The following is a 72,089-nucleotide window of genomic DNA, read 5'->3' as shown; positions in this document are numbered from 1 at the left end:
CTTAACCAAGTTTCATGAATCAGTTCCCTTTCTACTCGCTTGAAATTCTGGATGTTGCCACACAATTTCACCATATTTTAGGGTGGAAAGAATCTTATGTAAAATGCCTCGACAAGGTCTTCGCATGACGAAAAGGAGTCCCTCAGTAGACCTGCTAACCACTTGGTTGCTTCCCCCATCAAAGAAAAAGGGAACAATCAGAGTCGAACTGATTCTTGTGAAATATTCTTGAGTGAGAACGAACTACATATATCCACAAAGTTCTGAATATGTTCATGGGGATTCTCATGGACCAGCCCCCCAAATACACCTTTAGCTTGTAAGAGTTGCAACATTGTGTTTGTCACATGGAACACAGGATGACCCACAACTGGAGGTAGGCAAATAACACCTACTCTCCCCAATTGAGCTTCATTAGCATGAAAAAAATCACTACAATCATCTTGGTGACCAAGTTGGTTCACAATACTTCCATTTGCACTCATCTTGTCACCTGATCACAAACAACTCACAACACAAGGTAAGGTGATTCAACTACAACACAAAAAGTTCACAATTCAAACTTCAATAAGAGAATTCTAAACACCACTCCCCAGCAGTGGTGCCATTTTGATAACACTCAACTGATTAACTTTTCAAGGATACTTTATCCAATTCTAAGTGTCAATGATCGCTAGTCAGTATATAACCCAACAAAATGAGTTGGGTCGAATCCCACAGGGAGTGGTACGTGTTTACGATTCAATAGGAATGTACGAATATGATCAAGTTAGTCATAAGAATAGACATTTACGAATAAAAAATTAACTCAAATCAGGGGGTGAGACGAATGTCAAATATGGGGGTTTTGGTTTCAATTATCAACTACAACAACAACAAATAATATGGAATAACAATAATGAGACGGGTTCTTGGGATGTGATTCGAGGCTAATGTAGACAAATGGGTGAAAGTGTAAGTTATATTGAATACTCAGTAAACTATAGACAATTTCAAATCTTTGTTTCATAAGGAATAACCTTTAGTGAGTATTTACTGTTATATTGTCTATACATTAAGTAATGAAATACCTCTGAGCATGTGTTTAAGAAAGTTAAGAGTTTCCATTCTAACTACATATATTTTTGTATGTGTTTGAGTCTTGAGTGTTGGTCCGCATTTGGTTGTCATTGCAAAATCTTAGAGACAAATAAGCTAAGTTTGAGTTCATTAGTAATCAATCAAATTCAAGCTAAGTTTGAGTTCTGATTGAAACTATAGTAGTAATTTTTAAATTGAATGGCATTTAAATTTTAATTATTTATTTCATTGGAGAAAAGTTAGAAATCCTAACTAGGGACAAAATCTATTTTTCACTATTAATAAAGAGGTTCTCTTCATTGTAAATCAATCATTCAAGACAAATAAAATTACTTCTCTCTTTTCTCTCTACTTTATTCTTCTTCGGTATTTTCCATCATGTTGTGATAATTTTATTTGGTGGGTGCTTTCCTTTTTGGTAAGATTTTAAACATCCAATATTTATTTTCATCAATATTTAATTGTGAAAAGATAGTGCCTTTCACCAAAGAGTTGCAACTACGATATTATTGACCGAAATAAATTTCTAACCATGATTTATGTAATACGTGCATTATATATCTCATTTCAAGAATATATTGTAATCCCACAATCTTTAGAAACATATTATCCTGTCCATAACTATAGGAAAAATCATCTCTCATACTACTTGTTGAATTATTTGCTTGCATTTAAGGAATCAAAACTCTTTACTTTATAAAAGTGTAACTTATGAAACTTGTTTTTCTTATTTTTATTAACAAAATCATTTTTTCACATTTTTAAGGATTAAATTTTCTAAAAAAATATACTTTTTATTAATTAAATTTTAACAATTAAGAAGAACATTTTTCTTAGTACCAAAGTGAAAAATAAAATTCATTGATCATTGCAATTGAATTTAAAAAGGAAAAAAATAAGATAGTGAAATATATTATGAAAAATACAAAAAAAAGCATACTAGTAGTGGTCGGTGTGTGCTGTTTCTATTGTACCAAACCATTATGGAAAGGCAAGGGCGGTGTTCCTCCTTAAATTGAATAATAAATTTAGACGTCACTCACTCTTCCTACTAAAATATTAATATTGTTCGGTATTTATATTAAAGTTTAATTACTTAGATTCATATTAGATAGGATTCTATTTGGTATTACGGTTTTTTATCAAAACAATTCATGTCCATCTATTGCATCATAACATTAGTAAATTGGTATTCTCTATTAAAATAAAAAAAATGCTATTGTCATGCATGATTATTTATGTCTTGACATTCCATTCTCTTGCATGGTGAACATATATGTCACTATGAGTTCTCTGCAATGTTGAAGGCTGGCACAAATTGTAATAAGGTTTCAAGACCAGTATTAACGAGAACGATACAATAGTCTCAGCTTGAATGTAACGATGGGTGAATCTTCACAAGTGAAAATTTTAATATGTATGGTCAAACATTTTAGTGAGAGAGAGTTAATATTTAATGTAAAAGCATTTCAGTTTAAAAATTGTATTTTGATTCTTTCTTTCTACTTTTAATTTTTCTTGCATTGCATAATTAGCAAGCCTATTTTACATTATGTATAAACCTTATTAATAAATAGGAAACCATCTAATGTTATTCTTCTCTTGGAACATTAGTTTCTAATTATATTGTTCAAATATACAATATAGTTTGATGCGGGACAAAAATTGCTTTACTTTTTTCCAATGAGCATTTCTTCAATTTGTGGCATAATTGCAACTTTTCGACATTTATGACAGGACTATGTATCATTCAAAATATATTTCGTTAAGAAATGCATAAAGAATAGTGTCAATTAATTTCATTAACAGTATCTCCTCGTTAATGATTTGAGACTCATTACTTGCATATGTTTTCCATGCTTTTGTCGTGATATGATTTCTCGAGTCACTACAACCCATCAATAAATAATTCAACTTGTAACCCAGAACATCATGTAATGGATATAAGGCTAGAAACAATGCAGAGGCAGTAAATTAGTAACAAAAACATAAAAAATAATGAAAGCAAGGCAAATGATATATACACAATAAATCCCTCCAAAAACCTGGAAGTCACAAGTTAAGAGTTGTCTAAACAAAAAGAGTACAAGTCCCAAAAGTGGATCAAAAATACAAAACTTGTCTCAAAAAGCAAAAGACTAGCTAACAAAAATACAGGTAGAGGCATGTAAGTCCAGGACCCCAACTAATCAACCTTGCCTTCGATCGAAGCTAGAGCAGGCTCAAGTAATCAACGATGGTAACTGCTGCTCAGACCTGCATCACAAAATAGATGTAGAGTGTAGCATGAGTACCAAAACAAAAGATACTCAGTAGGCATCGCATGCCAATTGAGTAGGAAAAGTAAAAACAATATGAAATGATTGGATCTGGAACCAAACAGAAGTCAAAATGGAATTTAAAAGAAATGCACAGGTGTGTACTGAGATAGTAAAGAATTAAGTACAGCTAAGCTCAACCTAACTGGATGCCTTATCCCATAAGGTGCACTCATACACAAATTTAAGTAGAACCTGAATTGGCCCCCATAACCTGATAAACACACATAATATCTAAATATACTAGAAATGAAATACGGGGAGTCCAGATCCAGAGAAATCATAGATAGTACATCTAACAACGAATAACCTCCAAGTAACCAATAAAATCCACCCCAAGTTAAGGAGTGTAGAGCCCAGGCCTTGAAACGCGGATGGTCTTCAAAGGTGCTATAGTTCGTGTCCAATGTGTATCGACTCCATAGAGGCTATAGAGTGTAATGACCAAAACTTGAATTAGTGGCCAGTAATAATCAGCTTCGTAGAGGATAATGAACAACATGACCACAACTATAATATATGACTATAAAGGGTTGTTGAAGGATCTCATGCCAAATCATCACCAAGAACCATTGTGGAACAATGTCCACCCCTAAGTAATCAGTACCACACTCCAAGATCGAACCAACTTTTATCCCAAGTCGCCAAGCAAAGCTCGAAATCTCAAATATAACATATAGTGTCGTAGAAATAGGGAGGAAGGATAGAAGGTCATCAAACCCGAGTCAACACCTAAAATAAGTCTTAATCTAATCGAATTAAGTCTGCTACCCTAGTCTACAAGGATGTAAACCATTTGAATCGATGTCGGAGTAGAAAAACATGCTAAAGGCTAAAAATATCACAAGCCTATGAAAGTACAAGACTAGGCCTATAATAAGGTTAAATATGCTCATAAAATTCAACAACAACCAAAAACAAGGCCAACCACAAGGTAAGCATGATCAAATAACCCAACTAGCTTGGTTCTACTCCCATAAACTCCTAAATACGCCTAAAAATGGTTTCTAAGTAAAGTAGCATGATCAACTAGGTGCCCTCCCCCAGCTCGCACAAATCAAGATGTTTTCACGTATTCAAGCTTAATTTGAGCGATGGGAAGTCATTTCTTACTTTTAGGCCGACTACGCATGCTTCAAGTTACGTCTCTAGAGATTTTTCCTTTTGTGTGACCTCCGAACACTGCCACACTATCAAAAATAGAATCACAATGTGATTACAGTCATTTAGACACTAAATTCTCTAAAATGGAGATGGAGCAATTTTGGAGTTAAAATGGGAATTATAGGACTATCACGACCCAACCCACCGGGCCGTGCGGGCACCTACTCTAGCACCTAAGTTGAGAACCCTCGATTCCCAATAATTAAAACATGCATAAAATTAAGAAAAGTGGCAAATAAAAAGAAATTCATGTAAATTTTTATAGAACAATGTTTTAAATGACTCAAAGTTAAGACTTGTAAAGTAATTAACACCCCCAAGGATCTAGTCTAAACAGGTACAAGAGCTACTATGAGTACAAATTAAAACCTAATAATGAAAAAGACACAACTTCCATCATGCGGAAGGAAAATAGAAGATGCTGGAGGATTGCCTTCGTCTTCACCTATGAAACATCACTGATCCTTCAACCAGACTATGCCCTAAAAAGGCATAGCAAGAGTAGTATTAGTACAACCACACATACTGGTAGGCATTATCGGTCAACCTAAATACCCACTTCATAATATAAGAAATCAACTGGTGAAACATGCAATAAGACTAATCACTCTTTCACCCTTCTGTTTTGACTGCCCTTACCTTTCCGGATTATTAACATTAACTAATTCACTTGCCTCTAACCCCTTACTTACTTCTTTCATGATTATACCCAATCCATCAATCAATCCCCTAAGGAAGTTCTTGATATACTACTACGAACCGACTAACCATTCACGTCACACCCCTACGCTTCCCTCATCTCCACTTAACTTATGACCCCATATTACACCTATCGAGACTTACTATCTGCTTAAGTTACCACTCCAAAACCTCAATTATAATACCCATGGCCACACTACAATTAACATAGATAGCACCTGGAACTTAGATTCCCCCTTACCATACCACCACCTGAATTGGGACTCTACCATTCACAATTCATTATGCAAATGGGTACCTCCAATTAACTATCACATCGTAACCATCACATATAAGAACATAAAGTACAATCCAATAATCATTACAAGAAACATGTCCAATCCTACATTCTCAATAATACACATATATGACAAGTTAATGGTCCTCTCACGGAACCCAAGCCCAAATTGTTAGTGTGCTGGATCATGGCAACCGATCCAATGCAATATGTATGTCGATACGTGACATATGATCCCAGTTAGTGTGACGGAATACATGACCCGATCCAATGCAAGTTAGTATGTCGGTACGTGATATCCGATCTCATGCATCACAGTACAAGCACAATCACATTTATAATGCACAATATTCACATCATATAATCAAGTACTCAAGTTCCTGACATTCATTGTTCATAATGAATTCATTAGGTTTGTTACTATTGTTATACTTTACTCATACGCATGCCAATCATACAACCACCATTCAACATATGTCCCATAAAATAGGAAAATTGCAACGATTCCCAAACCCTAATTCACGAAATAGGGCCTCTTCCTGCAACATATGTCTAATGTAACATTAAGGGATATCCGCATAATCAACCCTTTTTCAGTGCACAAAAAGCCTATGCATGAATTCTACCATCCATTCCAACATACTACGCAGTGAATAATAGATTTATAACTACTCAATAAATAATCCTAGCCTACCTGGGCGCCAAGCAGCTGCACAGAATTATAGCTCCAATTCTAGTTTCCAGGCCTCATAACGGTACATTGACCAAGGAAATTTGCAAGATATTGACCCCCTCAAGCTAGAAATCTCTTCCTTCTTCTTTCCCAAGCCTAGGGCAGCTTTTGGAGGCTTTCTGGGGCGATTTACGTCTAATTTAGGTGTTTTGGGAAGAACGAGAAAATAAGACTTCGTGTTCTTTGCATTATGTCTTGCCTATCCTGCTCTGGAGGCTACTTATCTTGATGTGGTGTTGCCGCCCCAGCTGAATCTAGTATGCCTTAGCGGGACAGTGGACCGAGTACTTTCCTGATGTTTTGCTTTATCTAATTAATGGCGGTTCAGTTGTTATAATAGATACCAATTTATCCCTCGTTCCTCCCCAAAAGACTAGTGTACGGATCATCTCAGGCCTATCTCAGAACATTTATAAACTAATGAACTGGCCCATTACGGAACCACGATGAAAGGTGACTTTTCAAAATTTGAAACATGAAAGGTGCTATACTTACAGGGCCGATTAGGAATTTGAGGAAACACACAAAGAAAAGAATGCGTCCCATTTGCACAGCCTGATCCCTCCAGAGCGACAGTCCTTCCGCTAAGGCGGGGCCGCAGTGGAGAAATCTCATCCGCTGTAGCGGGGAATCGTAAACAGTAAAAGGGGAATGGGAAATAGTTTCCTCATTTCTCCCTTTTTCTCACTCAAACTCTCCCAAAATCCTCCCATTTTGCTTGCTCCGAACGTCATTTCTAAGGTAAATTTCTAATTCATTACACTTTTTACTTCAATACTTGATTAACAACACGTGCATGCTGCTATTTAATTGATTAGAAACAGTTTCCAGGTAGTTTTTCGAAAATGAACATAGTTTGCTAGTTTGATAGAAAAATGTAGCATGGTCACTTCCTTCACGTCCCCAACGTCTCCACAACATCCCAGGCGTGAGGATTTCGCAAAAATACGATTGAATCTGTACCAACATAGTGGGGGAAGTTGAAAGGTCCTTTTGGTATAAAACTCAGATTTGGACATCGTTTATGGGTTATTTCAATAAATTAATACTCCATCCGTTTAAAAATGAATGACCTCCTTTCCTTTTTAGTCAGTTTAAAAAAGAATGACCTCTTTTTTTTTGGTAATATTTTAGTTTCTGTTTTCCATGTGGCATGTTTAAGACCACAAGATTAAAGGGCAATTTTATACATTTGACATAACTTTAACTTAGGACCACAAGATTCAAAAGTCTTCTTTATTTTCTTAAACTCCGTGCCAAGTCAAACTAGACCATTCTTTTTAAAACGGAGGGAATAGTATATTTAGGTACTAGGGTACTTTTTAGGTTCTGATCTGCTAAAATTCTGTTGAAACGAGGGTTTCGGGACGAAGAGACGCCATGATAGAGCCTGATTCTCGTCCCAAATGAAGGCTGCTTTGGCGGCCTTCATTCTGCTATAGTGGCATCCTTTATCCCACTATCGCGGGATTTGGGCTGTTGTGGCGGTACTCAGGAAACTAGTGGCCTGCATCCCTTAAAGATAGAAAATTTCCTTTTCTTTTTTAAACCAGATATGGTCTAATATCATGAGGTTGTAACGTGCTTATTAACTCTTTGTAGGCTTCTCTAAATGGCTTGTTCTAATGAGGAAAATCTCCCTTTTGTCCGACTTCACGAAGCTGCCAGTCGGAAAAGGCATCACCACTACCGGAATAACAATTTTTGCTGCGAGAGAGGTTTTGTCTTACTTAAACTAGAGGAGAAGGCACCTGCCTTTTATGCTCGCCTGATAGGGTTTGGATGGGCTACACTGACTGAAGCTCCCTCTGCTGCACGTTCCGACTGGTTGAGGGAGTTCTATGCCATTCTACTTACCGTTCGCTGGGATGATCCCCATCCTTCCATTCGTATTTGGGGAGTCAACATCCCACTTAACACCGCAACCATAAATGAGGTGCTAGAGGTGCTCGAGGTCTCGAATGTGGAGTATAAGGACAAGATGTGGGAGATAGATCTGGGCTGGTTGAGGGATACACTGGTGGAGCCTGCACGCTGGGACAGAGTTTATTGTCCTACTACCGAGGGTATCACTAACGCAGACTGGTCACCATATGCTAAGAGGTGCCTGAATTTGGTTACTAAGAGGATCCACTATCGGGCAACCACACCGATCTGATATTTCCTCGATCCTTGGTTGTGGCGTGTGCGGTGCACGGCATCAAGCTGAATGTGGGGGTGCAGATTATCTCAGAATGGAAGATGTTCTACCGGGGTAACTAAAAGCCCTTCTTCCTACCTAGGCTCATGACTGCGCTGTGCAAACAGGTGGGGGTGCCCCTCTTAGACACTAATGAGGTACTTCCTATGGATCCCCCTTTCACCCACTTTTGGTTAGGCAAAGTTCTACTTCTCGAACCAAGAGGATGAGTACAGACAGGGCCAACAGCAGTCAGGCGGCTATAAAGACAAAAGAAAAATGAGGCGACGACACCCATCCCACTCGGTCCTAGCCCCCACTCTCAGGTGCACAGGCAGAGAAGGACTTGGTGGCCGTTCGAAAGAGATTGGGGTGCTCCTTTGCTGACACCACTTCGGTTCCACCCAACACTGCCCTAGAGGTTGAGATACTGCGCCGCAAGCTGCGTCAGGAGAGGATAAAGGGTTTGAAGAGGGACCGTCTGATGGTCCGGATATGGAAGGCCGTGAGGATCAACTTCACATGCATCGCTCCCAGACAGGAGGTTCCCTGAGTCGAGATAGGAGAATTCCAACATTTTACTTTCATAGATGAGGCTGTGAAAGGCCTGGTACCCTTGGAGGATCTAGACTCTTATGATGACACCTCCCAGTCCTAGAGAATCGATCTAAGCATGATCTGGATGTTGAGTGCCTGAACCTACATCATGAAAGGATGTGGTGCAGAGTTTGCATCAATACTTGCAATGTATTGAGAATGCAGGGTATAGATACTAAGCTAAATGAAACATATATACGCTGAGTAATACATAATTGAGCAATGATATAATTTGAGCAAAGATATCGATACTGAAGTATAACTGAAAAACTAAATTGAATGCAATGACCAAGTACTAATCATGATGATAACATGCTTGACTGATTACTGAAGCAAATGCTAATAACCTGGTCAATACACTAAAAGTCTGACTGTGGGAGCTACTATTAAGCGACATAAACCACGTAAGCTAAATGTGGAGTCCAATGTATACGCCCCATCGAAAAGACATAATATACCTTGCTAGGGGTATAAAGGCATGACTGTGGCGTGATTACTAATACTAATGCCCAACATAAGGGACTTATAATCCTATACGAGCACATAGTTTTAGGACTATGAGGGAACGCTGAACCGTAGTCCAACTTCATGTTAAGTCTACTCCCAACTGAATAAATATGAAGCTAAAATGCACTAAATACTGAATAGCTCAAAATACTTACTTGCTAACTGCGAATGCAACATTTATATATATGACATTCGAAATCCGGAGCATAATTTTTTGTTTAACCGACCTAGCAAGTATAATTCATGAACTAATAGAAATTACACAAACTGCAGTTCTGAGTTCAATGCAGGGAATTATGCAAACTTTCCAAGAAGCATGTTATTTCGATTTAGGATACTACAACAACTAAATTACAACAAATCTCCAAGGTTTTTGAAACCCTAGGTCTAAACAAGATACGGAGAATCAAGGAATTGACTAAATTCTAGGGACCTAGTGGATGAAAGGAATCCACTAGTGAAATCGTACATACTTGGTGACGAAATCTATGAGAAATTCTTTGTATTTCGGGGCTGAACTTTGAAGAATGCTTTTGCTTGTTCTTGGAAGAGTTGGTCGCATCTTTCTCTTCTTTTCATTTTAACTTGGATGATTTTGGGAGAATGAGTATTTTAGGTATGTATGAGTAGATTATTAGGCTTTGACTAAGTAAAACCACGTAGTTTAGGCATCAAACGACGTAGTTTAAGTTCCTAATGCATAGGGAAAAAGAACATAATGACCCTGACTTAAAAGTTGACGAAGGCCATCCACGAGGCCACTAACAGATCATCGTTTAAACTATCGGCCGTCGAGTGGGGTCGTCGTTCATGCTCTGCCTGACAAAGCTTCACTAAAATGAGCATAACTCTTTACTTTGAGCTTGGATTTTATCAAACTCATTGGCGTTGGAAAAATGATTCAATCATATTTAATTTTATAGGTCATAGGCCATCTAATTAGTGTTGTGCTAAAATACATGACCATTTGAAGTTGACCCAACATCCACTTTCCTCTAATTGGTTGTTGACCCTCACCTACGGTCATTAGGTCCAACCACAGACCCTATTGGTCGGCCGTGGGTGGGATCAAAGATCCCTAAATCATGGACCCCAATGACGAACCCCACCTACTAACAGTGTGTCAGACCACAGACCTTTAGTGGCTTCAGTGGTTCTGGTACAAGGTCCTGGAAGGCTGTATTTTTTTCTATTTTCCCGAATCCGAGGTGTTAAAAGGTTAGGGTAAGAAAAAAAATTGTAATCTGATGTTTGAAGAGAGCTTTGGAAAATGTTTTCCTTAATTTTTGAAGGGAAGTCGTTTTCCTTAAATTTGAAGAAAATAAGTTGATTTGGAAAACATTTAAGCCAACCTAATATGAGAAAATTGGAAAATACTTTTGAGAAAATGTTTTCCTTCCTACCAAACACGCCCATAAACATGAATTAATGACCAACCTTCAAAGTTTTTTCTTAATTTTCTTAGATTTATTCATATTATAATAAAGTTGATAACAAATAGAGATGGAAACGAGGCGAGACAAGTTTACACAAATGGGGGTGGGGGTGGGTGGGCAAGGTCAGGGTATGTTTGAATATGCGGGTGTGGGCTAGAGCGGGGCGGGTCAAAATAAAATAATTTAAATTATGTGTGAGCATAGTGCACGTGCGGGTATGATGTAGGATTTAACATGATCTGAAAAATTTAATCTAACAGTTCATCAATGTTCAAAGATATTCTAATGATATTTTAAAAGAAATTTGAAATATATCATTTACACAAAAAGTAAAAGTAAAAATAAAAACAAATCATTCTGAAAATTTAAAAATTGTAACATGTATTTTACTACTCCAAATTTGAAATTACTTAACCAAACTAATGCATCTAATTCTAAATTTCATTTTTAGTATTGATGAGATTTATTATTAGCAGCAGCCTTTGAAAACATAAAGATTGTTTCAATTATAAAGATCCATTTCTATGCATCAGTGACAAAATAAAATGTTCTTTTATTAATTTCAAAGTTTTCTATCAAATTTAGTCAAAAATAGAAACAAAATTAAAAATTATGCAGGATGGATGATGAGTCCAAGATTTGGACTCATTTAGGGTTTGTTTATATAGATTTAGTATCATCAAATGCACATTTGGTACCAATAACTGATAAAAAGCCCTGAATTTCAGGTATATGTGTTGAGGACCAAAATCTGAAAAATTAATAGGCAAGAAAGACAACACAAGCTGAAAAAGAGAGAGAAAACTAAGCATGACTATCACCAAAAGAACTCGGCAGATCGCCAAGTTACTCCCTGATCTCCTAAAGTTACAGAATCATGAGCCTGAAATTGGAAAAACTTAGGCGAAGTGTAGTCCCCATTGGCGAAGGATGGCCATGTCGCTGAAAGTATTGAGTGAAGCAAAGTTGAACTCAAATCGGCGAGCTAACATATCAAAGGGCACATCGCGGAAAGGATCGGCGATCTCGATTTCGATCACCTAAAATTACAGTGCTTGAATGATTTAAAAGTGAAGAAATAAGGTGAGACGAAAGGATAATCGGCGAGTCGCCGAATGGTCAGCGAAGCCCGACTTTCCTCGCAGATTGACCCCAAAAAGCTACACCTCTGATTAGTATAAATTGACTTTTAGAGGAGAGAGAAAGCATTAATGAATTGTGAGGAACAAAAGACAGAGAGGAAAAACACTACTATTGTTGATTTCAAGTAATTTCAACAAGGTTTTTCAATTGGGTTATGTTATAGAGAAGATAATATTCACCTTTTACTTTTGAATTTCATTTACCTAGCTATAGAAAATGTGGCAGGTATTGAATTTCATATTTTTACTATGATTAGCTAAAACCCTAACCTTGGGGGTTTGACAATGTGACCAATTGTTGTGTTTGAGTTAATGGGTGTTATTAATTAGCGGATTTTGGTGTTAATTTGAAGTGGGTCTGAGTTATTACTGTAGTTTACCTCCAATATTGCATGACTAGTGTAATATACCTCAGAGTTTTATGCTTGCTCGAGAGAGAAGTATAGAGCTAAGATAGTAATTTGGCATAATTAGTTAGTGGGTCATGACGGTTTTAGCTTGAGAAAATGAAAATTGAGATTTAGCCTTTGTATCTAGCTCAAAAGAGTAGATTTGATGAGAATGTGGGTTGGTCTTCTTATGGATAGTGTTTAGGATTGAGAAAACTCAGTGGAAATAAGGTAATTGTTCGAGAGAAAAGTGCATTACCTATAGTCCATTCTACCCATGACAAATTAACATTGTTGGTAATAATGTACACCCATTGAGTTGAACTCTGCAGTTGCTTAGGCAATCCCCCAAGCATTAACATGTTATTTGATTGCTTCTCGTTGATTGTTGAAGTGGTTTGATAGTTGGACAACTATTCGTTTGGATTGGTAACGACGTCTTTGAGTTTGACTTATAGATTCCTAAGCGTGTTATTTGGTCAGTTGTAGAGGTCAATGTCATAATTTCATTTTCGAATTCAAAAGAAAGCTACTCTCTATGGGATCGACCCCAACTCATTTAGTTGGGTTTATACTGACTTACGATCGTTCACACTTAGAACTGGATGAAGTGTCTTTGAAACGTTAATCAATGGATTTATGTGAAGTAGGACAAGGTGGGTTGAAAATTGATGTTTTTGCTTTGCGAGGGGAGGTGAAACGAATTAAAGTATTCATAGGTTTATGTGGATTTCCTCCTTCCCCATCGCCATCCCTAATAAAAAAGTTAGAAGCTTAACATAAATCAATTACCAGGAGTATACAAAGGATAAGCCCACAATTTTTTTGATATATTCTTGAAAAGAATTTGACAAAAAAAAGGGGGAGGGGGGGTTAGTGAACTTAAACTAAGTGGTGAAAGAGAGAGATAAGCCGAAGAGATGAATAAAGTGGGAAGAGTAGGAAGGTTTTTGTCACGTTCTGAGTCTACGCCTTGGGCATTACAGCACACATAAGCATTACTGGCCCAAGAAAGCCCTTGGTCTTACATGTCATAACATTGAACATTGCCTAATGCAGAAACTGAAATTTATCGTAATGTGCTAAGCTACTGAATACTGAAGCAATATTTTATAAATGAAGAACGTTAGAACATCTGAGAAAAAGTTTGAAATAGAACTGAGAAATCAATGTGTATGACTCATAATTGTGTCTTTTGAAGCCTCTAAAACAATTGAGCTAGATAAGTCTACCAAGATAATATTCTGGGCTGCTTGAAAGTTAACACAACTAAAGTGATTATATTTGCCTAATCATAACCGATGTCCTTTGAATGGGAGGAGGACTCACCATAAGCTGAATGTGGAGAAACTTATTGGAACATTTGACCACAGATTCGTATCAAAGTGCTGAAATCTACATCATAAAATAATACAACACAAGTAGCATCAATACATTGAATGTATTGGTATGTAAGTTGAAGATTGAGATCAACAATTATGTTATGACTGATAACTATAAATGATACCTAAAGTACGGTGTGTCAAAATGGCTACATATGACACAACATTTCAGAAACAAAAATGTACATGTGAGACGATATTTTTTGAAATCATATGATTCTGGAACTTGGTCTATCTAGAACCTTCGTTCACTCGGTGCTAAATACTATTCTCAAAAAATACTATCTATATATCTCATATTATATCTATTAAGCTTATAAATAAGTTTTTTACGATCCTTGCTCAATTTTTTTCTAAAACATATTTTGTTGTGAGACTATGCTCAAATCTATGAGACGAAACTCAAATATTTCTTTAAAAAATCATATATTAAAATCTCTTTGTAAAATATACTTTTCAAATCATGAGAGTTTTCTACAACATGCAAAAATTGTGATTTCTCAAAATATCATTCATAATAACGTAAACACTCTTAAATTATGCTTTGAAATATAAAATTCATGAAGTATAAAGAATATCATGTCAGTAACTCATAAGAATGACCATAAAAAACCTTACTACGTATAAAAAGGAAGTACAATAGTCAAGTATCCATAATCACAAATAAATAATTCAAGAAATTATGCAATCCAAATCATAAATGTGAAGAATTTAAAAGTGGGTTGGATAATCCTAACTATCGAATTAAGTTCATAAAAATTAAGAAATTTTGGACGTGAGGATGAATGAAATTCCTAATTGAAGTTCTACATACCTTAAATTTGAAGCTCGAGGGAGAATTGTTATTTAAATCTCTAGCATTCTTGTATCTCTTGTTCTTTGATGTGTAGGGGAAAAAGAAAACAGTTTATCGTAACTTATGAAATCTTATTGAGTTTGAATTTTGGAGGAAGTTAATAGTCAAAGGTTAGGGATATGGAATTAGGAAATGAAGAAAATACCCTTGCTCAAAAGTGCAAAGAAAAGAAAATTAAAAGAATTTTGGAGCACATATTTATGTTGGCGCTCCTGGAGCCTATGTCGCGCACAACTCTTTTCACGGCCATCGAAGTAACACTGTCATTCTGGCTCGGTCGGGCGAGGGAAATTTTCTTGGGACGGCAATTCACGCAAACTACATACGTAGTAAAATGGGCATAACTTTTAGCACATAAGTTGGAGTGACGAACGATCAAAGACATTGGTAAGAAAACTTCAAGACCTATCATTTGGTTGATAGTGTTGGAAACTATATGCACAGCGACAGCATACCAGAATCATACAACTTACATGAATAATACATAACAAATAGTTTATGCTAGAAGAAGTAGAATCACGTTAAAGCACATAAACTTTCTAAAATTTAATTCAAAATTACCTCTTGAAGTGTGAGCAAATCGACAAGCTAGAACCTTTAAGTGAATCCATGAGCTAGTCCACAAACTGGACAACAATTCTGCGGTCTTCTACAATGATCCCATATTCATTTTTGAAGTCTCTCAATACTTCGGTGGGCAAGTATCGTATATAAAAAAAATTTAGTCCTATTCAAGGGTTAATATCTATTTATAGAGGTTTCTTCCAAGTCCAAGGAGGAGAAGAAACACTGTCTTTCCTTAGAATAGAAAAAGACATGTACTTCTCCCTTTCCTTATAATGGAAAAATACATGTACTTCTCCCTTTCCTTAGAATAGAAAAAGACATGTACTTATCCATTTCCTTAGAATAGAGAGATACACATACTTCTCCCTTTCATTATAATAGAGAAAGACACATACTTCTCTCTTTTCCCCTTAGAATAGATTCGGCGTTCTAGTTAAATATAAGCATGGTAGGGACTACAAAATTAATTACTCAGGCTTCCTATCATATCATATATCATATATCATATATCATATCATATATATCATATATTTAAAAGAGAATCTTAGGCCCACCTACGTGGCGCCACCACAAACCAGGATTGCATTTTTATTTATTTATTTCCAAAACTAGCCTTCCCTTTCATAAAAAATTGTGACTTTTATGAAAAGTTGTAAGTTTTATGAAAAGTTGTGACTTTTATGAAAAGTTGCGACTTCGATGAAGAGTTGCGACTCTTATGAAAACTTTTGACTTTTATGAAAGGTTGTGACCTTTCTGAAGGGTTTCAACTTTTCCAAATAGTTGTGACTTTTCCGATAAGCCACAACAAATATTTGTTCCCACTACCATTTGTTGTGTACATATAGAGGGATTTCCTCTCATTTTAAAACAACGAAAAATTATGAATTTCTTATTCTTCTTCTTTTTCCTTCTTCTTCTGCACAATTAAATATTCATTTACTTTGCTCCTTTTGAGTTGCTCACTGACACCATTGTTTAAGTTACAGATCCTGGTATTTTTTTACAGTCATAAATTTTTGCTTATATTATTAAGGATAAATAATAAGAAGTTCTAATTTTCATTTTCATGTACATTATTAATGTTCGTTACTACGTAATCTTATATGTAAAATAATATAGTGTTTTAGTTTTAATGACTGATATGTTTTAAGTATTATTTTATAAATTTCGTGATATTAAATTCCAGCGCAAAGCGCGGGTAATTTTATTAGTTGTGGAAAAAATTCTAAATAATTAACTTGAATTATTCTTACCTTAATACCAGGATTCCATTTTAATTTATTTATTTTCAAAACTAACCATCTCTTTCATGAAAAGTTGTGGCTTTTATGAAAAGTTGTTACTTTTATGAAATGTTGTAAGTTTTATGAAAAGTTGTGACTTTTATGAAAAGTTGCGACTTCAATGAAAAGTTGTGACTTTTATGAAAAATTGTGACTTTATTGAAAGGTTTGTGACCTTTGTGAAGGGTTGGAACTTTTCCAAATAGTTGTGAACTTTCCGGTAAGGCACAAAAAATATTTGTTACTCTACCATTTGTTGTCTATATACAGAGGAATTTCCTCTTATTTTAAAACAACGAAAATTCTTAACTTCTTATTCTTCTTCTTTTTCCTTCTTCTTCTGCACAATTAAATATTCGTGTACTTTGCTCCTGTTGAGTTTCTTACTAACATCATTGCTTATGTTATAGATCCTGGTATTTTTATACGGTCAAAAATTTTTGCTTATATTATTAAGGATAAATGATAAGATGTTATAATTTTCATTTTCCTGTACATTATTAATGTTCGTTACTACGTAATCTTGTATGTAAAATAATATAGTGTTTTAATTTTAATGACTGATATGTTTTAAGTATTATTTTATAAATTTTGCGATATTAAATTCCCACGCGAACCGCGGGTAATTTTACTAGTTATGGAAATAATTCTAAATAATTAACCTAAATTATTCTTACCATAATAAATTACAAATCAATCCATTAGAAATTTGTAATTGCACTCCTCCATTTATATTTGAAATTCCCTATTAAACACATATGTAATTCCCCATATTAATATTACAGATACTAATCAATAAATTAAATTCCTGATGAATTTAATTTAATGAACAATTTTGTTTAGAGCATTTCTTAACTTATTTCATGTGTTAGATTCATAAATCCACTTGCAAGGTTCGACACAATGAAAACTTATAAGCTTCTCAAAAAGACATATCATCAATCTCTATATCGAGACATGGATTCCGTCAACAAACTTATTATTTCACCCATATATATTACTATCGTCCAATCTACCATGCTTATTGACCTATCTTAGAATCTCTCATTTTAATAAAATCAAAATGATAATTAACATATACAGATCATAATAGTTATATCAGGATTGAGAATATAAGTACATTTAATAGTTTAGAGAATATGCTTTTGTCAGTAAGTCTAAAGCACCTATCTCTATTCGGTACCTTTCAATACATACAAAATGCACTATCACAAGAAGTTTGAACTATACCATTCCCATTATAAAGATAAACTACATATAATCTTGTGCTACAATCGTACCAATGGCATGTCCAATTCCCATCTTAGAATGTGAACAAAAAACTTTATACTTATAAGAACTGATGATTTAATCCTCTATATATAAGCTTTGTCACGCCCCGTTTTTCTCAAAACGGTTTTCGGTGCACGACCTAACAACTCTTTTGGGCTTTGGAGGATGAAGAGTCGCCACCTAATAAATTAAGGCGCGTTAGGGCACCTATCTAACCTAACTAAGTCTAGCTAAGGTCAACGAACCAGAGATCAGGGTAAGGGTTCAAATTACCTCGAGGGGAAGGTGTTAGGCATCCCTCGAGGTCCACAAATGTGGGTCCCGGCCGTATCTCATGCAATATATGTGGGGGTTACAAGTAGCAATTATGGTCACTTCATTTATTGATTTTATTTAATTAGCATGATTACTAAGTGATAAATAATATTAAACAATTAAAGCAAGCTATTTATTTATTTAATTAATTAAGCATGCGAAAACTAGGTGATAGCAAAATTAAGCAATTAATGGCACTTTAATTATTTTAGTTAACTAGATAGGCATGCGAGACTAAATGATAATAAACAAGAAATAAATATTTAAACAATTAATAAAGAGAGGAGCGAGAAGACAGAAGTTGCACAAATAATTAAGCAAACCATTTTCATTTTTATTTTATTTAAGCTACCCAAAATAATTATAAACACATAAAGGGACAAAGGAAAGGGAGACTCCGAAGGACTTTAGGATCAGCACTCGACTTTTCTTTATTTCGGTCGGCTTCTCGTAGGGACAGACGAAACCAAGGTTTGTCATTTAGACCGAGTCGATGTCATCATATCCATAGGGCCTAGACTACCCCTACCCCACCACCGCATGCTTTTCGTCTCTAAAAGGTGTCTAGCGTCCCCACGTAAGGTCCAAGAGGCATTGGACTGCTATTAGGGTGAATTTAGACAAAAATAAAATATAATAGGCCCACCTAGACACCAAGTCAAACAATTAGGACGACATTTAGCACATAAAGTCTCCAAGTTGGCCTCTAAGTTTTAATTAAATATGCTTGCAAACAACACATAATTAGTGAAAGTCTCAGGTTTAAGTGTGTGAACATACAAAACACATTAGCAAACTTCATAATAATGTGATAAATAATTTAACAAGGACAAAGGGGTTATGACACAATGCAAAATTTATCTATTTTTTTTTAATAGAGCATGCATGAATATTTTATCTATTAGTTGATTAGAAGTGGCAAAACAATTATGCAATGTAGAAACTAAAAATATTTCGGGTAGAATTAATTAGGACAACAAATTAAAAAAAGCATGTGGGCAGAAACAATTACAACAATAGCAAATTTTAAAAGACATGCATAATATAACTATTAATTAACTTTAGGTGACTAGAAAGAAACCACAAAATACCAGACATAAATATTTTTTATTCTTTTTTTTTTTTTTTTTTTTTTACAAAGCATGTAGCAAATCAGAGTGACTTATTAGCATATTTTCAGTAGAAAGTAGAGCAGGAATTAATTAGCTTGAGCCAGATTCAATTCAAGAAGCAGATTTTTATTTTAAAACAGAAATTCACTCTTTCATTTATTAATGTGCCGATTAACATCTCAACCCATTAACTATTTCCTAAGCATGATTTCTATATGTAGACGTGCTAAAAACAGTTAGATTCATAAATTACTATTCTAGAGCATGTTAGAAATTATTAGCTAGATTTATTCTAATTGGCAGAGAAACATGTATAATAAAATTTATTTATTATTTAACATGCTAAAAAAAAAGACTTACGAACCACCCAAATGACATATTTAAAGATGCGCACTCCTATGGGCATGGTATCTAACTGTGCACATGCTAGAATAATTTTAACATACATAAGCAAATAAGATTAGAATATGGTGTTGTGATTAAAAAAGTATTTAGTTAAGTTAACTAATTAACATGCTAAGATTATTTTAACCAATTAACATACCAAGCCATTAGGGAATGATTGATTAGACTAATTAATTGACTAAATTATAAATGAGCATGATATCAACAACACTATAAACAAGCTACACATGATTTCTACTAGATTATTGCCTTAATATGCATGAATCTTGAATTTGCAAAAACGACATTTAAAACTAATTAATTATATGAGGTTGATTTTATTTATTAGTATTACATACTAACGGTGACATGCAAATGACAATTAATTAGAACTTAAACAATATCATTTTTAGTATTAATTAGATGAGTTTAAACAAGTGATCAAGCACGAATAACCCTTTTTAGTTAGATCTAAAATCGATTTCATAAATTATGAACTATTAAACAGAATACAATCCTATAAGCACACTTGCCAACACAATTAAGTTACGATAAATAAATAAACAAGTAGCACGTAAAATCCCCCTCCCCTTAGACGATCCCCCAATTATATTATTATAGAGAGAGAGTTAGAGTTATACAAAATATTACAAACCAAAACAAAAGAACAAATGACTGATATATACAACAATAAACTTAAATATAATAGCTTCATGCGGATTTCTTCTAGGAGACTCTTCAACATGTTCAAAACCTGCGAGAAGGGATAACGGAACACATAGACATAATGGCAAAAATACTCGCAACATCAAATAGCAACAGATTACTTTCATATCTATACGCAAGACACATAAGAAATCCAATAAAGGATAACCATAGACATATTATTACACATAGAGGGAGGGAAGAACGAAAACTAACCCAACTGCTTCCTTTTATTCATTCAAACACACAACGATAATTAAAGTAATGCAGAATGAGAATTAAAATAAGGGTGAAACAACTAACCAGTTAAGCAGAATATGTTTACTAGCAATGAAGTATTTAACAAGATCTCCACCCCACAACAGCAACACAGCAAAAGAAAGTTCAAAGTTCACCAAAAAACACTTCTTATTTTAAAGAGCAGAGGTATTTTTATTTCTTGTTAAAATGTAAAGCATGAGTTAGAGTGCTTTTTGTGATTGCTAGAGGTGTAGACCCATATGTGAATGTGTATGAATAATGAACTAAAAGGTCTCTTTATATAGTGAAGGGGAGGGAGCATAATAAAGGAAAAGAAATAATTAAGGATCAATTAAAACATTTTCCTTGTTAAGAAGGAAGACATAAGTTATTATTTTATTTTATTTTTTACCAAATATACGAGCAAGTAAGAAATTGCTAAGGTAAACAAATCAATTAACAATACTAATTCAAGCATTCAACCAAACCTTTTTTACCAAATACATCTAAGTAAGAAATCTGCCTATTTCAACTAAGGCAATTACGGTCAAATTAACAAATAATATGCCACAATCAAGCAAGACAAATAATAATTGTTTAAGGAAAAGAGAATATTTACCTTTTCGGTCAATATCACCAACCCTGTATCAATGAGCTTACCATATAACCAGAGTAATTAGAGGTCTTTTCTAAAGCTTAAGTGAGGGAGGAACATTACAGTCAAATATTAACATCCATATATTAATAAGTCAATACTAAAATCGGTTACCATTATACTATTAAATCGAGCCTTTAGCAAGACAATCTACAAATCTTCATAAATGGAATAACCAAATTATCAACATTAGAAACCACCAATATTAATCGATTTACCAAATGATCCAACTACCAACAAAATCATAGGAGATCAAATCTTTGTCGATTTTATCCTTTACGACAAACTCTTATCAGTATTAGCATTTATTTTCAACGATCATAAGTATAGCATATCCCGGCGTATAACACAATTTTGAAGTTATGGGCAGCATGATAAACCAATCTAAAATCACATAACAACTAAAATGTACGACTATTCAAAAGATCAGAAACTCACAATGAATTATAGAACAAAAATGAAATTCATCTAGAATACACATGTATGAGCATCATGGTTTCTCCATGTATAAATTTAACGTATATAATAGAAAATTCTAAAAAAGGAACTAACCCGGACGGATCTGTTAAGATCCGTCTTCAACAAGCCAAGACTTTAAGATTTGGTCCGAGCGAAAGCTGTCCAAGGTGTTCCATCTAACCGGAGCATGCTGGTTTGAGCAACGTCGTTGTTGTTGCCTGCGTTGCCGGAGCTGCTCTTCGCGATGGCTTCGCCAGTCGCTGACCGGAGCTGTTTGCTGCTGGAGTTGGTGTTGCTGGCTGGATCTGGAGCTGCTACCAGCTGTTTTCGTCGGCTGCTGCTGTTGCTGGTCGGAGCTGCTGCCAACTGTCTTCGTCGGCTGCTGCTGTTGGCTGGATCTGCTGGTTCCGCCAGTGAAGCCTGCTTTCATTGGCAGCTGCTGGCCAGAGCTTGCTGCTTCCCTCACCGACTGGCTGATGTTGCCTTCGCTAGAAAAATGAGAAGAGAAAAAGAGCAGCAGCAGCATTGGCGAAGAGATGAGAGAAAGGAAAAGAGGCGAAGGAAGGAGAAGAGAGCAACGAAGAGAGGGAGAGAGAAATGGCTGCCACCAGCAAGTGGTGGCAATTTTCGCCGGTGAAAATGGAGAAGAGAGTTGAGAGGTGGCGGCGGCTAGTTTGAGAGGAGAGAAGGAGATGAATTAGTTGTAGGTTTGAGCTCTTTTAGGTTAAAATAGGAAGGTTTAGGGATAATAAATCTGGACCGTAGGATTAGTTTAAATGGGCGACTAGGATTTAACTTAAAAAATGGACGGATGAGATTAAATGGAATTAAAATTCTAAAAATTAGATTGAGAATTGGAGTGGCTAAATTTAAAATAACATGGCTAGAATTGAAATGAAAGGATGGCTATAATTGAAATAAAATTGGAATTGGAAAGGCCAGAATTGAAATGAATTAGAATAGAATAGGCTAAAATTTAAATGATTTAAAGGAAATTTAAGAAATGCTATTCAATTAAAAATACTACAAATATCATAATATTTTATATAATTAAACACATCTAAGATTTTAAAATATTGAAATAAAGTAATTATTTTGAGTTTAACTGTCGATAAATATAATTTAATAAAATAATTTGATGATAATTACAATAATTTAAATATCGTGCATACTAAAATATGTAATTTTAAGATAAAATTGACTACAATTTTTAAACTCGCGATATATTTTAAAATACGTATGAAATCGAATAGCATTCTCAAAAATGGTTAGAGGTCGGTCAAAATTGGGTGTCAACAGCTGCCCCTTGGTTGCTTGGGAATGAAGGATGAATTGTCGGGCAACCAACGTTGACTTAGTAGCCGATTTTATCGGACCGACGAGAGATGTCAGTGGGATCAATTGAAATGATGTGGAGTTGGAAAAGGGTATGACCGAGACTTTTGTATTAAGCCGCCTACGTATCTCTGGTTATACGAGAATCAGGTCGTGTGTAGTTCTGGACTCCGTAGCAGACGAAACTCCTAAGAGTTGAAAGAACGGTACGGTATACATACGAGAGTGAATATTGGCTTGGATGGATAAGATTAGAGTAGCGAGAAAGGCATGAACAGAGATTTTAAAATATAAGAGTGCTGAATCCGATGAGAAACGGTAATATGAGTAGCCAAGGGTTAAATGAAAAATGACAATACGAGTAGCAAAGAATTGATAGGACCTTTGTTCGATAGATGTAAGCACGATAATTGTAACTGAGAGGGAAATTGATCTCACCTGCAAAATGTTAGTCTCTACAAATCTGTAGCTTGTAATATAACTAAATAACATTATTAGAGCAGATGTATCAAATAAACGGTAAAAGTAAACATGATGCAATTTCCCATATTGACCATGATGTTTGCCATAAGACTATGAAAATAATGTCTTAGGTTATGATGTCTAGGGCCATGATACACAAAATTTATATCCTCAGGTCATGCAAATGTTTTCTGCGGGCCATGAAAATGATGTCCTTAGACTATGACACATTTGGATCATGATAAGCAGAAAGTAAATCCTTAGGCCATGAAATGATGTCTGCAGGCCATGAAGATGATGCCTTTAGACCATGACGCCTTAGGAATAAAATAATGAATAAAGAAAGCGTATCTGTAATTCGGGCATCTGTTGATACTTGTAGCTTGTTTTTTATTCGGACATATGCAATATCAGGCATAATGCAACCTCGGGCTCAATGTAATCTCGGGCACAATGCAATATCGGGCACATGCAATTCGGGCTCAATGCGATCTCGGGCTCATGCAATAATGTAATACTCGGGCACATGCAATATCGGGCACAATGCAATCTCGAGCTCAATGCAATCTCGAGCTCAATGCAATCTCGGGCACATGCAGATGATGTAATTCTTGGGCACATGCAGATCTCGGGCACAATGCAATCTCGGGCATAATGCAATCTCGGGCACATGCAATATCGCGCACAATGCAATTCTCGGGCACATGCAAATGATGCAATTCTCGGGCACATGCAACATCGGGCACAATGTAATCTCGGGCTTAGTGCAATCTCGGGCACATGCAGATGATACAATTCTCGGGCACATGCAGATCTCGGGCACAATGCAATCTCGGGCGCGCAGATGATGCAATTCTCGGGCACATGCAATATCGGGCACAATGCAATTCTCGGGCACATGCAAATGATGTAATTCTCGGGTACATGCAATATCGGGGACAATGCAATCCTCGGGCTCAATGCAATCTCGTGCTCAATGCAGTCTCGGGCACAATGCAATCTCGGGCACAATGCAATAGTTGATTGGAGGCATAGACCTTTGTCTTATTGAAAAGATTGAGTGTCATTTGTTGACGAATTCGGAGTATTGTAGCTTTGACCCTTCGTCCTATTATAAGGAGTGGGTGCAGTTGAATGTTGATTTGTCGGTCTTGATATAAAGTAGCTTGATTCTTTCATCTGATTGGAAAGATGTACCAATAATTAGCGATCTGTCGGGCTCAAAATAACTTGGTCCTTCATTCATGTTAGAAGGGATAGGGCGCCGTTTATTGGCGATTTGTCGAGCTCAAAATAACTTTGTCCTTCATCTTGTCGGAAGGATAGTATGCCATTTGACTGGCGATTTAGGCTCAATATAGAGTAATTTGGTCCTTCATCACGTCGGAAGGACAATATACCATTTGACTGGCCATTTAGGCTCACAATAGAGTGATTTGATCCTTCATCATGTCGGAAGGACAATATGCCATTTGACTGACGATTGTCAGGCTCAAAATAACTTGATCCTTCATACTGTTGGAAAGATAGTATGCCATTTGACTGATGATTTAGCTCAGTATAGATGAGTTTGGTCCTTCGCCATTGATTAGCGGTTTGTCGGATATATCGGCACATTGATCCTTCAAGTAGTGTAGAAATTGCTTCTTGTATACGTACCTGTTTTTTCTGCATTCAAAGAAAAATAGTTAGTTAAGGGGGGGGTTGATCTGTATCCCTGATTCGACGTAGCATGCTCCTTTGACGTCTACTAGAATGTCTTGTGTTGTCAAAAATTTTGAGGTCCTCTCAAAATTTTCTGCCCCAGTGTAGAACCTCTGCCATTCTGATTCTTGATGTAGATTGTAGCTTGATTGTTGTGAATTTTTTAGAGGATCTCAAAAATTCTGCCCCAGTCTTGATTTGCAAAAAAAAAAAATGTTTTTGAAGGAATTTTTGAAACCCTTTCAAAAATTCTGCCCCAGCATCGAGATTTAGCAAGGAGAATGCTCTTTGAAGGAATTTTTTAAACCCTCTCAAAAATTCTGCCCCAGTCTTGATTTGCAAGAAAATATGTTTTTGAAGGAATTTTTGAAACCCTTTCAAAAATTCTGCCCCAGTTACACAGTCCAAGGGGAAAATGAGTTTTTTATTATGATAAGACCGAACTCCAAAGGAGCGCCTACGTATCCCCTCTTAAACGGGAATCAGGTCTGACGTAGTTCCAAATACAGAGAGCATAAAACAGAGCATTCTTAACCAACTGAAAATGACATATTATGACCAACTTTATTGCTCATATGCTAATATGGGTGCCTTCCTTGTCAGAACTTGACAGAATATGAATGTAGAGAACTTAAGCTTAAATGGCATAAGCCTTTATTAGAAAGTGCTTCAATGACCTTCAGCATGTTTTATGTTGGGATTTCTTTGGTGCAAAGTCCTCCAAGCATATGATCTTGGTATCAATCAATTGTTGGATCTTGTCTTTCAGATCACGACATTCTTTTATGGTATGTCCTTTCATTCCTGAGTGGTAAGCGCAAACCTTGGAAATTTCAATCCACCTTCCACGTGTGTTCATTCTTATTTCACTGGCAGGGGCAATGTGACCAGCAATCCTCAACTTTTCATAGAATTTATCCATGGGCTCAGTCAAAGGAGTGTAAATTTTGATGGGCCTCTTCTCCACGTTGAATAGATTTTTGTGAATATGTTTTTGAGTGAGGGTTTTGACATTGTGAACAGGATGAGTAGGCTTTTGATATGGTAGAAGAGGCCTTTGGGATGGAGGCATTCGATATGGGGGCATTTGAAGTGGCGCACAATACCAAGGAACTTGGTGTAGAGGTGTTTGATATTGAAGAGCTTGTAAGGGAGGACTCGGCGGGCTCGGAGTAAGATATGGTGGTCTGGAACCATAATCATGATATTGAGGAGGATATGGGTAATTTGAAACGTGAGTGTTCTCTACGAGCATTTGAATGGAGCTTGGTTGACTTTGAGAAGTGGGGTAAGTTGGTGGAGGATGCGAAATAGGGTGAGTGAGTGGAAGGTTAACTTGGAGAGTGGCTTGACTTGTGACAAATGATTTATCTATGTTTGTCTCCAGAGTGGGATCGACAGAGAGTAACATCTTGGCCCACTCGCGCATATCAGACACTTCTTCTTCTAATTCCTTTATTTTCTTTTGCAAGCTTGATACCAACTCGTCTGAAGGATGCTTCTTTTCGATAGTGTTACTCATAACCTTCTTATTAGTCGTTTTCCTCCTCTCTTTGCGGTTCTCATTTGGAAGAGAAGGAAGAGATTCATTTGATCGCGTATGGTAAACCATGGTCTACAGATCAACCATTGGGGAAGGGTAAAAATAAAAGTAAAAGCAAAAGAAAACCCAAGTTAAAGCGTTGCATTAATTGAGATAATAAACACATTGTTTTAAGATAAACGCCCTAAATGCAAAGAGCCTCGTTGAGCCAGAGGTAGACCTAAGACGACATATAAGTGATGTACAATAATTAATTCAAGCCTTATTTGCCAATTGGATTTTAGAGTTAGAGAAATAAAACGGTATTTATTTATTATAAAATTAGAACAATACATCATAATTGAAAAAATTAAAACTGAAATAAACTAAGGAAAAGGGGTAACAAATGGGAAAGTCATCATAAATTCTGAAAATCTTGAAGATATTGGTTCCAAGAGCTTGGCGCTAATTGACTTCTTGTACATGGAGTGACTTCATTCTTGATCTTCAACACGTTGCGTGCCCATATGTTTTCTCTCTCACAGTGAGCCCACAGTGTCCTTCCTCACTCACATCTCTGTCTTTGACCTCTTTTAAGATCCATATGTAATACTCACGTGTGCATAAGGTCTGTCGTGCACCCATAGGAATGGTTAACACTCGCTCCCATCTTCGAAGTATGATGTGGACTTGGGCTTTATCTAATCCAAATTCATACTTAAACTGCTCCATGTCAGACCGGAGTTGTATTACCTGAGTTCGCCCAAATTGGCGGAGTACTCGAAGAGGAGTGTATGGTTGAACACCTTTCAAGCCAATGAGCTCAATAAAATATCGGTCATCGCCTCTTACTATTGCATGAGGGGTGGACAACCAACGGAGATTCCATTGGATGCGGTAGCTCTTGAGCTTTGTCAAGAATATCTGCCAGTCTACGAATCCCACAGGGGCAGTGAAAGCTACCATTCTTCTTGAATGATTATCAATCTTGTTGCTATAACCAAGAAAAATGTCTACCACATCAGACCGTAAGTAGAAGTGTTCAATAGCCCATAGTTGCAGCAAAAGGTTGCATCATTCGAAGAATATTCGACCATCGACGCATGCTGACAGACTCCTCATTATTTCCGCCAAGATCATGTGTACAAGGGTCTTCCTAGGTTCGCCCTCTCTTTGGGCTAAATCTCGAACCACATAACTCAAGCGTGTGTCAATCCTTCCTCTTATCTTAGGAAAAACCAGGGATCCTAATAGGGCAATGGCAAAGGCATTTAGTCGATATATTTCCCATTCCTCAAAAGAGCACTCAAACTCATCAATAAAAGAATAGTAACTATCCACTCGGCCAAAGTGTGAATACAGAAAGTCGAAATGAATCCACCCAAGGTCTAAAGAAGGTAAAGTTGGATTTGACTTCATTCCGAGACTTTGTAAGAACTCCCTTGATGATGGCTTATATGGTACTATCATTTCACACTCGTGGTATGACATGTCAATGAAATCACTTATCTCCTCAATCGTTGGTGCCAAGTCAAAATCCACAAATTTGAAAACCATCCTCACAGGGTCCCAAAATTCTAGCAAGGCCCTAATCAAGTGAGGGTTTGGTATGACAAAAATGAGGTAGGTAAGACCGCCCAACAGCTGACGAATCTCTCTTTTTCGATCCCTCTTAATATCAATCCACCAACTCCTTAGCTTGTAGTTTACCTCTACGACCATTTGCGGGTTTGGAGAGTTGAAAGTGTCCATGACTCTGCAAACAAAACAACAAATGATTTCTAAACTCCATTTTGGCAAATTTGGCTTAATTTAATTATTATGACCACATTGACACATAATTATGCAATTTGTCTAAAGGGTGTTGGGACCCTTTAGACGATAAGGTGGCTGCTAATCATGCGAATTGACACCAAGGGTCAAACCACCTAGGGCTTATGCAACATGTATGACCTAATCAAGATTTCTAAGAATTGGCTTGACACGGACTTGAAAGGGATTCTATGTGAGAAGGCTCGTGGTTTCACGGTAGTAAAACTATCCGTTCCGTCCACGCATATGCCGACTCTCTATAATTGGGTATTTGAAGAGAATTGGAGTAGTTGTGAGAGGTGCGAAGGCACAACATCACGGTAACAAAATATAAAAGGAAGAGGGTCCCAATTGGGGGAAGTATGAGCGGAATGTCAGTTTATCAAAACAGTAACATTTAGCACTTAGGTGAAAAGCAGTAACACATAAGCAGTTTTATGAAAGCGGTAAATAAGTAAATAATTACACACATAAATAAAAGGAGGCAAACATATAAGATAATAGAGAATCAAACAAATAAGGAAAGAGGGTATGGGATAATGCAAACAAGTAAACAAATAAGGGGAAAAGGGAAAGGACTAAACATGGAAATAAACAAATAAGGAAGAAGGGAAAGGGGTGGAACATGGAAAATAGATGGTAAATAAAGAAACAAATAAACAAGGGGAAATAATAACAAATTAACATGCTAATAACCACACAAACAATGAAATAACCAAGTAAACCCCACATAAGCATGAAATACGTAGTGGTTAGAACCTAATATCCCCAGCAGAGTCGCCATTCTGTCGCACCGCATTTTTCTCAAAACGGTTTTCGGTGCACGACCTAACAACTCTTTTGGGCTTTGGAGGATGAAGAGTCGCCACCTAATAAATTAAGGCGCGTTAGGGCACCTATCTAACCTAACTAAGTCTAGCTAAGGTCAACAAACCAGAGATCAGGGTAAGGGTTCAAATTACCTCGAGGGGAAGGTGTTAAGCATCCCTCGAGGTCCACAAATATGGGTCCCGGCCGTATCTCATGCAATATATGTGGGGGTTACAAGTAGCAATTATGGTAACTTCATTTATTGATTTTATTTAATTAGCATGATTACTAAGTGATAAATAATATTAAACAATTAAAGCAAGCTATTTATTTATTTAATTAATTAAGCATGCGAAAACTAGGTGATAGCAAAATTAAGCAATTAATGGCACTTTAATTATTTTAGTTAATTAGATAGGCATGCGAGACTAAATGATAATAAACAAGATATAAATATTTAAACAATTAATAAAGAGAGGAGCGAGAAGACAGAAGTTGCACAAATAATTAAGCAAACCATTTTCATTTTTATTTTATTTAAGCTACCCAAAATAATTATAAACACATAAAGGGACAAAGGAAAGGGAGACTCCGAAGGACTTTAGGATCAGCACTCGACTTTTCTTTATTTCAGTCGGCTTCTCGTAGGGACAGACGAAACCAAGGTTTGTCATTTAGACCGAGTCGATGTCATCATATCCATAGGGCCTAGACTACCCCTACCCCACCACCGCATGCTTTTCGTCTCTAAAAGGTGTTTAGCGTCCCCACGTAAGGTCCAAGAGGCATTGGACTGCTATTAGGGTGAATTTAGACAAAAATAAAATATAATAGGCCCACCTAGACACCAAGTCAAACAATTAGGACGACATTTAGCACATAAAGTCTCCAAGTTGGCCTCTAAGTTTTAATTAAATATGCTTGCAAACAACACATAATTAGAGAAGGTCTCATGTTTAGGTGTGTGAACATACAAAACACATTAGCAAACTTCATAATAATGTGATAAATAATTTAACAAGGGCAAAGGGGTTATGACACAATGCAAAATTTATCTATTTTTTTTTAATAGAGCATGCATGAATATTTTATCTATTAGTTGATTAGAGGTGGCAAAACAATTATTCAATGTAGAAACCAAAAATATTTAGGGTAGAATTAATTAGGACAACAAATTAAAAAAAGCATGTGGGCAGAAACAGTTAAAACAATAGCAAATTTTAAAAGACATGCATAATATAACTATTAATTAACTTTAGGTGATTAGAAAGTAAACCACAAAATACAAGACATAAATATTTTTTATTCTTATTTATTTTATTTTTTTTTACAAAGCATGTAGCAAATCAGAGTGACTTATTAGCATATTTTCAGTAGCAAGTAGAGCAGGAATTAATTAGCTTGAGCCAGATTCAATTCAAGAAGCATATTTTTATTTTAAAACAGAAATTCACTCTTTCATTTATTAATGTGCCGATTAACATCTCAACCCATTAATTATTTCCTAAGCATGATTTCTAGATGTAGACGTGCTAAAAACAGTTAGATTCATAAATTACTATTCTAGAGCATGCTAGAAATTATTAGCTAGATTTATTCTAATTGGCAGAGAAACATGTATAATAAAATTTATTTATTATTTAACATGCTAAAAAAAAACTTACGAACCACCCAAATGACATATTTAAAGATGCGCACTCCTATGGGCATGGTATCTAACTGTGCACATGCTAGAATAATTTTAACATACATAAGCAAATAAGATCAGAATATGGTGTTGTGATTAAAAAAGTATTTAGCTAAGTTAACTAATTAACATGCTAAGATTATTTTAACCAATTAACATACCAAGCCATTAGGGAATGATTGATTAGACTAATTAATTGACTAAATTCTATATGAGCATGATATCAACATCACTATAAACAAGCTACACATGATTTCTACTAGATTATTGCCTTAATATGCATGAATCTTGAATTTGCAAAAACGACATTTAAAGCTAATTAATTATATAAGGTTGATTTTATTTATTAGTATTACATACTAAAGGTGACATGCAAATGACAATTAATTAGCACTTAAACAATATAATTTTTAGTATTAATTAGATGAGTTTAAACAAGTGATCAAGCACGAATAACCCTTTTTAGTTAGATCTAAAATCGATTTCTTAAATTATGAACTATTAAACAGAATACAATCCTATAAGCACGCTTGCCAACACAATTAAGTTACGATAAATAAATAAACAAGTAGCACGTAAAATCCCCCTCCCCTTAGACGATCCCCAGTTATATTATATATAGAGAGAGTTAGAGTTATACAAAATATTACAAACCAAAACAAAAGAACAAATGACTAATATAAACAACAATAAACTTAAATATAATAGCTTCATGCAGATTTCTTCTAGGAGACTCTTCAACATGTTCAAAACTTGCAAGAAGGGATAATGGAACACATAGACATAATGGCAAAAATACTCACAACATCAAATAACAACAAATTACTTTCATATCTATACGCAAGACACATAAGAAATCCAATAAAGGATAACCATAGACATATTATTACACATAGAGGGAGGGAAGAACGAAAATTAACCCAAGTGTTTCCTTTTATTCATTCAAACACACAACGATAATTAAAGTAATGCAGAATGAGAATTAAACTAAGGGTGAAACAACTAACCACTTAAGCAGAATATGTTTATCAGCAATGAAGTATTTAACAAGATCTCCACCCCACAACAGCAACACAGCAAAAGAAAGTTCAAAGTTCACCAAAAAAAACTTCTTATTTTAAAGAGCAGAGGTATTTTTATTTCTCGTTAAAATGTAAAGCATGAGTTAGAGTGCTTTTTGTGATTGCTAGAGGTGTAGACCCGTATGTGAATGTGTATGACTAATGAACTAAAAGGTCTCTTTATATAGTGAAGGGGAGGGAGCATAATAAAGGAAAAGAATTAATTAAGGACCAATTAATACATTTTCCTTGTTAAGAAGGAAGACATAAGTTATTATTTTATTTTATTTTTTACCAAATATACGAGCAAGTAAGAAATTGCTAAGGTAAACAAATCAATTAACAATACTAAATCAAGCATTCAACCAAACCTTTTTTACCAAATACATCTAAGTAAGAAATCTGCCTATTTTAACTAAGGCAATTACGGTCAAATTAACAAATAATATGCCACAATCAAGCAAGACAAATAATAATTGTTTAAGGAAAAGAGAATATTTACCTTTTCGGTCAATATCACCAACCCTGTATCAATGAGCTTACCATATAACCAGAGTAATTAGAGGTCTGTTCTAAAGCTTAAGTGAGGGAGGAACATTACAGTCAAATATTAACATCCATATATTAATAAGTCAATACTAAAATCGGTTACCATTATACTATTAAATCGAGCCTTTAGCAAGACAATCTACAAATCTTCATAAATGGAATAACCAAATTATCAACATTAGAAACCACCAATATTAATCGATTTACCAAATGATCCAACTACCAACAAAATCATAGGAGATCAAATCTTTGTCGATTTTATCCTTTACGACAAACTCTTATCAGTATTAGCATTTATTGTCAACGATCATAAGTATAGTATATCCCGGCGTATAACACAATTTTGAAGTTCTGGGCAGCATGATAAACCAATCTAAAATCACATAACAACTAAAATGTACGACTATTCAAAAGATCAGAAACTCACAATGAATTATAGAACAAAAATGAAATTCATCTAGAATACACATGTATGAGCATCATGGTTTCTCCATGTATAAATTTAACGTATATAATAGAAAATTCTAAAAGAGGAACTAACCCGGACGGATCTGTTAAGATCCGTCTTCAACAAGCCAAGACTTTAAGATTTGGTCAAAGCGAAAGCTGTCCAAGGTGTTCCATCTCGCCGGAGCACGCTGGTTTGAGCAACGTCGTTGTTGTTGCCTGCGTTGCCGGAGCTGCTCTTCGCGATGGCTTCGCCAGTCGCTGACCGGAGCTGTTTGCTGTTGGAATTGGTGTTGCTGGCTGGATCTGGAGCTACTGCCAGCTGTTTTCGTCGGCTGCTGCTGTTGCTGGTCGGAGCTGCTGCCAGCTGTCTTCGTCGGCTGCTGCTGTTGCTGGTCGGAGCTACTGCCAGCTGTCTTCGTCGGCTGCTGCTGTTGGCTGGATCTGCTGGTTCCGCCAGTGAAGCCTGCTTTCACTGGCAGCTGCTGGCCAGAGCTTGCTGCTTCCCTCACCGGCTGGCTGATGTTGCCTTCGCTGGAAAAATGAGAAGAGAAAAAGAGCAGCAGCAGCATTGGCGAAGAGATGAGAGAAAGGAGAAGAGGCGAAGGAAGGAGAAGAGAGCAACGAAGATAGGGAGAGAGAAATGGCTGCCACCAGCAGGTGGTGGCAATTTTCGCCGGTGAAAATGGAGAAGAGAATTGAGAGGTGGCGGCGGCTAGTTTGAGAGGAGAGGAGGAGATGAATTAGTTTTAGGTTTGAGCTCTTTTAGGTTAAAATAGGAAGGTTTAGGGATAATAAATCTGGACCGTAGGATTTGTTTAAATGGGCGGCTAGGATTTAACTTAAAAAATGGACAGATGAGATTAAATAGAATTAAAATTCTGAAAATTAGATTGAGAATTGGAGTGGCTAAATTTGCAATAACATGGCTAGAATTGAATGAAAGGATGGCTATAATTGAAATAAAATTGGAATTTGAAAGGCCAGAATTGAAATGAATTAGAATAGAATAGGCTAAAATTTAAATGATTTAAAGGAAATTTAAGAAATGCTATTCAATTAAAAATACTACAAATATCATAATATTTTTTATAATTAAACACATCTAAGATTTTAAAATATTTAAATAAAGTAATTATTTTGAGTTTAGCTGTCGATAAATATAATTAATAAAATAATTTGATGATAATTACAATAATTTAAAAATCGTGCATACTAAAATATGTAATTTTAAGATAAAATTGACTACAATTTTTAAACTCGCGATATATTTTAAAATACGTATTAAATCGAATAGCATTCTCAAAAATGGTTAGAGGTCGGTCAAAATTGGGTGTCAACAAGCTTAAACTCTATACAATTAATCATCTACTATATAATTAAACAGACAACATAAACGAAAATATGATCTATTAAAAATGAATAAATATTTAATATAGAATAAATATTATATCTAAACACATGGTTAATAGTATATATCCCATCAATCTCCCACTTAGACTTTTAATCATCACAATTGTTATAATGTACTATATCTAAATGCATGATTAATAGTATATACCCTAACAATCTCCCATTAAGATATTTAATCTTGAAAATTGTTAGAATACTATTTCTAAACACATGATTAGTAGTATATACACTAACAATCTCCCACTTAAACTGTTAACAACGCATTTACAACTTTCACAGTTATTCCTTTTATATTTCTTATCAAAAGGATCTTACCAATAAGTTTTCTTATGCATCTTCGTCTAGTAGTGCCAAGTCGTAACTTATCGATATTTTATTAGACCTTCAAAGGCCCTATCAGGAAACCCTTCAAAAGTTTACTTCTTTATAGGATTTCTATCATGAAAGTTCTCTTAAACATACAAAACCAATCAATCTTCGTTATGATTCTCCCACTACGACTAAGTACTACTACAATAGTTACACTTTCATGTTCTTGAGTCTTAATAATTCTCTCAAAACCTTTTGGTATTTAAATATTAACAACCTTTTCATGTAGTGTTCTTTAATTTTCACAAAATCACTCTCACTACTTGAGGTAGTAGTTTTCTTATGTCTAGTAACGATTCTCCTACTACTTAAATGCAATGGAACGTCAATTCTGACATACCGGTTAGATGTTCTTGAGCGTCTGAATTTACAACTGACTCATTTGTTATTTCTTTGTTCAGTTCCTGTAAAACTAATTTACTTCTAGAAACATGGATTACTAAATAGTCCTTTTGTAGAAATCTGACAATTGTCTTAACAATTGCCTTATATTCTTCAGGACAATAAAATAAACCTTCTTTCATTCTTTTTGGATATCCAATTAACACACATATTTCATTCCTGATTTGAAAGGAATTGAATTCGAATGTGATATGTAGTTCTTAGAACATATCCCAAAAGAAACAAAACAACAATGAAATAAGCCAATCTTTAATCTTATCATCTTCATAAGAGTTTATTTATTTCTCTTTTACACCAATCTATTATAGAGTGTCTGGTTTAGACAATTGAAATGCAATTATTCTATCAGATAAGTGACTCAACAGCTCTGCAGATAGATTACATCACTACAATCAGATTGAAGTGACTTTATATATTTTACATGATGCTATTTTCATTTATCTTAAAATATTTTGAGTTTATCAAGACATTCATAGTTACAAAACATCAAAAATATATATACATATCATGAATAACTTTGTGAGAATCTCAAAATACTCAAATTCACCTCTTACCTGAATGATCATTTACCATACAAATTAGAATAGATTAATTATAACTAATCACTGCCTATTTTTTCCTTTTTAAGAGGAAAGGTCTCTAAGTCATTTTTCTTTCTAAACATGACTCACATGTTTGCAGTGATTTCATTTTTAATTAACTGTTATCTCCATTCTTTAACCAACCTCAAAGTTCTATCCAGAATAAATGATGTAGACGCTAGTGTACATATAAGTTTCATTCAATTTAAAAGATATTTTCTCTTATGAGAAAGATTAATATAGTTCAATTCATGAGAGATAATACTACTAAGAAATTCATACATTAATATACCATAAGAGATACATATTTATCGAACTCAATAATAGGAGAGTTACAAGAAAAATATATTAAGTATCCATCTCTTATCTTGTTAGAAACTGAAAATAATTTCATCTAGCATAGTGTATATGTATAATGCATTTTTTGAATTAATATCTTATCTCTATCGAAAGAAATACTTGAGTAGTACTAAGTGAGTCCGTAAAGTCTATTGAGAATTTGAGATATAATACATTAAATAGATCATAATATGTCGAATAATCATATATAACATAATTCAGGGCTCATTTATACATATATATCCATGCATCTTGAATAGCCAATCAATGGGATTGGAGAACTACTCATGTAATACACATGTACAAGGACTGATTATTCACTCCATAAACTTATACAAACAGATGGAGAGTCTACTGTTAGTTTAAGTCAAGGGAAAATCACCCTAGTTACATTTATCCAATCACATATTACTCAGTTAAGGAGAGTTAATATAGACTATCAAAACTAGCCAATAAATACATAGTGACTTGTATTAGTTTCATCCGATATAGAGGAAGGTCTAAGCCAACACATGAAACTAATAGTTCACTACAATTCAATCTTGGCAATAAAGGTAAGGACCAATATAACCAAATATGACAAAAAACTAATATAACGATCCAAAAAAAATTTCTTACTAGGTCGTTTTTATGAATCTACCAAATTTCAGACCAATTAGAGTCCCTTTTTTTTGAATTTCAAAACTATGATCAATTTGGTTGAAAACGTTGTTTGGCAAAGATAGAATATAATTTTTTTTTCCGTTCGAAAATTCTTGTCACATATCAACATTTATGAAATAGAAACACGAATCAAGAACAAAGAACAAAATTCTAAAATTATTTACATTATCTGAATAATATTTTTTAGAAATCAGCATATTTATGCATACATGAACATTGAAAGTCAAAACACATCTCAGAGATATGATATGCCTCTTACACGATAAATTTAGATGAAAAATAACTACACATGCAACATATATATGTGATGTCAGATATTCACTCCAAAAAAATTAGAACAAAAGCTATCTCAGATGGAGAGTATTATATGTTGATTTATGCCAAATTAATATCATTATCCCTAGATCATTGATCCAATCAAATACTATTCAGATAGAGAGAATCTCTATTCATTAAAACTAGTGATTAAATTTTAATGACTTGTATAAACTTCATCTGATATGGAGGAAGGTCTAAGGCAACACATGAACATAATACTTCACTAAATTTAATTATGAAGACCATAGAGAAAAATCTCTATCACCACTTTATCATAGGTGAGTAATTTCATTAAAATTAATTTTCTAGGTACAAGAAAAATATTTATCCAAAAAAATCATCTAAAGTACCTCAAATTACAAATGTAACACCCCGTATGAGGAAGTCCAAATTGCAGAATTCTAGAAGTTGCAGGTGCCACCAACAGGGCCACCTATGGACCGTAGGTTGACCCATCGAAAGTAAGTGGGGTCCGTGGTTTGCAGCCTACAGCCCCCTCCCCAGAAACCCAGAAAATCCAGCTAATTCTGGACCCACGCCACGACCTACGAACCGTAGGTCAGACCACGGTTTGTGGTCCAGGCCAGGTTCAGACCCCTAGTTTTTAGCTTCCAAACGTCGAACGACGGTTGACCAGGACGGACCGTAGGTCCATCCACGGTCCGTCGGTCAGGCCTGTCATTAGCCCCGTCAGGTTTTAAGTCAGGGGTCATTTGGTCTTTTGCCCTCTACGTTGGACACCTAAACTATGTCGTTAAACCCCTAAACTATGTTGTTTTGATCAGTTTAAGCCTAGTAACTAAATCATAACTTACCCTAACCAATTCATTCCCAAAGATATTGATCAAACTAGAACAAAAAAAGAGAAACGGTCGACCAAACCCTCGCCAAGAATGCAACAAGTTTCGCTCAATTCCATCCCCGAAATCAGAAGATTTCTCTGTGGAATTCGTCACCAGGCATGTGGTATTTCACTATTGGGTTCCTTTTACCCATTAGGTCCCTAGATTTTAGTCAGAATCTTGATTCCCTAAATATTTCTTAGACCTAGGGTTTCTTGAACTTTAGAAATTGTTGTGATTTAAGTGATAGAATATTCCTAATCTGGTTTCTGTGTTGTTGTAACACTGTTGCTTAGTTCCTTGCATGAAATTCAGAACCCTAGTTGTGTAGATTCGTTTTGTTCATGAATTACACTAGCTAGGACAGATAAACAAATATACATGCCTTAGTTGTCAAATGTTTCATTATCAGTACTTAATGTTACATTTTCAGTTACCATGTCAGAACACTGAGCTATCCAGTTTATTTCAGTTATGTTGTATTATACACATTCTAGTTGGGAGTAGGCTTAATATCGAGTTGGACTAGGGTTAGTCACCCTCATAGTCCCAAAACTACGTGTCCCCGTAGGTTAAGTCCTCTCTATGTGCATCATATTTAGTGATCATGCCAATCATGCCTCTATACCCTTGGCAAGGTATATTGGGTCCTCTCGATGGGGCGTATACATCAGACTCCAAATTTAGCTCATGTGGTTTTATGTCAGTTATTAGTAGCTCCCAAAGTTAGATTCTAGTGGATTGACCAGGTTTCAAGTTGTATTTCAGTATTCTGCTTCAGCATGTCATGTACTTGGTCATTGCATTCTGTTTAGTTCATATTAAATATGTTCAGTACATTCATCATGTTCATCTTATATCATTACTCAGTATGGTTTGTTCAATTATGTATATTGTTCAGCTTTATTCTATCATGCATGCTTAGTACCTTTCAAGTACTGACACATACTCTGCGCTACATGTTCTCGTGATGTAGGTTTAGATCCTCAGCATTCAGATCATGTGTATATCGATTCTCGATCCATTTTCAGCATTATCAGTGGTGAGTCCTCATTCTTCGAGGACGATAAACATGTTTTCTTTTACTTTCAGTCTTTCAGTTTCAATTTCGCTAAAGATAGTTGGGAGCATGTCCTAACTTCTTTAGTCAGTTAGAAGCTTATTTCAAACATAGTTAGATTCAGTTTTAGATTTGAGTTTGAACTTCCATTTGTTGTTAAACTCTCAGTCTTTTATATATTCAGATAGTATTGGGTATTCCCCACCATCTTAGTTTTTCTTATGGTTTAAGCTTCCGTACAGTATTTTTTATCTCAGTTTATCTTAGTATGGTTATGATATGCTAGCTCAGGGTTAGCTTGGGGTCACTTGTGTTATTAAGTCCCGTGTTTACGTCAAGGGGGTAGCCTCGGCGTGTGAAATTTTTGTATCAGAGCATTAGGTTTAGAAGTCCTAGGATGTCTGAAAAGCCGCACTAAGTAGAGTCCCTTTCAGGAGTGTGAAACGTGCCACATCTATGAGGGGGAGGCTACAAAGTGTTTTAGGAAAAACTTCACTTTCTTGTTATTCTTATCTTTCGTGGGTATGATCTCCTTTCTAACTCAACATTATGTGTTTCAGATCATGCCTCCTCGTAGAGCTTATGCAAGGAATGCTAATGCCCACAACGCTAACACAGTTTTCCAGTCCCAAACCATGAGGTTTCGAATGCAGAGTTTTCGAATGATATCTAGTTTTTGGCTCAGAGTGTAGCCAAGTAGAACAATTAGCAGGTTCTAGTTCCTACAAATTCTAGTGGTTGATCAGTGGAAGCTATGGTCCTAGATTTTGTTAGGATGAATCCACCTATGTTTTTAGGGTCGCAAGTAAGTGAAGACCCCCAGAACTTTATTGATGAGGTCAAGAAGATCTTTGGAGTGATGCAAGTGAATGGAAATGATAGGGTAGAGTTAGCATCCTACCATCTTAAGGATGTGGCTCACATATGGTTCACGCAGTGGAAGGAAAATAGGGGTGAGAATGCAGCTCTTGTAACTTGGGAGTGTTTTACTGGAGCTTTTCTGGACAGGTTCTTCCCAAGAGAGTTGAAGGAGGCTAAGTCTCAGGAGTTGATGAATTTGAGGCAAGGTTCTATGACAGTCCAAGAGTACGGACTTATGTTCACCTAGCTCTCCAGGTATGCTCCACATATGGTTTCCGATCCCAGAGAAAAAATGAGTAAGTTCCTATTTGGGGTATCCTACTTGGTGAAAACATAGTGCAGAAATGCTATGTTGTTAGAGGACATGAATATGTCTAAGCTCATGACTCATGCCCAACATGTTGAGAGAGATAAGTTTAGGGAACAGGTCAAGGACAATAATAGGGCTAGGACAGGAAACTATGAGTACTCTTAGCAAAAATTGGGTTATGGAAATCGTTCGCAGTTTCCACAAAAGTCATCAGCTCCAGCACCTTTATCAGCTAGCGCTCTATCCCCCAGGTGTCGACTTGATAAGAAAGGTAGGGCATCAGGCTCTAAGTCTTAGGAGAGTGTTTCAGGTACCATAATCTTTCCAACTTGTCCAAAGTGTGGTAGTAACCATCCGAGCGAGTGTCTTGCAGGGAAGGATGGATGTTTTGGGTGTGGTCAATCTAGTCACCGATTGAGGCTTTGCCCTTCTTCTAAATAGGGACAAGGAGGTAACAATAGTAGGGCTCAGTCTACAACTTCAATAGCACCAGTAGGTCACTCAACTAAGCAGGGTACTTCAACTAGTACAGGTGGCGGCTAGCGCCATAACAAGTTGTATGCTCTCCAGGCTTGCCAGGACTAGGAAGATTCTGCTGATGTGGTCACTGGTACGTTACGAGTTTTCATTTAGATGTCTATGCTTTATAAGATCGAGGGGAGACTCTTTCCTTTGTAACTCCTTATATAGAAGTGAATTTCGGTGACAGTCCATAAACTCTCTCAGAATCCTTCTCAGTCTCTACTCTAGTTGTTGACCCAATTATAGCTAGACGGGTATACAGAAATTGTCCTATGAGAGTCTCTCAAGAAATCACCTCAGCTGATCTTGTATAGTTAGAAATGGTAGAATTTGATATCATTCTAGGCATGGATTGGTTACATTCCTGTTATGCCTCAGTCGATTGTAGACCTAGGATTGTTCATTTTATGTTTCCAAGTGAAACAGTATTAGAATGGAAGGGTAGTAGCTAAGTGTCTATGGGTTAATTCATTTCCTACCTTACGGCTAGAAAGATGATCTCTAAGGGGTTTCTCTATCATCTAGTTCAGGTTAAGTATTCCAACTCCAAAACCCCAAGTCTTGAGTCAGTTCCAGTAGTGAATGAGTTCCCAGAAGTGTTTCCAAAAGATCTTCCCGGATTTCCTCCCGAAAGGGAAATTTACTTCAAAATAGATCTCCTTCGAGATACCTAGCCTATTTCTATTCCTCCTTACAGAATGGCTCCAACAGAGCTTATGGAATTGAAGGAGTAATTGAAAGAACTTCTAGATAAGGGCATCATCAGACCTAGTATTTCCCTATGGGGTGAACCCGTGTTGTTCATGAAAAAGAAAGATAAGTCTCTTAGGATGTGCATTGACTATTGGCAGGTGAACAAAGTTACAATCAAGAATAAGTACCTTATCCCCAGGATTGATGACTTGTTCGACCAATTTTAGGTTGCTAGTCACTTTTCAAAAATAGACCTCAGATCAAGTTATCATCTGCTTAGAGTTAGAGATAGTGACATCTTGAAAATAGCCTTCAGAACTCGGTATGGTTACTATGAATTTGTAGTTATGTCTTTTGGACTAATAAATGCTCCTACAGCTTTCATAGATTTGATGAACAGGGTGTTCAAGGAGTATTTGGACTTGTTCGTTACCATCTTTATTGAGGATATCCTTATTTTCTCTAGAAATGAGGAAGAACATGCGACTCATTTGAGGGTTGTCCTGCTAACTCTCAAAGATAGCCAGTTGTTTTCTAAGATTAGCAAATGTGAGTTTTGGTTACTATCAGTTGCTTTCCTTAGGCATATAGTATTTAGCGAAGGAATCCGAGTGGATTCTTAAAAAATAGAGGCAGTGAAGCAATGGCTCAGACCCACCTCTCCTACAGATATAAGAAGTTTCTTAGGTTTAGCCGGTTACTACAGAAGGTTCGTGGAAGGATTTTCATCCATAGCTTCCCCATTGACTAAGTTGACTCAGAAAAAGGTTATGTTTCAGTGGTTAGATGAGTGTGAGAAGAGCTTCGCAAAACTGAAACCTAGGTTGACTACAACTTATGTTTTTACTCTACCAAAGGGTTCAGACGGTTATGTGATCTATTGTGATGCATCCAGAGTCGGCCTAGGTTTTTTGTTGATGCAACGAGGTAAGGTTATAGCTTATGCTTCTAGACAACTTAAGGTTCATGAGAAGAACTATCTGACTCATGACCTTGAACTTGTTACCGAAGTATTTCCCTTAAAGATTTGAAGAAACTACTTGTATGGTGTTCACATAGATGTGTTCACAGACCATAAGAGCCTTCAGTATGTGTTCACCCCGAAGGAGTTGAATCTTCACCAGAGGATATGGCTTGAATTCCTTAAGGACTATGACATGAATGTGTTTTACCATCTTGGTAAGGCCAATGTGGTAGCTGATGCTCTTAGCAGACTATCTATAGGTAGTGTAGCACATGTTGAGGAAGAAAGGAAAGAATTAGAAAAGGATGTTCACCGATTTTCTCGCTTAAGAGTTTGCCTTATGAACATATCAGATGTTGGTGTAACGATTCAGAATGGGGCATAATCTTCATTGGTAGCAGAGGTTAAGGAAAAACAGGACAATGATCCTATATTGCTTCAATTGAATGGTGCAGTTCATCAACAGAAAGTTGAGGTTTTCACCCCGGGGGGAGATTGTGTGCTTCACTACCAGTGTCATTTATGTGTTCCTAAGGTGGGTGAGTTGTGACAAGAAATCCTTACAAAAGCCCATAAGTCCAGGTATTCCATTCATCCAGGTGCCACTAAGATGTACCGTGATCTGCGGGAAGTGTTTTGGTGGAATGGCATGAAAAGGGATATAGCAGGTTTTGTGGATAAGTGCCCTAATTGTCAACATGTGAAGGTAAAACATCAGAAATCAGGAGGTATGACTCAAGAGATTAACATTTCTACATGGAAGTGGGAGGTGATCAATATGGACCTCATTACAGGTTTACCTCATAATTGCAGACATCATGATTCCATTTGGGTAATAGTAGACAGAGTTACTAAGTCTGCTCAATTTTTGGCTGTCAAGACGACAAATTCGGCGGAGAACTACGCCAAGCTTTACAATAATGAGATAGTCAGGTTGCATGGGGTTCCTTTGTCTATCATCTTAGATATCTCAAGTTGGTTGGCTTGAAGTAAGTGAAGCAACTTTGATTGGGACAGATTTGGTTCATGAGGCTATGGAAAAGGTTTAGCTCATAAGGGATAGACTTAAGACAACCCAGAGTCGTTAGAAGTCCTAGGCAGATGTAAGGAGAAGAGACTTAGAGTTCTAAATTAATGATTGCGATTTACTGAAAGTATCACCTGTGAAGGGGTGATGAGATTTTGCAAGAAAGGGAAGCTCAGTCCTAGATATGTAGGACCTTACAGAATCTTGAAAAGGGTTGGTAAAGTGGCTTATGAGTTAGAGTTGCCAGCAGAACTAGCAACAGTCTATCCGGTCTTTCACATTTCATTGTTGAAGAAGTGTGTGGGTGATCCAAAATCTATATATAACATCTCACAATTTGAAATAACTATGAAGAAGCTAATAAATTGGAAATAGTCATTTTTGGAAAGAATGAAAATCTGGAAATTTTGTTAAGTTATAATAAGTTGAGTTTTGGCCAACTTCAAACGGCCATAACTCCTAGCTCAGGATGAGTTAGAGGCACTTCGAGATATGATAGTAATGATCTTGGAATGATCTTTCCAACGATAATGAGTTTGTGCAATTCTGAGTTCGTATGAGTGAGTTATCCCCTTAGGAAGTTGGGCTGTCGGAATAAGGAAAGTCCAATCCGGATTTTGGAAGAGTAATTTAGTCTTTTCCTTACCTAATTATTCTAATTCATTTTTAGGAGTTTAATTGGGGTAAAGTCAGATTTTTTTCAGTTTAGAAAAGTGAATTTTACGCTAGGGCTTGGAGAAGAGGAACAAAGAGGAGAAAGGAGAAGAACATTCAAGATTCGTCGATTTCGTCGAGGTTAGCTTGTGGATTTCGTCGGGGGTGATCCCTACAAGGTATGTGAGATCACATAGCATTGGGTTAATTCACCCACGTGCCAACCATGATTCAATTCAGAGAATTTATGTCTTTTAAAGTTTAGAAATTGAGTTCTTGATGAACATTGTTGAAGTGTTGTTTGAATTTCTTGTGGGTTGTGTTCTAGATGGTTCTTGTGATTTGATTCATGTTTTCGGGTGTAATTTCAGTTTGAATTTATCATATTGAGGTTATAAATGATTCTAAGGGTTTGGGGAAGAACCATTGAAGTTTAGAAGGTTTAGAGGTGAAAAATGAGCAAGAAAAGTCGTCAAACACCTAGGTAAAGGGGCGAGGCGTCACATCTGCCAGCGCGCCCCAAAAGGATCTCTGAAGTTTACCCCTGGGGTTGACGCACCAATCATCAGGCCCCAACATATTCTATGAAGTTTGAGGGCTGGCGTCCCGCACCTCTTAGAGCACCAGGGACGCCAGTTCTCCTCATTCGTTCCCTACCAATTAGTACTTGTTCCTTAGCAATGTACCTAAGTTTTTTAGTTGATTCCAACACTCTAAGGTACACCTAAACATCATGAAATCATCCATAAACTTGAGATCACGAACCTTGAATCCATAATCCAATTCAAGGAAAGTTAAGATCAAAGTCAAGAGAAGTAAGAGTCTAGTCAAGAGAAGTTCTTAGAGTTTTCCAAAAGTCTTTTCCAAATATTTTAAATTTGTTTTAAGACTTAAACTTCAAGTTGAGTAAAGATTAAAGAGTAAAATTTAAAGTTCATTTTTTAAAAGTATATGGGGACTATGTATTCCCAAAAGGTTTAAAATGTTTTCACATTTAAACAAGAAAGAAAACCTCGATTTCCAAAGAGCCTTCGGGTTAGTTTTCAGAAAAGAGTAATCGTTTTCTAAATGAAGAAAGAGAGGAAACTTTGATTTCAAAGATAGCCTTTGAGCTATGTTTTTGAGCACTAATTTCAAATCACAGAAAGAAGTATGTTTTAAAACATAATAGCTAATATAATATTTTTGGGAGTAGTATTGAGCACCGATATGGGGGAGAGTTCAGACAACTCACAGCCCCCATAAACTATGTAGTCATCATGGGTAGAAAAGGGACATACTTTTTAGATGATTCCTTTAGTGCTTTTTAGCATAGACTTGTGGATCCACTTAGTAGTTTAGGTTCTATACCCTCAGCAAGGTATAGGGCGGCCCTGACAGCATGCGGCAAAATGTTGTATCATCACAATAGCTCTTAAGTGATGGTTGTCGATTAGAGAAACTCCCACATAAGTAATTTTATTCTTATATACACAATTTATTGTATTTTTACCTACATTTCAGAGTTTTAGTGTATTTTTGTATACACACAGAGTTGACATCATGTTTTAAAAAGTTGTTCTTTATATTGCACTTGTTCTAAACTGCTTTATATTGAAATGAGTTCAGTTATGTTGAGTTGAGTTGAGCCAGGTAAGTTTCTCAAATTTTTTTCAAGCCTATGTTTTGTTTAGCATTCCAACTCGCATACTCGTACATTCAATGTACTGATTCCAGTTGGCTTGCATCTTATTATGATGCAGACACAAGTAACTAGAATTGACATCCAGTGCATCGTTGATCCAGTGAGCACTCCAGAGTCAGTTGGTGAGCCTCCTTGCATTCTGGAGGACTCTTTTTTATTGCTTTCAGTTCCTTTCAGTATTTCATTTGTTTGGATGACCGGCAATCCTGTCTTGACATCTATCTCAGTTGTTTTAGAGGTTTCATCGACAGTTTAATGTTAGTTCTTTAGTCTTTTCATTGTCATTATGTTATGTTGAGACTTAAGTTTGCCTTAATGGCCAGTTGAATGTTCCTTTATAACATTCTAGTTTATTACATAGACTTTTCTTTATTGAATTAAGTCTTCCATTGAGTAAGTAAGCTAGGCCAAGGGTTCGCTTGGGCTAACAATGGTTCTCGAGTGTCAGCCACGTCCGGGGTGTAGGCTCGGGGAGTGATAAACTTGGTATCAGATCCCAGAGTTCAAGAGTCCTAGGGAGTCTATGAAGTCGTGTCTGTAGAGTCCTGGTTATCGGTGTGAAGCTCGCCATATCAATAATTAAGAGGCTGCAACACTTAGGAAAATTTCTCACTTCCTTCACACTCATTTAATGCGTTAAAGTTCGATCTCTAATAAGTTTCCATCTAAATTCGTGTTTGTGCGTGTTTTTAGATAATCATGCCTCCACGAAGAGGTGTCAGAGGTTGTCCTGCTAGAAGTAATGTTGAGGAACAAGAGTTACCAAATGCACCTGAAGTGTAACCTCAAGGAGAAGTTACCAATGCGGAATTCAAGAAAGCAATCAAGATGCTAAGTCAAGCTGTGACTAATCAGGTTGGGCAACAGAGATGAGCTAGACAGGAAATGGCTGATACTTATAGGATACGAGAGTTCTTGAGGATGAATCCTCCAAGTTTCACAGGTTCGAGCACTACTGAGGATCCAAAGAATTTTATTGAAGAACTAAAGAAGGTATTTAATGTCATGCATGTTGATGATACTGAGCGGGTTGAACTAGTTGCATATTAACTGAAGAATGTTGCTAGGACTTGGTTTGATCAGTGGAAAAAGGGTGGAGTTGAGGATGCCCCACCTGCGAGTTGGGCTTGTTTTGAGGAGGCTTTCTTGGGGAGTTACTTTCCCCGAGAACTGAAAGAGGGTAAGGTACGAGAGTTCCTCACACTTAAGCAAGATTCTATGAGTGTTCATGAGTATGGGTTGACGTTCACCCAACTGTCCGGTTATGCTCCGGAAATGGTTGCGGACATGATGAGTAAAATGAGCTTGTTTGTTGCTGGGTTGTCTTGTCTGTCGAGTAAGAAAGGTAGGGCTGCAATTCTGATAGGTGACATGGATATCTCAAGGTTAATGGTATATGTGCAGCAGGTTGAGGAAGAGAAGCTAAGGGATAGAGAAGAGTTTAAGAACAAGAGAGCTAAGATAGGGAACAAGTCCGTACAACAGAAGAGTAATGCCAACCGGTCATCCTTCCAGCAGAAACAGAAGTGACTAGATCCATCATTTGCTAGTGCACCTGCACCTAAGAACAAAGGTGAGTACAATAGTAAGAATTTCAGAGCTAAGCTTGCATATTCTTAGGGTAGCGTGGCACAAGGGGGTAGTAATCCTTCTGCATGTGCCAAGTGTGGTATGAACCACTAAGGTACTTGTCGTGAGGGCTCCACTAGTTGTTTCAAGTGTGGTCAGAATGGTCATTTCATGCGAGAATGTCCAAAGAACAAGTAGGGAAATTGTAATTTGGGCAATAGAGCCCAGTCTTCTTCAGTTGCTTCACCAGACAGAGTTGCACCTAGAGGGGCTACTTCCGGTACTTGCCGAGGAACAAACCGCTTGTATTCTATCAACAGTCGCCAAAGGCAAGAGGATTTTCCAGATGTTGTCACTAGTGAGATCCAAGTCTTTGACTTTACAGTTTATGCTTTGCTAGACCCATGAGCGAGTTTATCTTTTGTAACTCCATATGTTGCTATGAATTTTGATGTTATTCCTAAACAACTTAGTGAACCATTCAGTGTTTTTACACATGTTGGTGAGTCTATTCTAGCAGAGAGGGTCCATTGTGATTGTCCCATTTCCATCATTCGTAAGAGTATCATGGCTGATCTAGTTGAGTTAGACATGGTAGATTTTGATTTCATTCTTGGTATGGACTGGCTTCATGCCTGTTATGCCTCAGTTGATTGTAGAACTCGAGTTGTCAAGTTCCAGTTTCCAAATGAGACAGTCTTAGAGTGGAAAAGTAGTTCAGCAATGCCTAAAGGTCGTTTCATTTCATACCTTAAGGAAAGGAAGTTCGTTTCTAAGGGGTGTGTCTATCACTTAGTCCGAGTTAATGACTCTAGTGTTGAAATACCTCTCATTCAGTCAGTTATTATAGTTAAAGAGTTTCCAGAAGTCTTTCCAGATGATCTACAAGAAGTCCCTCCTGAGAGAGAGATAGACTTCGGTATAGATGTTCTTCTAGATATCCGTCCTATCTCTAGTCTGCCATATAGGATGGCACCAGCAGAGTTAAAAAAGTTAAAAGAACAGTTGAAAGACCTTTTGGAGAAAGGGTTTATTCGACCAAGTGTCTCACCTTTGGGCGCTCCGGTCTTATTTGTGAGAAAGAAAGATGGTTCCCTTAGGATGTGTATAGATTACCACCAATTGAACAAGGTTACCATCAAGAACAAGTATCCACTTCCGAGAATTGATGATCTTTTCGATCAACTTTAGGGTGCTTCTTGTTTTTCGAAAATAGACCTCAGATCTGGCTACCATCAGTTGAAAGTAAGGGAATGTGATATTCCCAAGACAACATTCAACACCCGCTATGGTCATTATGAGTTTCTGGTCATGTTGTTCGGTTTAACTAATGCACCTGCAGCATTCATGGACCTTATGAATAGATTTTTCAAACATTATTTAGATATGTTTGTTATTGTCTTTATTGATTACATACTAATCTATTCAAGGAGTGAAGAAAATCACGCTAGCCATCTCAGAATAGTTCTTCAGACTTTGAAAGATAAGGAGTTATGTGATAAGTTCTCTAAATGCGAGTTTTGGCTTTAGTCTATGGCATTCTTGGGTCACATAGTTTCCAGTGATGGAATTAGAGTTGATACCCAAAAGATAGAGGCAGTGCAGAGTTGTTCTAGACCCACATCTCCAACAGATATTAAGAGTTTCTTCGGTTTGGATGGCTATTATAGAGGGTTTGTAGAGGGGTTCTCTTCTATTTAATCTCATTTGACCAAGTTGACTCAGAAAATAGTGAAGTTTCAATGGTCTGAAGCTTGTGAGAAAAGCTTTCAGGAATTGAAAAAGAGGTTGACTACTGCACCAGTTTGGACCTTACCAAAAAGTATGCAAGGCTTTGTTGTCTATTGTGATGCGTCTATAGTTGGTTTGGGTTGCCTGTTAATGCAAAATGTCAAAGTCATAGTGTATGCCACCAGACAGTTGGAAGTTCATGAAAAGAATTACCCAACCCATGACTTAGAGTTGGTTGCCGTAATATTTGCTTTGAAGATATTGAATCATTATTTGTGTGGTGTTCATGTTGATGTATTCACTAATCACAAGAGTCTTCAATATGTGTTCACTCAGAAAGAGCTTAATATCAGACAAAGGAGGCGGTAAGAATTACTCAAGGATTTTGACATGAGTATTCGTTACCACCCAGGTAAGGCTAATGTTGTTGTTGATGCTTTAAGCAGGTTCTCTATGGGTAGTACTGCCCATGTTGAGGAGCAAGAGAGAGAGTTAGCGAAAGATGTGCATAGACTTGCAAGCTTAGGAGTTCGACAAATGGATTCCAAAGAATGAGGAATAGTGGTGATGAATGGGGTTGAATCTTCATTAGTGTCAGGAGTGAAAGAAAAGCAAGACCAAGATCCCATTTTGCTTGAATTGAAGGAAAATGTTCATAAGAAAAAAGTATTAGCTTTTGAACAAGGGAGAGATGGAGTATTGAGATATCAAGGTAGCTTGTGTGTACCAATGGTGGATGGACTCCAAGAGAGGATCATGGAAGAGGCTCATAGTTCCAGATATTCCATTCATCGGGGATCTACAAAGATGTATCGTGATTTGAGAGAGGTGTATTGGTGAAATAGTATGAAGAAGGGCATTGAAGAATTTGTTGCTAAGTGCCCAAATTGCCAACAAGTTAAACTAGAGTACCAAAGGCCCAGTGGTTTGGCTCAGAATATAGAACTTCTAGAATGGAAGTGGGAGATGATTAATATGGACTTCATCACAGGTTTACCAAGGTCTGCAGGCAGCATTATTCAATTTGAGTGATTGTCGATAGAATGACAAAATCAGCCCACTTTTTGCTGGTAAAGACTACTCAGTTGGCAGAAGATTATGCTAAGTTGTGTCTTCAAGAGGTGGTAAGACTTCATGGGGTTCCAGTATCCATTATTTCAGACAGAGGTCCGCAATTTACTGCACAGTTTTGGAAGTCAATCCAAAAAGGCTTGGGGTTCAAAGGTGAACTTAAGTACTACCTTTCATCCTCAAACAGATGGGCAAGTAGAACGCACTATTCAAACCTTAGAGGACATGTTGAGGGCTTGTGTGATTGATTTCAAGGGGAAATGGGATGACCACCTACCTCTCATTGAGTTTGCTTACAACAATAGTTACCATTCGAGCATCCAAATGGCTCACTATGAAGCTCTTTATGGGAGAAGATGCAGATCCCATATTGGATGGTTTGAAGTTGGTGAAGCAGGGTTGATAGGACCAGATTTGGTTCATCAAGTTATGGATAAGGTGAAAGTAATTCAAGAGAGGTTTAAAATGGCGCAGAGTCGTCAGAAATACTACACTGATGTTAGGAGAAGGGAGTTAGAGTTTGAAGTAGATGATTGGATATATCTTAAAGATTCACCCATGAAAGGTGTTATGAGATTTGGTAAGAAGGGGAAGCTTAGTCCCTGATTTATTAGCCCTTACAAAATATCGAGAAAGGTAGTAATGTAGCTCATAAGTTCGAGCTACCATAAGAATTAGCCGCTATTCACACGATGTTTCATATCTCTATGTTGAAGAAGTACATGGGTGATCCTTCATTGATCATACCAACTGAAAATATTGGGATTAAGGATAGCTTATCTTATGGGGAGATTCCTCCTCAGATTCTAGATCGCCAAGTTCGTAAGTTGAGAACAAAAGAGGTAGCATCAGTCAAAGTCCTTTGGAGGAACCAATTTGTTGAGGAACATATTTGGGAATCTGAGGAGGATATGAAGAAGAGATATCCACATCTCTTCGAATCCAGAGAAGTTCCAAATTAAGGTACTAATCCTTTCTTGATTTTTATTTTTAAGTTGGCATGCTGTTTTGCATTTGCTTGTGGGTGGTTGAAGTGAATGTTGCATGGTACACCCTTACCCTAGTAAGAGTAATATGATTCGAGGATGAATTTTCCCAAGGGAGAGATACTGTAACAGCTCGCAATTTGAAATAACTAGGATAAAGCTAATAACTAGAAATAGTGATTTTTGGAAAGAATGAAAATCTGGAAATTTTGTCAAGTTATAATGAGTTGAGTTATGGCAAAATTCAAACGGCAATAACTCCTAGCTCAGGATAAGTTAGAGTCACTTCAAGATATGCTAGAAAAGCTCTTGGAATTATCTGTCCAATGCCACTTAAATTGCGCGATTCCAAGTTCGTATGAGTGAGTGATGACCTTTGGAAGTTGGGTGGTTGGAATAAAGAAAGTCCAATCCGGATTTTTGAAGGGTAATTTAGTCTTTTCCTTATCTAATTATTCTAATTGGTATTTAGAAGACTAATTGTGTCAAAGTTAGATTTTTTCAGTTTAGAAAAGTGAATTTTACTCTAGGGATTGGACAAGAGGATAAAAGAGAAGAAGGTTCAATATTTGTTGATTTAATCAAGATTAGCCTGTGGATTTCGTCGGGGGTGATTATTAGAAGGTATGTGAGATCACATAGTGTTGGGTTAGTTCACCCACAAGCCAACCATGATTCAATTCAGCGAATTTAAGTCTTTGAAGGTTTAGAAATTGAGTTCTTGATGAACATTGTCAAAGTTTCGTTTGAATTTCTTGTGGGTTGTGTTATTGATGGTTCTTGAGATTTGATTCATGTTTTCGGGTGTAGTTTCTGTTTGAATCTATCATATATTAAGGGTATAACTGATTATAAGTGTTTAGGGAAACAACCATTGCTTTTTAGAGGGTTTAGTGGTGAAAAATGAGCAAGAAAGTCATCAAACAACTGGGGAAGGGGGTGGGGTATCGCGCCAGTTAGCGCCCCCCAAAAGGGACTCTGATGTTTACCCATTTGGAGGAACCAATTTTTTGAGAAAACTACTTGGGAAGCTGAGGAGGATATGAAGAAGAGATATCCACATCTCTTCGATTCCGGAGAAGTTCCAAATTAAGGTACTATTCCTTTCTTGGTTTTTATTTTTAAGTTGGCATGTTGTTTCACATTTGCTTATGGGTGGTTGATCTGAATGTTGCAAGATACACCCTTAGCCTACTAAGAGTAATCTCATTCGAGGACGAATTTTCCAAAGGGGGAGATAGTGTAACATCTCGTAATTTGTAATAACTAGAAAGAAGCTAATAATTAGAAATAGTCATCTTTGGATATAATGAAAATTTGGAAATTTTGTTAAGTTATAATAGGTTGAGTTTTGGCAAAAATCAAATGGCAATAACTCCTAGCTCAGGATGAGTTAGAGGCACTTCAAGATATGATAGGAAATATCTTGGAATTATCTATCCAACGCCGCTGAGTTTGCGCGATTCCGAGTTCGTATGAGTGAGTTATCCCGTTTGGAAGTAGGGTTGTTGGAATAACTAAATTCCAATCCGGATTTTTGAAGGGTAATTTAGTCTTTTCCTTATCTAATTATTGTAATTCGTTTTTAGGATTTTATTTGCGGTGAAGTCAGAATTTTTTCAATTTAGAAAAGTGAATTTTAAAGAAGGACTTGAGGTAGAGGAGAAAAGAGGAGAAAGGAGAAGAATGTTCAAGATTCGTCGATTTCGTCGAGGTTAGCATGCGGATTTCGTCGGGGATGATTCCTAGAAAGTATGTGAGATCACATAGTGTTGGGTAAGTTCACCCACGCGCCAACCATGATTCAATTCAGCGAATTTAAATCTTTGAATGTTTTGAAATTGAGTTCTTGATGAACATTGTCAAAGTTTCGTTTGAATTTCTTGTGGGTTGTGTTGTTGATGGTCCTTGTGATTTTATTCGTGTTTTCGGGTGTAATTTCGGTTTGAATCTATCATATATTGAGGGTATAAATAATTCTTAGTATTTAGGGAAAGAACCATTGAAGTTTAGAGGGTTTAGAGGTGAACAATGAGCAACAAAGTCGTCAAACACTTCGGAAGGGGGTGAGCCGTCACGCCAGCCAGCGCTCCCCACAAGGGTCTCTGAAGTTTACCCCCTTGGAAGAACCAATTTGATAAGGAAGCTAGTTGGGAAGCTGACGAGGATATGAATAATAGGGATCCCCTTCTCTTCAAATCCGGAGATGTTCCAAATTAAGGTACTAATTCTTTCTTGGTTTTTATTTTTAAGTTGGCATGTTGTTTTGCATTTGCTGGTGGGTGGTAGAACTGAATGTTGCATATTACCCCCTTAGCCTAGTAAGAGTATTCTCATTCGAGGATGAATTTTTCAAAGGGGGAGATATTGTAACATCTCGCAATTTGAAATAACTAGGAAGAAGCTAATAATTAGAAATAGTCATTTTTGGAAAGAATGCAAAATCTGGAAATTTTGTTAACTTATAATAAGTTGAGTTTTGGCAAACATCAAATGACAATAACTCCTAGCTAATGATGAGTGAGAGGCACTTCAAGATATGATAGGAAATCTCTTGGAATTATCTTTCCAACACCGCTTGCGCGATTCCGAGTTCGTATAAGTGAGTTATCCCCTTTGGAAGTTGGGTTGTTGGAATAAGGAAAGTCCAATCCGTATTTTTGAAGGGTAATTTATTCTTTTCTTTATCTAATTATTCTAATTCGTTTTTAGGAGTTTAATTGGGGTAAATTCAGATTTTTTTTTACTTTAGAAAATTGAATTTTGCGCTAGGGCTTGGAGAGGAGGAAAAAAGAGGAGAAAAGAAAAGAAGGCTCAAGATTCGTCGATTTCGTCGAGATTAGCTTGTGGATTTCGTCGGGGGTGATCCCTAGAAGGTATGTGAGATAACATAGTGTTGGGTTAGTTTACCCATGCGCCAGCCATCATTTTATGAATTTAAGTCTTTGAATGTTTAGAAATTGAGTTCTTGATGATTATTGTTGAAGTTTCATTTGAATTTCTTGTGGGTTGTGTTGTTGATGGTTCTTGCGATTTGATTCGTGTTTTCGGGTGTAATTTTGGTTTGAATCTATCATATATTGAGGGTATAATTGATTCTAAGTGTTTGGGGAAAAAACCATTGAAGTCTAGAGGGTTTAGAGGTGAAAAACGAGCAAGAAAGTCGTCAAACACCTGGGGAAGGGGGTAGGGAATCACGCCTGCCAGCGCCCCCCAGAAGGGTCTCTGAAGTTTACCCCTTTGAAAGAACAAATATGTTGAGGAAGCTACTTGAAAAGTTGAGGAGGATATGAAGAAGAGATATCCACATCTCTTCGAATCCGGAAAAGTTACAAATTAAGCTATTAATCCTTTCTTGGTTTTTTTTTTTTTAAGTTGGCATGTTGTTTTGCATTCCCTTGTGGCTGCTTGAACTGAATGTGGCATGTTACACCCTTAGCCTAGTAAGAGTAATCTCAATCGAGCACGAATTTTCCCAAGGGGAAGATATTGTAACATCTTGGAATTTGAAATAACTAGGAAGAACATAATAATTAGAAATAGTTATTTTTGAAAAGAATGAAAATCTGAAAATTTTGTTAAGTTATAAAAAGTTGAGTTTTGGCAAACATGAAACGGCAATAACTCCTATGTCATGATGAGTTAGAGGCACTTCCACATATGATAGGAAATCTCTTCGAATTATGTTTCTAACGCCGCTGAGTTTGCGCGATTCCGTGTTCGTATGATTGAGTTATCCCCTATGGAAGTTGGGTTGTTGGAATAAGGAAAGTCCAATCCGGATTTTTGAAAGGTAATTTAGTATTTTCCTTATCGAATTATTCTAATTTGTTTTTAGGAGTTTAATTGGGGTAAAGTCACATTATTTTCAGTTTAGAAAAGTGAATTTTACGCTAAGGCTTGGAGAGGAGGAGAAAAAAGTAGAAAGGAGGAGAAGGTCAAGATTCGTCGATTTCGTCAAGGTTAACTTGTGGATTTCATCGGGGGTGATCCCTAGAAGGTATGTGAGATAACATAGTGTTGGGTTAGTTCACCCACGCGCCAATCCTTAATCACTTTAGCGAATTTAAGTCTTTGAAGGTTTTGAAATTGAGTTCTTGATGAGAATTGTCGAAGTTTTGTATGAATTTCTTGTGGGTTGTGTTGTCGATGGTTCTTGCAATTTGATTCGTGCTTCCAGGTGTAATTTCGGTTTGAATATATCATATATTGAGGGTATAAATGATTTTAAGTGTTTGGGGAAACAACCATTGAAGTTTTGAGGGTTTAGAGGTGAAAAACGAACATGAAAGTAGTCAAACACTTGGGGAAGGGGGTTCACCGTCGACCCAGCCGGCGCCCCCAAAAGGGTCTCGGAAGTTTACCCCTTTGGAGGAACCAATTTGTTAATGAAGCTACTTGGGAAGATGACGAGGATATGAAGAAGAGATATCCACATCTCTTTGAATTCGGAGAAGTTCCAAATTAAGGTACTAATCCTCTCTTGGTTTTTATTTTTAAGTTGGCATGTTGTTTTGCATTTTCTTCTGGGTGGTTGAATTGAATGTTGCATGTTACACCCTTAGCCTAGTAAGAGTAATCTCATTCGATGACGAATTTTCCCAAGGGGGAGATATTGTAACATCTCACAATTTGAAATAACTAGGAATAAGCTAATAATTAGAAATAGTCATTTTTGGAAAGAATGAAAATCTGGAAATTTTGTTAAGTTATAATAAGTTGAGTTTTGGCAAACGTCAAATGGCAATAACTCCTAGCTCATGACGAGTTAGAGGCACTTCAAGACATGATAGGAAATCTCTTGGAATTATCTTTCCAACGCCGCTGAGATTGCACGATTCCGAGTTCGTATGACTGAGTTATCCCCTTTGAAAGTTGGGTTGTTGGAATAAGGAAAGTCCAATCCGGATTTTTGAAGGGTAATTTAGTCTTTTCCTTATCTAATTATTCTAATTCGTTTTTAGGAGTTTAATTGGGGTTAAGTCAGATTTTTTTCAGTTTAGAAAAGTGAATTTTACGCTAAGACTTTGAGAATAGGAGAAAAGAGGAGAAAGGAGGAGAAGGTCAAGGTTCGTCGATTTCGTCGACGTTAATTTGTGGATTTCATCGGGGGTGATCCCTAGAAGGGATGTGAAATAAAATAGTGTTGGGATAGTTCATCCACGCGCCAATCATTATTCAATTTACCGAATTTAAGTCTTTGAAGGTTTAGAAATTGAGTTCTTCATGAAAATTGTCGAAGTTTCGTTTGAATTTCTTGTGGGTTGTGTTGTTTATGGTTCTTGCGATTTGATTCATGTTTCCGGTTGTAAGTTTAGCTTGAATCTATCACATATTGAGGTTATAAATGATTCTAAGTGTTTGGGGAAAGAACCATTGAAGTTTTGAGGGTTTAGAGGTGAAAAACGAGCATGAAAGTCGTCAAACACTTAGGGACAGGGGTTAGGCGTCATGCCAGTCAGCACCCCCCAAAAGGGTCTTTGAAGTTTACCCCTTTGGAGCAACCAATTTGTTGAGGAATCTACTTGGGAAGCTGAGGAGGATATGAAGAAGAGATATGCACATTTTGTTTGAATCCGGAGAAGTTCCAAATTAAGGTACTAATCATCTCTTGGGTTTTATTTTTAAGTTGGTATGTTGTTTTGCATTTTCTTCTGGGTGGTTGAACTGAATTTTGCATGTTAAACCTTTAGTCTAGTAAGAGTAATATCATTCGAGGATGAATTTTCCCGGGGGGAGATATTGTAACATCTCGCAATTTGAAATAACTAGGAAGAAGCTAATAATTAGAAATAGTAATTTTTCGAAAGAATGAAAATCTGGAAATTTTGTTAAGTTATAATAAGTTGAGTTTTGGAAAACATCAATCGGCAATAACCCCTAGCTCAAGATGAGATTTGTCGATTTCGTCGACGTTAGCTTGTGGATTTCATCAGGGGTGATCCCTAGATGGTATGTGAGATAACATAGTGTTGGGTTGGTTCACCCATGCGCCAACCATGATTCAATTTAGCGAATTTAAGTCTTTGAACGTTTAGAAATTGAGTTCTTGATGAACATTGTCGAAGTTTCTTTTGAATTTCTTCTGGGTTGTGTTGTTGATGGTTCTTGCGATGTGATTCATGTTTCCGGGTGTAATTTTTGTTTGAATCTATCATATATTGAGGGTATAAATGATTCTAAGTGTTTGGGGAAAGAACCGTTGAAGTTTACAGGGTTTAGAGGTGAAAAACGAGCAAGAAACTCGTCAAACACCGTGGGTAAGGGGTGGGGCTTCACGCCAACCAACGCTCCGCAAAAGAATCTTTGAAGTTTACCCCATCGGAGGAACCAAATTTTTGAGTAAGCTACTTGGGAAGCTGAGGAGGATATGAAGAAGATATATCGACATCTCTTTGAATTCGGAGAAGTTCCAAATTAAGGTACTAATCCTCTCTTGGTTTTTTTTAAGTGGGTATGTTGTTTTGCATTTTCTTTTGGGTGCTTGAACTGAATGTTGCATGTTACACCCTTAGCCTAGTAAGAGTAATCTCATTCGTGGATGAATTTTCCCAAGGGGGAGATATTGTAAAGTCTCGCAATTTGAAATAACTAGGAAGAAGCTTATAATAAGAAATAGTCATTTTAGGAAAGAATGAAAATCTGGAAATTTTGTTAAGTTATAATAAGTTGAGTTTTGGTAAACATCAAATGGCAATTACTCCTAGCTCAGGATGCGTTAGAGGCACTTTAATATATGATAGGCAATCTATTTGAATTATCTTTCAAACGCCGCTGAGTTTGCGCGATTCCGAGTTTATTTGAGTGAGTTATCCCCTTTGGAAGTTGGATTGTTGGAATAAGGAAAGTCCAATCCGGAATTTTGAAGGGTAATTTAGTCTTTTCCCTATCTAATTATTCTAATTCATTTTGTCGAGTTTAATTGGGGTAAAGTCAGATATTTTTTATTTTAGAAAAGTGAATTTTACACTAGGGCTTGGAGAAGAGGATAAAAGTGGATAAAGTAGAAGAACGTTCAAGATTCGTCGATTTCATCGACGTTAGCTCGTGGATTTCATTGGTGGTGATCCCTAGAAGGTATGTGAGATAACATATTGTTGGCTTAGTTCATCCACGCGCCAACCATGATTCAAGTTAGCGAATTTAAGTCTTTGAAGGTTTGGAAATTGAGTTCTTGATGAACATTGTCGAAGTTTCGTTTGAATTTTTTGTGGGTTGTGTTGTTGATGGTTCTTGTGATTTGATTCGTGTTTCCGGGTGTAATTTCTGTTTGAATCTATCGTATATTGAGGGTATAAATGATTCTATGTGTTTGGGGAAAGAACCATTGAAGTTTAGAGGGTTTAGAGGTTAAAAACGAGCAAGAAAGTCGTCCAACACCTGGGGAAGGGGGTAGGGCGTTACCCCAGCCGGCACTCCCCAAAAGGGTCTTTGAAGTTTACCCCTTTGGAGGAACCAATTTGTTGATGAAGCTACTTGGGAAGCTGAGGAGGATATGAAGAAGAGATAGCCACATCTCTTCGATTCCGGAGAAGTTCCAAATTAAGGTACTAATCCTTTCTTGGTTTTTATTTTTAAGATGGCATGTTGTTTTGCATTTGCTTGTGGGTGGTTGAACTGAATGTTGCATGTTACACCTTTAGCCTAGTAAGAGTAATCTCATTCGAAGATGAATTTTCCTAAGGGGGAGATATTCTAACATCTCGCAATTTGAAATAACTAGGAAGAAGCTAATAATTAGAAATAGTCATTTTTGGAAAGAATGAAAATCTGGAAATTTTGTTATGTTATAATAAGTTCAGTTTTGGCAAACATCAAACGGAAATAACTCCTAACTCAGGATGAGTTAGAGGCACTTCAAGATATGATAGGAAAGCTCTTGGAATTATCTTTCCAACGCTGCTGAGTTTGCACGATTTCGAGTTCGTATGAGTGAGTTATCCCCTTTGAAAGTTGGGATGTTGGAATAAGTAAAGTCCAATCCAGATTTTTGAAGGGTAATTCAGTCTTTTCCTTATCTAATTATACTAATTCGTTTTTAGGAGTTTAGTTGCAGTAAATTCAGATATTTTTCAGTTTAGAAAAGTGAATAATGCGCTATGGCTTGGAGAAGAGGAAAAAATAGGAGAGGAGAAGAAGTTTCAAGATTCGTCGATTTCGTCGAGGTTAGCCTGTGGACTTCGTCGGGGGTGATCCCTAGAAGGTATGTGATTCGTTTGTCTGGGTGTAATTTCAATTTGAATTTATCATATATTGAGGGTATAAATGATTCTAAGTGTTTGGGGAAAGAACCATTGAAGTTTATAGGGTTTAGAGGTGAAAAACGAGCAAAAAGTCATCAAACACCTAGGGAGGGGGTTGGGGCGTCGCGCCAGCAGCACTCCCCAAAAGGGTCTCTGAAGTTTACCCCTTGGGGCGATGCGCCAGACAGTGCGCCCCAACATGTTCTCTGAAGTTTGAGGGCTGGCACTCCGCCGCTCCTCTCAGAGCGCCAGGGACGCCAGTTCTCCCCATTCGTTCCCTACCTTTTAGTACTTGTTCCGTAGAAATGTACCTATGTATTCTAGTTGATTCCAACACTCTAAGGTACACCTAAACATCATGAAATCATTCATAAACATGAGATCATGAACCTTGAATCCAAAATCCAATTCAAGGAAGGTTAAGATCAAAGGCAAGAGAAGTAAGAGTCAAGTCAAGCGAAGTTCTTAGAGTTTTCCAAAAGTCTTTTCCAAATATTTAACTTTGTTTTAAGACTTAAAGTTCAAGTTGAGTAATGATTAAAGAGTAAAGTTTGATGTTCATTTCTTCAAAAGTATATGGGGACTATGTATTCCCAAAGGGTTTAAAATGTTTTCATATTTAAACAAGAAAGGAAACCTCGATTTGGAAAGAGCCTTTGGGCTAGTTTTCAGAAAAGAGTAATCGCTTTCTAAATGAAGCAAGAGAGGAAACTTTGATTTTGATGATAGTCCTTTAGCTATGTGTTTTAGCACTAATCTCAAATCATAGAAGGAAGTATGTTTTTAAACATAAGAGCTAATATAATATTTTTTGGTGTAGTATTGAGCACCGATATGGGGGAGAGTTCAGACAACTCACAGCCCCCATAAACAATGTAGCCATCATGGGTAGAAAAGGTTTATACTTTTTAGATGATTCCTTTAGTGTTTTTTAGCATAGTACTTAATGTATCTAAAATAGCATAGCTCTAATAACGAAAAATTAAATCAATTAATAGATAATATATCTAAAATAGAATATAAATACATTCAATACTTAAAAATACAATGAATAACAAGGATAGCGACTATAGACAAAAACTTAATGAAATAATTATAGAAAAACGACAAGAATTAGAACATAGGCAAAATAGACTTAACAATAATATATTCGCAGGAATTTGTCACAAATCTATAGTAGCACAAAGAAAGACTATTTTATATCTAGAAATACAAATAAATAGCTTAGAATATAAACTACAACATAATTTATAAATGAATAAAGAAGAATACGCAATAGATGAAAAAACATATGAAAATTATGACGGATTAAAAATAAAGATAATATTTTCTAATCTAGGAAGAAGATATAAGAAAATAGGTGATAATATAAGTTTAATGTTAGAAAAAGAAACGGTAAAACTAGAAGATAGTTTAACTGCTATGGTAAGAATAACAAAAGAAAATGAAGAAATAGATAGAAGAACGGAAATTGAAAAAATAAAACAACAAGCAAAAAAGGAAGTACAACAATTAGAAGAAGTAAAAAATACTAAAATAATAGAGCTAGAAAAAGAGCTAGCAATATTAAAAGAAATGTATGAAATTAAACAAAAAGAAAAAGAACAGAAAACAAAATTAGCAAATGAGATAATTAAATTTAAATTGCAATTACAAGATGAATTAAAAGAAAAAGAAGAAAATAACCAAGATAATCTACCCGAAATAAGAGTTGATGAAATAAACAATGATGATCTAGAACAACATTCGGAAACAAGTGAAACATATACGGAACTTTTAGCAAATATAGATAATATAAAGAATTTAGAAGTAAATACAGAAGACGTAGACATGGAAGAAAAACCTAGCACATCAGGAGTAAAAAACCCAAAATATTTTAATCCAAAATATTATAATAAAAATTATGAACAATATAATAGAGAAAAAACTACATGGGATAAAAGATTAAATAAAAAATGGACGCCTAAACCAATAACTGGACAACATGAATTTTTAGATTTAGACTGTGTAGCAGACATAAATAAAACAATCCAATTATGGGTAGGATAAATATCAAAACAATTAATAGATAACAAGATAGTAATAGCAGAGGCACCAGGATACATAGAAAGAACACTTATAGGAACAGTAAAATTATGGCTATAAAATTTAACAAATGAAAGCTTAACAACTTTAAGAAATAATAAAAAATCTGATGGTGGAATAGCTACTACAACCATGGAAATATTATATAAATATGAAATAGCTATAAGAAATGAATTTAGTAGTATAAGAACAGAGGTAGAAGAACAAAATACAGAAAAAATCATAAATCAGAATCTAATGACAAAATTAGCAATATGTAATATGTGTTACATAGATGAATATACATGTGCATTTAGAGAATATTATTATAAAGGAACATATAGCACAGAAGAAAGTAAAGAAATAAGAAAATTATATTTTACAAAATTACCAGAACCTTTTAATTCAAAAATAATAAAAAGTTGGAATGAAGCTGAATTAACAGACACCTTAGGAGCTAGAATGAAATTCTTGCAACGATGGTTTATGGAACTATGTGAAAAGCATAAAGAAGAAATCAAAATGGAAAAAATATTAATAAAGCACTTAGCATGTTGCAAAAATAAAATAGCACCCCAATTTGGTTGTACGGATAAGTATTACAAAAATAGAAAGAAATATAATAAAAAATATAGATCAAAATATAAATATTAAAAACCAAGAAGAAGGTACTATGTAAAAAATTACAAAACTAAAAGACCATATAGACCAAAAAGAAAACTAACGGAATGTACTTGTTATAATTGTGGAAAATTAGGACATATAGCTAGAGACTGTAAATTAACTAAAAATCCAAAGAAAAAACAAATATCAGAAATAATAATAGACGATGAAAAATATACACAAATAGAGTACGTAGATTATGAATTAGAAAGCAATGATAGTATATATGAATTATCGGAAAATGAAATAGAAAATAGCTCAGTAATAGAATCGGATAATGAATACGATATCAATGACTGAAAAAGATATACAAATAATAACTAAAGAAAAATATCAAGATGAAGAATCGACAGAACAAAAAATAATATTTGATAATAATATATTTGAGCAAATAAAAGGAAAAGAATTAGACCTAAGTGTAGCAAAAATATTCGAAATACCAACAATAAGAAACTGGTTTAAACGACAAAAAGAAGAATATTACGTAGTAAGTCAAAGAGAACATATCATAGATTGCAAATACACTAAAGGAAAAGCTAAAATACCAATAATAAATAAACGAATAATAAATAAAGAAATACAAGATATTAAGGCTAAAAATCCAATTAAATATGTACATTTAGGAGGAACAGAAATATTAATAAAAGCATGTTTTAGAGAAGGAATAGATACACCCATAGAAATATACTTAGCAGATGATAGAATTATACAACCTATAGAAAAAAGCATAATAAGTGCGGTAAAAGGTAACCTCATATACCAAAAATTTAAATTTATAATAAGTGCTAATTACTCAGTAGCAGTAAATGACAGAAATATAGATAAATCATTAGTATTATATTGGAAAATGTCAGGAATAGAACTAGCCCCGGGAAGTAAAATATTTACAGCTAGATGTAAAAACTTATATGTTTTAACGACAAAACACAAAATAACAGCAAAAAATAAAATAAATAAAATAAAAATAGAAGATCCCTTTGAAAGAATAGTTACAGTCATAGATAAAAATGATTATAGTTATAATGAAATTGATATAGAAGAAGATTTAGAAATAGTAAAAGAAAGACTAAGCACATCGAAAAGAATAAACAATGAGATACCCCAAATATCATCAAAAATGAGTACCTCAAGGAGAATAGATAAAACCCCACTAAAATCAATGGAAGAAGACATAAAACCATATCATTACTACATCACGGGAATAATGGAACAACGAAAATATTTAATACTAATAGATACAGGACGAGAAGAAAATTATATTACAAGAGAATTAGTGACGGAAGATGAAATAATAACTATTGAACAATCATGCTCCGAACTACCAAAAGCATTAATATATACCGAAGAAACTACAGAAAAGGAAATAATCATCGGAGGAGTACCAATAGTGATAAAATTCAAAATATATCAAGGAAATGAAAATATCATCTTAGGAATAAAATGGTTAGAACAAGTAAAACCATATAATCTAGAAGACAAACAATTAACAATAAATTATGAAAATAAAAGGGTAATAATAAAAAGGACTTTAGTATGATAAAAATATGAAAATATATATACTTGCGAAGATAATAATAGAAGGATATTACAACCGATATTATACACCAATGATAGATACGGGAGCAGAAGCTAATATATGTAAATATAATTGTTTACCAGAAGATAAGTGGGAAAAATTAAAAACACCTATAGTAGTAACAGGATTTAATAATGAAGGAAGCATGATCACATATAAGGCAAAAAATATAAAAGTACAAATATGGGATAAGATATTAACTATAGAAGAAATATATAACTTTGAATTAACTACAAAAGATATGCTATTAGGAATGCCATTTTTAGAAAAATTATACCCACATATAATAACAAAAACACACTGGTGGTTCACGACACCGTGTAAACAAAAAATAGGAGCAAAAAGAGTAAATAATAAAAAACGAAAAACAACAGAATGGATAAAAGGAAGTGAAAAAATTACACAAAAATTAGAAAATATAAAAGAAGAAGACCCTAAAATAGAATTAATTATATTCTCTATAGATAAAGTAAAAATAATTCAAGATAAGTTAGAATTATTATATAGTGAGGATCCTTTACAAGGATGGGAAAAACATAAAACAAAAGTAAAAATTGAGCTAATTGATAATAACAGTATAATAACCCAAAAACCATTAAAGTATAATTTTAATGATTTAACCGAATTTAAGATACATATAGATGAATTACTAGAAAAAGGATATATACAAGAAAGCAATAGTAAGCATACAAGCCCGGCATTTATCGTAAATAAACATAGTGAACAAAAAAGAGGAAAAAGTAGAATGGTTATTGATTATAGAAATTTAAATGCAAAAACTAAAACATATAATTATCCGATACCAAATAAAATACTAAAGATAAGACAAATACAAGGATATAATTATTTTAGCAAATTTGATTGTAAATCAGGATTTTACCACTTAAAACTAGAAGAAGAATCTAAAAAACTAACAGCATTCACTGTACCACAAGGATTTTATGAATGGAATGTATTACCATTTGGATATAAAAACGCACCAGGTAGATATCAACACTTTATGGACAATTACTTTAAACAAATAGAAAATTGTGTAGTGTACATCGATGATATATTATTATATTCTAAGACACAAGATGAACATATAAGATTATTAGAAAAATTTATACACATCATAGAATATTCAGGTATAAGTCTAAGTAAAAAGAAAGCTGATATAATGAAAAATCAAATAGAATTCTTAGGAATACAAATTGATAAAAACGGAATAAAAATGCAAACACATATAGTACAAAAAATAATTAACTCAAATGAACAACTAGACACAAAAAAGAAATTACAATCATTCTTAGGACTAGTAAATCAAGTAAGAGAATACATACCAAAATTAGCAGAGAATTTAAAACCATTACAACAAAAATTAAAGAAAGATATAGAATATCAGTTTGATAAAAAAGACCAAATACAAATACAAAAGGTAAAATTATTATGTAAAAACTTACCTAAACTATACTTTCCAGATGAAAACAAAAAATTTACTTATATAATAGAATCAGATGCGAGTGAAAAAAGTTATAGAGGAATATTAAAATACAAGTATGATGACACTACGATAGAACATCATTGCAGGTATTATTCAGGAACGTTTAATAATACAGAAATAAAATGGGAAATAAATAGAAAAGAATTATATTCAGTATAAAAGTGTTTATTATCTTTTGCTAACTCTCTCTTCTCTTCTTTAGTATGGGCGGTGCTACCCATAGACAACCTGCTTAACGGATCAGCAACAACATTAGCCTTACCTGGGTGATAAAGAATACTCAGGTCATAGTCCTTAAGTAATTCTAACCACCTCCTTTGTCTGAGATTAAGCTCTTTCTGAGTAAGCACATATTGAAGGCTGTTGTGATCCGTGAATAAATCAACATGCACACCATACAAATAGTGACGCCATATCTTCAAAGCGAACACTACATCAGCTAACTCTAAGTCATGGATTGGGTAGTTCTTCTCATGAATTTTAAACTGTCTGGAGGCATAGGCTATAACTTTGCCATTCTGCATCAAGACACAACCCAAACCAACGCTAGATGCATCACAAAACACCATAAAACCTTGAGTACCTTCTGGTAGCATCAAAACTGGAGTTGTAATCAACCTCTTTTTCAATTCCTGAAAGCTTTTCTTACAAGCTTCAGACCATTGAAACTTCACTGCCTTCTGAGTCAACTTTGTCAAAGGAGATGCAATAGATGAGAACCCCTCAACAAACCTTCTATAATATCCAGCTAAACCCAAAAAACTCTTAATTTCAGTTGGTGATATGGGTCTAGGCCAATTCTGTACTGCCTCAATGTTTCGAGTATCAACTTTAATTCAATCACTGGACACAATGTGTCCTAGGAACGCCACAGACTTAGGCCAAAACTCACATTTAGAGAACTTGGCATACAACTTCTTATCTTTCAAAGTCTGTAGGACTAGTTTGAGATGACTAGCATGATCTTCTTCATTCCTTGAATAGATTAGTATGTCATCAATAAAAACAATGACAAACACATCTAAATAAGGTTTGAAGACTCTATTCATAAGGTCTATGAAAGCTGCCGGTGCATTGGTTAACCCAAAGGACATAAATAAAAACTCAAAATGACCATATTTGGTCCTGAATGCTGTCTTTGGAATATCACATTCCCTTACTCTTAACTGGTGATAGCCTGATCTGAGGTCAATCTTCGAGAAACAGGCGGCACCCTGAAGCTGATCAAAATGATCATCAATCCTTGGAAGAGGGTACTTATTCTTGATGGTAACCTTATTCAACTGGCAGTAATCTATACACATCCTAAGGGAACCATCTTTCTTTCTCACAAACAAGACCGGAGCACCCCAAGGTAAGACACTCGGTCGAATGAAACCCTTCTCTAGGAGATCTTTCAACTGCTCTTTCAACTCTTCTGGTGCCATTCTATATGGTGAAATAGAGATAGGACGAGTATCTGGAATGAGATCTATGCCGAACTCTATTTCTCTCTCAGGAGGAATTCTGAGTAGATCATCAGGAAACACTTTTGGAACCTCTCCTACTATAGGAACTGACTGAAAATGAGGTATCTCAACACTAGAGTCATTTACTCGGACTAAGTGATAGATACAACCCTTTGAAACTAACTTTCTCGCCTTAAGGTACGAAATAAAATGACCCTTAGGCACTACTGAACTGCTACTCCATTCTATGACTGACTCATTCGGAAACTGAAACTTGACTGCTCGAGTCCTACAATCTATTGATGCATAACAAGCATGAAGCCAATCCATACTTAGAATGACATCAAAATCTGCCATGTCTAACTCAACCAAATCAGCCATGGTGCTCTTGTGATTGGTGAAAACAGGACAATCACGATATACTCTTTCTGCTAAAATAGGCTCCCCAACCGATGTAGAAACACAGAAGGGTTCACAAAGTCTTTCAGGAAGAACATCAAATTTATTTGCAACATAAGGAGTTACAAAAGATAAACTTGCTCCTGGGTCTAGAAAAGCATACACATCAAAAGCAAAGACTTTGATCATACCAGTGACAACATTTGGAGAGTTCTCTTGCTCGTGGCGACTAGTAATAGCATAGAGGCAATTTGCTCCTCCATCGGTACTAGAAGTAGCTCTTCTAGGGGCCGTCCTGTCTGGTGGGACAACTGAAGAGGATTGGGCCCTACTGCCCAGATTTCCACTAACTTGCTTTTTCTTTGGGCACTCCTTCATGAAGTGACCCTCTTGCCCACATTTAAAGCAACCCGTCTGGCCCTGACGACACTTTCCTGGATGGACTCTACCACACCTAGGACATGCAAGAACCTGGTTACTTCCTTGTGCCACACTGTTCTGAGACTGTACAGGTCCAGCTCTGAAATTCTGCGAACTCTGTCCAGTGTATTCACTCTTATTTCTGGGTACAGGTGCACTAGCAGATGATGGAACAGGTCCCCTTTGCCTTTGTTCAAAGGAAGGACGGTTCGCATTACCTTTCTGTTGCCCGGACTCAGTACTGGTCTTAGCTCTCTTATTTCTGAACTCTTCTCTGTCCCTCAGCTTTTCTTTCTCAACTTGCTGCAGATAGACTATCAACCTTGATATGTCTATGTCCCGGATAAGCATTGCAGCCCTACCTTTTTTACTCGACAATCAAGATAATCCCGCAATGAACAAACTCATTCTACTCCTCATGTCTGCAACTATCTCCGGAGCATAATGGGAGAGTTGTGTGAACTTCAGACTATACTCATTAACACTCAAAGACTCCTCCTTAAGTGTGAGGAACTCACGTACCTTGGCCTCTTTCAATTCTTGAGGAAAGAAACGCCCCAAGAAAGCTTCCTTAAAACATGCCCAACTTGCAGGTGGTGCATCCTTAACTCTGCCCCCTATCCATTGGTCGAACCAAGTTCTAGCAACATCTTTCAATTGACACGCAGCTAGTTCAACCCGCTCAATATATGCCACATGCATCACATCAAAAATCTTCTTCAACTCCTCAATAAAATTCTCTGGATCCTCAGTAGTGCTAGAACCCATGAAACTCGGAGGATTCATCCCCAAGAACTCACGAATCCTAGAAGTGTCAGCTCCTTCCTGTCGAACTCCCCTTTGTTGACCAATCTGAGTAGTTACAGCTTGACTCAAAATTCTAATTGCCTCTCTGAACTCGGCATTAGCAACTTCCCCTTGTGGTTGCACTCCCGGGGCATGTGGTAACTCTTGCTCATCAACATAACGTCTAGGAAGACGCCCTCTGCCAACTCTTGGTAGAGGCATGACTATCTGAAACATGCGTAAGCACGGATTAGACAGAAACTGTTTTAGAGATAAACTCTAACGCACAAGATGATTGTGAAAAAAATGAGAAATCTTCCTAAATGTTGTAGCCTCCCAATTATAGATGTGGCGCTCTTCACACAGATAACTAGGACTCTACAGACACGGCTTCATAGACTCCCTAGGACTCTTGAACTTGCTCTGAAACCAAGTTTGTCACGCCCCAAGCCTACACCCTGGACGTGACTGATACTTGAAGACCATTGCTGGCCCCAAAGCGAACCCTTGGCCTAGCTTTCTTAACTTAGTGGAAAACTCAATGCAATGCAAGGTTTTAAAACAACCTGACTGAAATAAAATCTGGCCTCAAAGGCAACTCGAGTCTCAAAATAGAATATTTACATATATACATAGATGAAAGACTCCAAACCAACTGACTGACTATCTATGAAGCCTCTATACTACTGAGATGGATGTTGGGACAGACCCCGCAACATCCTAATAAAACAAAACTAAAAGAACAACATAATCGAGTCCTCCGGAACGCAAAGAGGCTCACCATTGACTCGGAAGTACTCAACTGGATCAACGGTGAACCGGCTGCTGGCCCTGGGTACCTGTGTCTGCATCATAATAAGATGCAGGCCAACTGGCATCAGTACATTGAATATACGAGTATGCGAGCTGGAAAGCTAAACCACAACTTAAACTTGGAAGGAGTACAAAGGAACTCTTACCTTGGCTCTGTTCAACTCATGAATAATTGAACTCAATATATAAAGAAATACGACACATGCAATATATAAAGCTTGCAAAATAGTGTAAACAACTTAGCTTGTTAAAGATAAAACAATAACAACTCAACTTTACTTATATAAAAGTAATATAACTTTAGTGGGAGACTCTTTCAACCGACAATCACCACTATGAGCCCTAGTGGTGATACAATGTTTTACCTCACGTTGCCCAAGGACCATCCTATACTTTGCCGTGATATAGGAAGCTAACTTTACTAAGTAGATCCACTAGCTTAATCTTATGAGTTCATCTAAAAAGTATGACCCGTTAACTCCCATGTTGGCGCATGGTTCTTATGGAGAGTTGAGTTTATATGAACTCGTGTCCCAAATTCGGTGCTCAAGACTACTCCCATAAATACTTAGCTCATACGTGTTTTAAACACATCTTTCTTTATTTGAGATAATTACTCAAAACTTTGCCCGAAGGCTCACTTGGAAACACTGTTCCTTTTATTTGAAAACTAGCCCAAAGGCTCTTTTGGAATCATAGTTCCTTTCTTACTCAAATGTAAAAACATTTGGAAACTTCTTTGGGAATACATAGTTCCCTAATAACTTTTGAGAAATGAACTCAACTTGAAACTCTTGAATTAACTTGAAACTCATAACTTAACTTGAAATTAAAACATTCAACAAAGACTCTTGGAAAGCTTTAAAGACTTGTTTTGACTCCCTTCTTGAACTTCTAGACTCAACTCTTAACTTCCCTTGACGTGGAAACTTACTCTCCTTGAATTGGAATCATGAATTCAAGGTGTTTGATCACGTGTTATGGATGAGTTCTTGACGTTTAAATGTACCTTGGAGTGTTGGAATCAACTTGGGAACATAGGTACAACACCTAGGAACATGCATAGGAAAGTGGGGAAAGAATGGGAAGACTTGGCGCTCTGAGAGACGCGGAGCGCCAAACCAAAAAATTCAGAGATGGCCTGCTGGCGCTCTGATGGGCGCGCCGCCCCAAGGGGGAAAGTTCAGATCCCCTCTTGGGGCGTGCTGACAGTCGCGATGCCCCACCCTTTTTCCCCGAAATTCGACTTTCCTCCTTAGTTTTCTCCAACTCTAAACCTTCTACACCTCAAAGTTTCCATCCCCAAACACTTAAAACCATAAACCTATCAACATAAACATAGATTCAACTCATAAACACCACCGGAAACACACACCAAACCAACAAGAACTACAACACAACACAACTACAACTTCAACAATTCCAACCAACAACTTCAATCAAACATAATCAATCTTTTCTCGAAATTAAACGAGCTTGGCGTGTGGGGGAAAGAACCAACCCAACACTTATGAACTCACATACCTAAAAGGGATCACCCCCGACGATATCCACGACGATTTTTTGACGAAAACTTGCTTCTGCTTCTCCTTTCTCTCAATAACCCTAAACCTTACTCTTTTTAAAAAAAGAAAAACTGATCACAATGAAGTCTTACACCTTAATATATATCCAAAGACAAGGCTAGGGAAAAGACCACAATACCCTTACAAATTTCCGGACAGATTTCCTGCCAACTGCCTAACTTTCAAAGAGCATAACTCGCTCATACGAACTCGGAAACGAGCAAACTTTATGGCGTTGGAAATACTCATCCACGAACTTTGTAACCATAACTGGAACCACACCTAGATCATCCTGAACTAGGAGTTATAATTGTTCAAAGTTGGCCAAAAACTCATTATTTTTCATACTTAGCCAAATTTTCTAGAGTTGAAATTTTTTTACATTTTTCCAAAAAAAATGACTATTTCCAATTTCAAGATTTTTCAAAGTTATTTTCAAATTGTCATATGTTACATGTATAATTTCAAATAATCATATGTTCAAGATGGTAATAAATTATAATCTCTCTTTTTTTTTATAAAAAATGAAAGGCTATCCGCCCCCCCTCACGCTATCAAATTCCTTGGTCCATATGACTTGGTTAGGATTAACTCAAATTCCTTTCTCTATGCAGATTAAAATATTTAAAGCATGTATACATTTTCTTCAAATCTATTGACTTCTCAAATAAAAGTCTAACAAGTAAAGTACTAAACATATGGTTGTTGATCTTTGTGAATTAACGATGTAAAAATAATATCTCATATTCAACTAACAAAGGATGTATTTTTTCTCACAAGTTATAGAAAGTAGACACTGATTATATGCTATAGCTTGTCAAAAGTCATAGAGAGTATCAACTGACTATACAATATAGTCTATCTATACATGTTCTATACACTCACTAAACATTATGATACACTCAAAAAGTTCAATATAAATCAACTCTAAATGAAGGTTAACTGTTCACCAATGGGTAGTATCATTACTCGTCATGTATGGAATTCAATAGGAATTGAAACTTATTGCTTTAAACATTCAATAGGAATTGGAACTTATTGCTTTAAGTTTAATTGCACAATCAAGACTAGAATGAACATGTAACTTCTTAAATATCATGATAGGAACGTATAAGCGAAAGGTACAGAATCTCAAAAAACATTGAGTAACTCATTAAGTGGAAATTAAAATAAGAAAATCAATAATATCAAAAAAAGGCATGCAAGGCTACACTAAAAGTTCTACAAAATAAAACATTTGTTAGAAAATTAAGATTTATCTAGCAACTCCTAGAATGAAGATATTTTTCTTTGATAAGCTTTTGGATTTAAAATGAGTGGTGGTTTGTGAGCTACATATGTAGATAGTTCGGCGTGAGATATTTTGCTTATTATATGGTTGTAATTCTCACACTTTATATATAAATAGACCTTATGTGATGAAACAT

At 35.9% G+C, this 72,089-nt stretch overlaps 1 protein-coding gene across 1 annotated transcript; it reads right to left on the bottom strand.

Moving 5' to 3' along the window:
• Window positions 1-33,250: 33,250 nt before the first annotated feature.
• Window positions 33,251-67,849, bottom strand: LOC125861522 (uncharacterized). The gene is made up of 2 exons (XM_049541397.1): window positions 67,299-67,849; window positions 33,251-33,677 (listed from the first exon to the last, which is right to left on the bottom strand). Exons 1-2 carry the CDS (start codon window positions 67,847-67,849, stop codon window positions 33,251-33,253), a joined length of 978 nt encoding a protein of 325 aa, XP_049397354.1.
• Window positions 67,850-72,089: the final 4,240 nt, after the last annotated feature.

Source organism: Solanum stenotomum, chromosome 4 (assembly GCF_019186545.1).
Source record: "Solanum stenotomum isolate F172 chromosome 4, ASM1918654v1, whole genome shotgun sequence".
NCBI lineage: Eukaryota > Viridiplantae > Streptophyta > Magnoliopsida > Solanales > Solanaceae > Solanum > Solanum stenotomum.
This window is presented reverse-complemented; position numbering and strand designations above follow the sequence as displayed.

Excerpts from the sequence above, each read along its gene's own strand:
- LOC125861522 (XM_049541397.1), bottom strand. The coding sequence starts at position 67,849 with ATGCTTATCCGGGACATAGACATATCAAGGTTGATAGTCTATCTGCAG. Across the intron at positions 33,678-67,298 it reads GCTATTACTAGTCGCCACGA|CGAAGGCAACATCAGCCAGC; the intron begins GCAAGAGAACTC and ends TCATTTTTCCAG.